The sequence below is a fragment of the Rhineura floridana genome, chromosome 13 (assembly GCF_030035675.1).
Source record: "Rhineura floridana isolate rRhiFlo1 chromosome 13, rRhiFlo1.hap2, whole genome shotgun sequence".
NCBI classification, from domain to species: Eukaryota; Metazoa; Chordata; class Lepidosauria; order Squamata; family Rhineuridae; genus Rhineura; species Rhineura floridana.
The window spans coordinates 29,929,037-30,000,798 of record NC_084492.1 but is presented as its reverse complement, the minus strand read 5'-3'; the positions used below and the strand labels follow the sequence as shown (position 1 = coordinate 30,000,798).

Below are 71,762 nucleotides of genomic sequence, written 5' to 3'. Positions count from 1 at the left end.
TTCTCAATGCCATGCATAATTTTATACACTTCTATCATGTCTCCTCTGACCCGCCTTTTCTCTAAACTAAAAAGCCCCAAATGCTGCAACCTTTCCTCGTAAGGGAGTCGCTCCATCCCCTTGATCATTCTGGTTGCCCTCTTCTGAACCTTTTCCAACTCTATAATATCCTTTTTGAGATGAGGCAACCAGAACTGCACACAGTATTCCAAATGCGGCCGCACCATAGATTTATACAACGGCATTATGATATCGGCTGTTTTATTTTCAATACCTTTCCTAATTATCGGTAGCATGGAATTTGCCTTTTTCACAGCTGCCGCACACTGGGTCGACATTTTCATCGTGCTGTCCAATACAACCCCGAGGTCTCTCTCCTGGTCGGTCACTGCCAGTTCAGACCCCATGAGCGTATATGTGAAATTAAGATTTTTTGCTCCAATATGCATAATTTTACACTTGTTTATATTGAATTGCATTTGCCATTTTTCTGCCCATTCACTCAGTTTGGAGAGGTCTTTTTGGAGCTCTTCGCAATCCCTTTTTGTTTTAACAACCCTGAACAATTTAGTGTCGTCAGCAAACTTGGCCACTTCACAGCTCACTCCTAATTCTAGGTCATTAATGAACAAGTTGAAAAGTACAGGTCCCAATACCGATCCCTGAGGGACTCCACTTTCTACAGCCCTCCATTGGGAGAACTGTCCGTTTATTCCTACTCTCTGCTTTCTGCTTCTTAACCAATTCCTTATCCACAAGAGGACATCTCCTCTTATTCCATGACTGCTAAGCTTCCTCAGAAGCCTTTGGTGAGGTACCTTGTCAAACGCTTTTTGAAAGTCTAAGTACACTATGTCCACTGGATCACCTCTATCTGTATGCTTGTTGACACTCTCAAAGAATTCTAATAGGTTACTGAGACAGGACTTTCCCTTGCAGAAGCCATGCTGGCTCTGCTTCAGCAAGGCTTGTTCTTCTATGTGCTTAGTTAATCTAGCTTTAATAATACTTTCTACCAGTTTTCCAGGGACAGAAGTTAAGCTAACTGGCCTGTAATTTCCGGGATCCCCTCTGGATCCCTTTTTGAAGATTGGCGTTACATTTGCCACTTTCCAGTCCTCAGGCGCGGAGGAGGACCCGAGGGACAAGTTACATATTTTAGTTAGCAGATCAGCAATTTCACATTTGAGTTCTTTGAGAACTCTCGGGTGGATGCCATCCGGGCCCGGTGATTTGTCAGTTTTTATATTGTCCATTAAGCTTAGAACTTCCTCTCTCGTTACCACTATTTGTCTTAGTTCCTCAGAATCCCTTCCTGCAAATGTTAGTTCAGGTTCAGGGATCTGCCCTATATCTTCCACTGTGAAGACAGATGCAAAGAATTCATTTAGCTTCTCTGCAATCTCCTTATCGTTCTTTAGTACACCTTTGACTCCCTTCTCATCCAAGGGTCCAATTGTCTCCCTAGATGGTCTCCTGCTTTGAATGTATTTATAGAATTTTTTGTTGTTGGTTTTTATGTTCTTAGCAATGTGCTCCTCAAATTCTTTTTTAGCATCCCTTATTGTCTTCTTGCATTTCTTTTGCCAGAGTTTGTGTTCTTTTTTATTTTCTTCATTCGGACAAGACTTCCATTTTCTGAAGGAAGACTTTTTGCCTCTAAGAACCTTCTCTGGAATCTCATGGTGAAGGGCGAGTAAAAAAATCTTTAATAATAACAACAACAACAACAACAACAACAACTGATGTACCTTTATCAGCAAGGGGGACACCAGATTTATTTGCGGATTTCAGTATGCTGATGACATGCAACTCTGGGTCTCCTTTTCATTAGAATCAGGAGAGGCTGTGAAGGTGTTACACTCCCCCTGAAGGAACAGGTTTGTAGTCTGGGAGTACTCCTGGATTCCAACTTGTCACTAGAGTCTCAAGTGATTTCTGTGGTTAGGAGTTCTGCTCACCATAGGTTATTCGCTAGCCACAGCTATTCCTGGACTGGGGTTGCCTGACTTCAGTTGTCCATGCCCCGGTGATTTCCTGTCTAAACTACTGTATTGCACTAATGTGGGGCTGCCCTAGAAATAATAATAATAATAAACTTTATTTCTACCCTGCCCTTTTTCCAATAGGACTCAGAGCGGCTTACAACTAAAAACAACACACCATTAAAACATACAAAGTATACAATTAAAAATAGAATTAAACTTTGAGAAAAATTAAAACCATAAAACATACGTTAAAAACAGCAGACAATTTAAAATAATAAGACCATATAATGTAGTCACCAATCCTAGGACACTTAATCCTAGTCATTCTGTATCCCAAATGCCCGTTAAAATAAAACAGTCTTTATTTGTCGCCGGAAAGACAGCAAGGAGGCAGCTAATCACACCTCACTCGGAAGGGAGTTCCATAGCCTAGGGGTGGCCACCAAAAAGGCCCTATCTCATGTCCCCATCATATGTACTTGCGAAGATGTGGGGAGCACAAGAAGGGCCTCACCTGAAGATCTCAAATCCCGGGCAGGTTCATGTAGGGAGATACGGTCTGCCAAATAGCCTGGACCTGAGTTGTATAGGGCTTTGTAGGTCAAAACCAGCACTTTGAATTGTGACCGGAAACAAATTGGCAGCCAGTGGAGCTGTTGTAACAGGGGGATTGTATGATCCCTGTAACCAGCCCCGGTTACAAAACAGACCGGAAGCTGCAGCTAGGGCAGAATGCAGCTGCTGGATTGGTAAGTGGGGCAGCCCCATTGGACCACCATTCCTGAAAACACTGCACTGATTTCAGGTAAGCTACTGGGCCCAATTCAAGGTGTTAGCATACTAGCATATAAAGCCCTAAATGGTTTGGGACCCAAGTACCTAAAAGAGTGCCTTACCCAGTATCAACCATCTTGGACCTACAATTTGCAAGGGTTTCCTTGGTGGTGCCACCACAAAGGGGCTGCCTGGTTGGCGTTGACCCATGGCAGGACCTTTGGGGGGCAGTTCCCCACTTGTGGATTGCCTTCCTTGGTGAGATGCATCTGTCTCCCTCATTACTGACTTTCAGGAAGATTTTGAAAGCATTCCTGTTTACCCAGGCATTTGATGGCTTAAGGAGACTGTTCCTGGCAACCCAGAGATCATTGGATGAAATAATGTTTTTAACTGTTGTTGTTGTTATATACCTTCAAGTCAATTACAACTTATGACTACCCTATTAATCTTTTTTGGATATATTCATAGGGTTTTCATGGTAAGAGGTATTCAGAGGTGATTTACCCTTGCCTTCCTCTAAGCCTAAGGCAGCCAGTATTCCCAGGCAGTCTCCCATCCAAGTACTAACCAGGCCTGACTCTGCTTAGCTTCCAAGATCAGACGAGACTGAGCATCTTCCGGGTTGTAAGGACGTAGGCATTTTTAACTGTAACTGTTTTATAATGTTGTTGACTATGACTATGTTTAGAATATTTTCAGCTGTAACTGTTTTTAGAATTCTTTTTTAAAAATTGTTTTGTTAATGTGTTTCTGCTTCCCTGGGTTCCTTTGGGAGGAAGGAAGGGATATAAATTTAATAACTAATAAATAATAACAACCTTTTGTACTCCTAATAGATGAAACATTCCAATGTAAAAGAAAGCTTTGGGATTGTGATCTGTTTCCAAGGGTATGTAGATATTTGGGGAGTGGGAGGAACAAACCTAAGAAATCTTGTAAAAGGGCTCCTGGCAACAATAAAGACATTTTAAAATAAATCATCTGGCAGTCCAAGATTTATAGATATGTACTAACAGTTGTGCCAGATCATAAGCAGACAAACACAGGTAATATTGCCTCTCCATTATTATCTTCATCCTTTTCACATATATGTTGCATTTAATTTCTCCAGAAGAGGAAACATTAGCAAAGTGGTTTATGGGTCTGTAAGTGATTCAAAACTGGATACGGAGAAATGTATTGGATGATATATTTTTCTAGAAAACCCACCAGATGAATTTAAATTATTTCCCTAAATCAAAATAAGTAGAGCTTTCAGCAGCCTTTGAAGTTTAATAAGTGTTTAGATGGTCCATAAAGTATGGGATTTTGGCACATAGGCTTTGAGATCAGGAAAGCAAAAGTGGTCTCTAAACACTTTGCAGAAGAAACACAGTTTCTAAGATGCAAGACGCTGGCATCAAGATTAAAATGGGAGGAAAATACAGACTTTTTGGTGGGTGTGTGAGCATCAGAAAATTCCAAAAAGGAAATAAGTTGAAGATCCCCCTGCTGTTGCTCAGCAAAGCATTACATGCCAATTCTGAATTTGGACAGAAGTAGATACCAATGTTACCACAAAGTGACTTTTAAAAAACATAGTGGATACAAAATTGAATTGTTCACCTGAGCAACTTCTGGATTTTTACATACTGGAAAGGGAGAGTTTTCAAAACGTGAGCAAAAGGAAGGCTGTCAAATGTGTATCAAGTAACCACACCCACCCTTGTGGATGGCAGGATCTAGAATCAATCTACACTGAAAGCAGCACGTTGAGTGCAATCATGAACAATTCTGGAGTCAGAAAATTATATTTTTGTGCTACAAATGAATGTGTACCCAGCTGTGTTCACACTAACCCATTTGCAGCATAAAAATGCAGTATTTCTCAGTCTGGAATATAATTCATTCTCATCCTCAACATGCTGCTTTCAGTCTAGATTGATTCTAGATCTTGCTGTCCACAAGAATGGGTGTGGTTATTTATTTATTAATTATTTAATTTGTATCCCACCCTTCCTCCCAGTAGGACCCCAGGGCGGCAAAGTGCTAAAAACACCTTAAAACATCATAAAACAGATCTTAAAATACATTAAAACAAAACAGCATTAAAAACATTTTTAAAAAAACAACTTTAAAAAGTGTTTAAAACATTATTAAAAAAAACATATTAAGCAATTCTAACACAGACACAGACTGGCATAGATCTCAACCTAAAAGGTTTGTTGAAAGAGGAAAGTCTTCAAAAGGCACCGAAAAGATAGCAGAGATGGCGCCTGCCTAATATTCAAAGGAAGGGAATTCCACAGGGTAGGTGCTGTCACACTAAAGGTCCTTTTCCTATATTGTGCAGAATGAACCTCTTGATAAGATGGTATCTGGTTACTTAATAGACATTTGAAAACCCTCCCCTTGATTAGGTTATCTATGCTGTTTCCTCCCTGCGCATGCCCCAGGTGAATGAAGAAGAAAGTAGTGATTGTGATCTTGGTATATTTATTTTATTTATTTTATTACATTTTTAAACCGCCCTATAGCAACAAGCTCTCAGGGTGGTGTACAACAAGGTAAAAACAGATTAAAATACATGTGGGTATGAGTACAATACAATAGAAAACATTTTTAAAAACAAAATTAAGACAAAAGATTAAAATTAAAATAAATGAAAATTAAATTTAAAATGCCTGGGCAAAGAGGTAGGTCTTTACCTGGCGCCGAAAAGATAACAAAGAAGGCACCAGGCGTATCTCATCAGGGAGGGCGTTCCATAATTCGGGGGCCACCACTGAGAAGGCCCTAGCTCTAGTTATTGCTCTCTGGGCCTCCCTATGCGTTGGAACCCGGAGAAGGGCCTTCGACGTCGAGCACAGTGACCAGGTAGGTACATAGCGGGAGAGGCGTTCCGCCAGGTATTGCGGTCCGATGCCATTAAGGGCTTTATAGGTAAGAACCAACACTTTAAATCTGGCCCGGAAACATATTGGTAGCCAGTGCAGCTGGGCCAGGACAGATGTTATATCATCAGATTTTTTAGTCCAAGTAAGAACTCTGGCCGCAGCATTCTGCACCAGCTGAAGTTTCCGAACCGTCTTCAAAGGTAACCCCACGTAGAGTGCATTACAGTAGTCCAATCTAGAGGTTACCAGAGCATGGATAACTGTGGCGAGGTTCTCCCTGTCCAGATAGGGTTGTAGTTGGGCTACCAGCCGAAGCTGGTAGAATGCATTCCGTGCCACCGAGGCTACTTGAGCCTCCAGTGACAGGAGCGGATCTAATAAGACCCCCAAACTATGGACCTGCTCCTTTAGGGGGAGTGTAACCCCATCTAGGGCAGGTCGGACATCACCCATCTGGGCAGAGAGCCCCCCCACCAACAGCATCTCAGTCTTGTCAGGATTGAGTCTCAGTTTATTAGCTCTCATCCAGTCCATTATCGCGGCCAGGCAGCGGTTTAGTACATTAACCGCCTCACCTGAAGAAGATGAAAAGGAGAAGTAGAGCTGCGTATCATCAGCATATTGCTGGAAACGCACTCCAAATCTCCTAATGACCTCACCCAGGGGCTTCATATAGATATTAAAGAGCATGGGGGACAGAACTGAACCCTCCGGGACCCCATATTGGAGTACCCAGGGACTCGAGTAATGCTCCCCAAGCACCACCTTCTGGAGATGATTCTCGAGGTAGGAGCACAGCCACTGCCAAGCACAGCCTCCAACTCCTAAGTCCACAAGTCGCCCCAGAAGGATACCATGGTCGATGGTATCAAAAGCCACTGAGAGATCAAGGAGAACCAACAGAGTTACACTCCCTCTGTCTTTCTCCTGACAGAGGTCATCATACAGGGCGACCAAGGCTGTTTCTGTACCAAACCCCGGCCGAAAGCCCAATTGAAATGGATCCAGATAATCAGTTTCATCCAATAGAGCCTGGAGCTGGCGAGCGACCTATACACCCACCTACAACCACCTCGGGTAGGTGTGGATACATACACAAATGGCCAGGACTGCCTGCATCTGTTTCATATCTGTTTCACCCACTGTGGGGTAATGCGGAATCAATCTGCAATGAGATTTTATTTTCAGAACGAAGCCCGTTTCTAAGACACACTTTTCAGGGGCAAAAAAAAAGGAAATACATAATAGATCCAGTGTGTGTGTAGACTACAATGAAAAAAAAACAATACTCAGCCTCCTTTGGTTCTAGCAAAAAATGTTGTGTGTACGTAGCCATAAGGAACGACACTCACAGTCTGGACACTGGAGATAGAGGGAATGGCTTGCCTTGACATTTCTAGAACTGCTAGCCTCTATTGGGGCAAGCAAAAAAAAAGCATGGATGCATTGAGAAATTTATGAAATTGAAGAAACTGTGTTGGGCCATGCCATCAAAATGTGTAATTGCCCAGGTCAACTAAGGGTGTACATGGGCTAGAAAGACCTGGATTAATCCCTTTGCACATTCATGGAGTTCACCAGGTGGACCTTGGGTAAGTCACTCTTTCTCAGTCTAACCTACCTCAAAGGGTTTTCATGACAAGACAAAATGCAGCCTGAACTCTTGGAGGAAGAGGAAGTTTGAAATAAATAAATCCCAAGATACAATCATTAAAAGTTTTCACTACATGGACCATGTTTTAGTGTGTGTGCACGTATTTTAAATATTCAACTTTTTTTTCTTTTTCCTGGCTTATTTATACATGCCAGCAACTGAAAACTGAATATTTTCTGATATCTGAAATTCACAGCATGTCTTGCTGCTAAATTGCCACCTTAAAGCCTCCCCCCATCCTTCCTTACCTTCACTGAAAATGCATATTACATCAAAATGACAGACACACGCAAAGAGAAATGTCTATCAACAGGGAAGATTTCATGTGGAAGTTTGTAAAGTGTAACCCATTTAAAGTGACTTTTATGCTGGGCAGTTCTAGAGAGATGCCATCAGAATCCCAAGACTTCAGTACATTATGCATATTTGAAAGCAATTAAATTGCCTCATATATTGTGCATATTTGACCTTCCTGCAGATGCCATGGATTGAAACTGAGACCTTTTGCATGCAAAGCATGTGCTCTACCCCTGAGCCACAGCTCTTTCCCTCATATCAACTGTAAATGTATAGCGCAGGTGGAGCCTCAGGGCCCATCCATACCTAACCACAAAAATCCATGTTTTCCATATTCAGTTGATGGCCTCAAGATCCATGCATGTGCTGTTTGTGGTCGGATTAAGCCCATACATGCAGGGTTTTTTTCTTTTCTTTTTGGTCTATATTGCTTTAGCATAAGCCACTCCCCTAAGTCCACCCCTTTTCAGTGATTGGTCCGTAACAGTCATTTGCTTTTTGCGTGCTATTTTGGAAGAGCACAGAAATGTCTTTTTTTTTATTCCCATACATGCACAGGTTTGTGGATGTGCTATTGGATGAGAAGGAGACACTGGGCTTGGCATATGTTGGAGGAACGTCCATGGACCACCTATTGCATGAAAGTCCACAGCATTACGTCTGAGCCCACAGATGTTAATGCAATTGATTATCGGTTTAGGAAAGCACATCAGTTTTTTGATGGTATTTCCAAACCCGATTTCTTGATATGGAAATCCATACTAGCTTGCAATATCATATGTATGGTGGTGAATTAATGAGGACACAAACGCTGTAACACTGCAGATTATACAGTCATATGGACAGGCCCTCAGTACAGTGTGGAAGACAGAATGCTATGTTTGAATTCTGATTATTAAGTGCCATAGCTATGTAGATAGAATGAAATAACCCCATCATAGTGGTCCCCACCTTCTGCACCATACAGTTAAAGCACTATGATGCCCCTTTAAACTGTCATGGCTTCCCCCCAAAAAACCCGGGAACTGTAGCTTGTTAAGGGTTCTTCTGGGAGTTGTTAGGAGACCCTATTCCTCTTGCAGAGCTACAAGTCCCAAAATGGCTTAACAACCAGTCGCTCTTCCCAGGGAACTCAGTAGAGCACAATCATTCAGTGAAGGGACACACAAAGGATCAGATGAGCTAAACAGTATTTTTGGGGGGGGGGGTCTTATCACTTTGTATAATGGCCAGGTTCCTTCAAGCTGCAAATTACAAGTCTGCCATTTGCTGTGATTGTCCTGTCACATTGGGACTAAAGCTGTTTGCAAAGAAGCGACTGCAAAGTGACCTATTTTTTCTGTACACAATTAGTGGTTAGTTATTCATTAGTTCAACACTGGAGTGTTTTATTGAAAAGAATTGAGTGGATGGAAGGGTGTGATGAGTGTAAGGAGACTGTTGAATGTGTATGTGGGGGGTGCATTCAGTTTTGTGTAGTGTGAATGTGTCAGTGAATTATTTTGGTGATTGTACTGTGTGCTTTTTTGTAATATTTGTGAAAGTTTTATGATAGATTGTAATCAGGTTGCAGGTTGCTGTTAATGCAAAGTGTTAATGCTTTATATATGATTGGTCTTTGTGGTTCTTACTTGGTTTACCTATGGACATTATTCAGAGATATTTATTTAATTATGTTACTTAAAATGTGGAATGATTATTCTTTCTTTCTTTCTTTCTTTAAGGGCATTTATACACTGCTTAGTATGTCAAAAATCTCAAAGTGGCATATGGTCTAACAAACAAACAATACATCATGAAGACTTGAAAACAAAAAACACAATTTAAAGCCAGTAAATAAGAAATATAAAAACACACAAAAGCATATCAAAGCAAATAAAACAGAAATTCATAAGATTCAAACTGTGTAAAACAGGGCTCATGTGAAACATGGGTCAGGGCAAGCCTGGGCAAAAAAGAGAAGTCTTTACAAGACGTCTGAAGCAATGGATGGTTGCTGCTTCATGTACTGCAGAGGGAAGGGCATTCCACAGCACAGCAGCAATAGGAGAAATTGCCCATTTTCAGGTCACAGCCTGATGACATTCTGTAGGAAGTGGTGCCCTACAGAATTATTTGTTGTTACTGTAGTAGTGTTCAGAACCAGTCCTAGGTTTCTGGTGGGCCCTCAGGAACCATGGGCCGCTCACCACCAGCAGCACTGGGTTCGTTCACTTCCTTCTACCATGAATCTTCATTGCTGTGGGGGCCCACTAGTGCCACTGCCGCCACCTCCTCCTCCTCAGCGCCTCGCCCATCCCTTCAGTGGCTGGAGGCTCCACTGTGAGCCCTTCCACAGCCATCACCACCAGAAGCATGCAGGAAACTTCAGCTCACAGACACTGTAGCCACAGCGATGTCAACGAGGTGAAGTTTCCCGGACCATGGAGACTGCTGCCAAGGGAGTGGAGCCTGACATACTCCTGGTGGCAGTGGCTGTGAAAGGGCTCACAGCAGAGCAACCAGAGCCTCTGAAGGTATGGATGAACAGTGAGGAGGAGGAGGTAGCGATGGTAGTGTTAGTTGGGGCACCAGTGGGCCCCTGCAGTAATGAAGACGGGCAGCCGGAGGAGATGAACAGGCCCAGTGCTGCAGATGGTGAGGGGCCCTCGGAGCTCCTGGCCACCCGCTTGCGCTGCTCCTGGCACTATTGTTTGGTTTTGAATGTGGCATTTCTTTTGGATTTCTTGTCATGATTCCTTTGAGTTGGGATTTGTAAACCACTTAGAGATGTCTGTTCAAATATGAAGTGGAAGATAAATCAAATAAGTGCCCGGAGCCTTGGTGGAATCAAAGGAACATTTGGACTGGGAAACTACAAAGTCATTTCCCTCAGAATGGAAACTGCCCTCTAGTTTCTCAAATATTTTCTCCTCTGTGAAAGAAATTTCCATTCCTCTGCCTCATTCTCCAGGTGACTGAGAATGTCTTCAGAATATCTTTCAAACTGTTTTGAAAATTTGAATAAAAATTAATGATAAAAAAAAAGAATATCTTTCAAACTGTTGCAAGGTCCAATCGTTGCAAGGTAGCCGAGGATGGTGCATGCGTTGTTCTTCCCAAGCAAGACTTCTCCAGCACTCTCCCCAACTGCCCACCCTTCCTGAAATAACACAGGTGGGGAATCTTGTTCAGCTTGGGGGCCACATTCCCTTCTGGGCAACCTTCTGAGGACCACGTGCCAGTGGCCACTGGGTCAGAGGCAAAAGTGGGCAGTGCAACATATGAGAATTGTACCTTTGTAAAGTATGCTACTAGTCTCTACACACACACACACACACACACCCATCTCCATCCTCCATCCATTAAGAGGAGACATTTCACCAAGGCAACCTTGCATTCAAAGAGGGTACAAAGCAGTGCAGGTAAGGGGCACGGCCTGGGAAGAATTCAAAGGGCCAGACAGAGAGGTCAGGGGGGCTGCATTTGGTTCCAGAGCCTGAGGTTCCCCATCTTTGTAATGTCAAAAAGCCTTATGGGAGGAGTTACCTCACGATGTCGTTCCCTGGATTGCAAAGTTGAGGAGGTACACTGAGAAGGCTGCAAAGTGCAGACCACTGGTGAGATGATTTGTAGAATAAAGGAAATGATAATCACAACTACCCCTTGCTCGCCTCAAAAGCAGGGGCGGCTGGTGAACGAAGTGGAATGTCAGAAGGCAGAAAGGCCAACAGGAGGTGGAGCCAGAGCCAATGGCCACGTTCACACCATACGTTTATTCCACTATAATTCCACTTTTAACAATCATGGTTGCCTCCAAAGAATCCTGGGATGTATAGTTTGTGAAGGGTGCTGAGAGTTGGTAGCAGACTCCTGTTCTCCTCACAGAGCTATCATTTCCAGAGTGGTTTAACAGTCAGTCCCTCTTCTCAGAGAACTCTGAGAATCATAGCTCTATGAGGGGAACAGGGGTCTCCTAACAACTCTGCACCCTTCACAAACTGCACTTCCCAGGATTCTTTGAGGAAGCCATGACTGTTAAAAGTGGACTAATAGTGGAATAAATGCATGGTGTGAATGTGGCCATGACATGCAGAGCCAACCCATTCTTGCTTTGCAGGGCCAGTCCCAGATATGCTGGGGCCCTTGGGCACAAGCCTGCCACAGGCCCCAGCGTTCCCCTTCCGCGATTTGTGGCAGGATCGCTGCCACAGATCGCATGGCGAGAGCTTCAGGGCTCCGCCATTCCCTTGCTTCACCTACCTTGTTCTGCAGTTGCACACCCAATGGTGCCCTTAACAAAGATGGTGGCTGAGGTTTCCCTAAGGAGCTGAAGCCTCTGCCACCATCTTGGTTCATGGCAGGGATGCATCAGCCAAAGCAGGTAATAGGTGGTCTTTGCCACCGAGACCACCTGGACCTCCATGGACAAAGATTGTTCCACGCTGCATACCTGTTCCTTCAGAGAGAGTGCAACCTTGTATAGATCAGGCAGACTCCCCAGTTCTTGGAGGCACCGTGTCAGTATCTTAGCATGATGCGGCTTCATTCTGTTGAACCTCATCCACTCCACCACTGTATCCAGTGATGCTGCCTTTTGCATTTGGCTCTTTGTGGGTGATTGCTGTTTCGTTTTGTATAATTATTGCTCCAAGTTGAAAAAATGTGCTCACCTTAACTATTTGCGTGTTTTATGCCTCCAAAGCCCCATTGGACCCACACGGGCAGAGGTTACACACAGACACAATGTCATAAATGTGCTGATATCTCACCATCACAGCAGGAGTACGTCTCCAGCCTTGAAAGCAAACTCTTAGCATGAAGATCAGGGTGCTAGTTTTTGTTCCAAAAATACATTGCTAAAAGGATCTGTTTTCATATATTGTGGGAGTATTTAATGTAGGGCATTTTTAGGGCTTCTTTCTTTCTTTCTTTTTATGCTTCAGAAGCCACCACAAATTTTAGATAATGGCAGGGTATTTTTATTTTTAAAAAGTAAAATAAAAAAGAATTTTTTTAAAAAAAAGTTGACTTCCCCACCCCCACCCCAAGATGGAAAATTAAAAGGAGACCATGTAGGAACTCAGGAGACCTCCAGCACTGTTAATAAGTCCTTTCAGAAGCCTAATTCTTTCCAGATACAAATTGTGCAATTATTTGGAATGTTTAAACAAGCTAAGCTCCTTACAAATGATATGCCATCGTTTACAATAGTGTTAATGCAAAATGATTTATATGTTGCCAGCAACAGAGAACAACTGTAGAGACCGCATCAGTTCATACATACAAGGGATTATTAGAAGGTCTGTCGGCCAATTAAATATCTCTCTGCCAATTACATGTTTAGCTTTTAACCAATTCACTGTGCAATTAGCTCAGGAGTGAGGAACTTGTTACCTGCCTCCATACATTGCTGGACTACAGTTCCCATCAGTCCTGCATAATGCCATACTGCTGGGTTGATGGGAGCTGGAGTCCAACAACATCTGGAGGACCACAAGTTCCTCACCCCTTACAGTGCAATCCTAAGTATAGCTACGCAGAAGTAAGTCCCACTGAGTTTAACAGAGGTTACTCTCCTCTGGTTGTATCCAAGTAGGCTCTACCCAGAGTAGACCCATTAAAATGAATTGACATGACTAACTTGGGTCCATTCATTTCAATGGGTCTATTCTGATTAGAACTTGTTACATCCACACCATACCTTTAACCCTTTTTAAAAAGATGTTTTTAAAGCTTTTAAAAATGTTTTTAAAGTTGTTTTGTTTTAATGTATTTTAAGGTCTGTTTTTTAAAAGAGTCTGCTGTTTTGATACAAATAGTACTAAAGCTGTCACACCATAAACATCTGTCGCCTTTAATATTATGCAAATAAAGTTTATGTACTTAACGATGCGTTTATGTTGAATTCAGTGCAAATTTTTAAGAAAATGTGCAAAAGAAATTAGTCAGATTCATTTTATTAATTGCAAATGCTGAGGACTAAGTTAAGGTAAATTTTCCCCTCTCTGCTGTGAGATGTTCCTGTTGTACAGTTTCACAGCCAGCCTTTGTACAATGGACATTTTGAAAGTATAAATCAAGCATTTTACCATCTCACTTAATACCATCGACAACCATCAAGCAGAAGTCAGGGGCAGTGAGTTCTGTGGCTGCCACAGCAATAAGCTATTATAAACGTCCTGGCCAGGAGAAGTCAATTTCCAGTTTGGCTAGATGGGGTCTCTCTGGAGCCCAGGAACAATTATTGCCCAGAAAATGGCTGGGGGCCAAATATGCCCATCCAAGCCCCTCCTCAGGCCACACCCCTCTCCCCAGGCCACACCCCTCATTGTCCCTGCTTCTCACCTTATTATTATTATTATTATTATTATTATCTTTATTTATACCCCGCCCTTTTTCCAAACTGGAACTCAAGGCGGCTTCCAGATAAAAACAAGTACACATCATTAAGAACCTATAAAAATATAAAACATATAAACATATAAAATCAGCATTAAAACAGGATTAAACTATTAAGATGTTAAAACCAATTACTCTTAAAATACTGCAACCCAGTTTAGGAGCATACAGGCAAAACAATAACATACAGCATCCTCTTCAGTCACTACCCTTAAAACCTTCAGTTCCAAAGGCCTGCCGGAAGAAAAGTCTTTAGCTGTCGGCAGAAAGACTGCACAGAGGAGGCCATTCTTGCCTCCCTAGGGAGGGAGTTCCAAAGCCTAGGGGCAGCCACCGAAAAGGCCCTATCTCGTGTCCCCACCAGTCGCACTTGTGAAGGAGTTGGGATCGTGAGAAGGGTCTCTCCTGAAGATCTCAGGGTCCGGGCAGGTTCATATAGGGAGATATGGTCTGACAGATAGCCTGGACCTAAGCCGTATAGGGCTTTATAGGTCATAACCAGCACTTTGAATTGTGTCCAGAAACAGACTGGCAGCCAGTGGAGCTGTTGCAGCAGGGGAGTTGTATGGTCAAACCCAAGTGTTTTTGCCTGATTGGATGAGTCCTTAAACTCTGATAATCCTTTGCACTTGGAAGAAATGGAAGACAGAGAGAAGTGTATGAGTCTGTGTAAAAACTAGGAACAGATGAGAATTTCAGTTCCATTCACATTTCAAGCCGACTTTATCAACTTTGCACTGCCTGAAACAATTATGAGAACTGAAACACAGCCATCCTTTGAAAGTTGAAGTTTTTTCAAATTTTGTGATGCACTCTGCAAGCCAGACGTTTGCAAAAATGCATATATTGAGGCAAAATGTGCATACGAATGAATATATGAATGTGTTTATTAGGAAAAATTCACACTAAAATGCTGGAGAATTTTCATGAGGTTTGTTTTTTTAAAAAATGAAATAGTTGCAGAAATATTTTTGCTCCAGATGAAGAAAGGGGTGTTCTGGAGATAGGGGGGTGGATGTCACAACATTGTCATGTTCAGGCCACTTCCTGGTGAAATTTAGACTTACACCTCCGATCCACCCCTGCAGCAGTGGTGGACAGATTAAGATGGTGCACCCCCAGAGACTAATGGAATCCGCTGGATTCCTGAATGCTCTTTGGGAGTTCCCAGTAGATAGAGCAGGTGGCCCTGTTGAAGCCCTTGTCACACTGTGGAACAACTAGATTGAGAGAGTTGTGGTGCAGCAATTGTAAGTATACGGTTCGGGACCACAATACCTGATGGAACGCCTCTCCCGATATGAACCTACCCGTACACTATGCTCAACATCGAAGACCCTCCTCCGGGTGCCTACTTGTAGGGAAGCTCGGAGGGTATCAACAAGAAAAAGGGCCTTTTCAGTGGTGGCCCCCAAATTATGGAACAATCTTCCTGATGAAGTACGCCTGGCGCCAACATTATTATCTTTTCGGCGCCAGGTCAAAACTCTCCTCTTCTCCTAGGCATTTTAGTATGTGTTAAAAATTGTTTTTTAACTTTTTTTAAGAATTTAAAAATTTTAAAGTTGTTTTAAATTGTCTAAATATGTGGTTTATTGTATTTGATGTATGACTGTTGTGAACCGCCCAGAGAGCTTCGGCTATGGGGCGGTATATAAATTTAATAAAATTAAATAAATAGATAAGTACTCTTGGATGAAACAGATTATTTTGATCCATTCCAATCTGGGTTCAGGCCTGGTTGTGTGACTGAATCGGCCCTTGCTTGCCCTGATGGATGACTTTTACCGGGAGAAGGACAGGGGAAGTGAGACCTTGTTATTCTTATGTGATCTCTTGGTGGCTTTTAACACCATTGACTATTATTTCCTTCTGGGGCAACTTAGTGAGATGGATATTGGAGGCATGTTTTACCTATCTCTAGTGTCATTTTCAGAGAATAGCATTGGGTGATTGTCTTTCAGCCCCCTGGCAGTTGTGCTGTGGGGTGCTGCAGGGTACCATCTTGTCCCTCGTGCTGTTTAACATCTATATGAAGCCCTTGGGAGACATCATCAGGACATTTGGTGTGAGGTGTCAGCAGTATCCTGATGATACCCAGCTGCATTTCTCTGTAACATTTGAATCAGGTGAGGTTGTGCAAGCCCTAGACCAGTGCCTGGACTCAGTGGTGGGCTGGATGAGGGCCAATAAACTGAGTCTGAATCCTAGCAAGACGGAGGCACTCTGGGTTGGTGGTTCCCAAGTTGGCATAATTAGTCAGTTGCCTGCTTTGGATGGTGTCGTACTCCCTCTGAAAGAGGAGGTTCATAGTCTGGGGGTACTCCTGGATCCATCTTTGTCACTAGAGGCCCAGGTGACCTCAGTGGTTAGGAGTGCCTTTCACCAGCTTCAGCTGATATGACAGTTGTGGCCATTTCTAGATCAGGATAGCCTGACCACTGTTGTCCAAGCAGTGATAACCTCCAGGATGGATTACTGTAATATGCTCTATGTGGGGCTGCCCTTGAGACTGGTCTGGAAGATGCAGCTGGTGCAAAATGCAGTGGTGTAACTGTTCATTGGGGCAGAGTATCACCAACATGTCACTCCACTGCTAGAACAATTGCACTGGATGCCCATTAGATGCTGGGCCAAGTTCAAAGTTCTGCTTTGTACAGCTTTGGACCAGGATACCTGAAAAACCGTCTTGTCCCTTATATACCCAGTCGATCATTGCGCTCTGCAGGTGAGGGCCTCCTGCAGATACCATCTTATCAGGAGGTCCATTCTGCACAACATAGGAGGCAGACCTTTAGTGTTGTGGCACCAACACTTTGGCATTTCATCCCCTTAAATGTCAGACAGGTGCCATGTCTGTTATCTACTGAAGACCTTCCTCTTTCAACAAGCCTTTTAAGTGGAGACCTTATCCCAGTCTGTGTCTGTGCTGGAATTGCTTTTTAAGGTGTTTTAAAAGCTCTTTTTAAAAGATGTTTTAAAAGATGTTTTGTTTTAATATATTTTAAAGTCTGTTGTTAAGATGTTTTAGATTGTTTTTGTTGTTTTTGTTTGCCCCTTTGGGCTCCTACTGGGGGGAAGGGTGGGATATAAATAAATAAATAAGTAAATGTACCAAAACTGATTGTTCTGTCCCTAGTAGAAACTAACCTACTGTGCAAAGGCAAAATTCACCTTCTTTGCTCTGCCCACTTTTGCCTCTGGCCTCACCCACCACTGCCATGTGGTCTCCAGAAGGTTGCCCGGAAAGGAATGTGACTCTCAGGCTGAAGGCCACATCCCTGCTGTCCTTAGGCTGCAGTCCTAAGCACACTTTCACCAGGGAGTAAGTCCCATTGAACTCAGTGTGACTTACTTTTGAGGAAACCAGTGTGCTGATAGCATTGCTGCCCATTTGCTTAACTTGGCAAAATTGTGTCTCACTTCCCAATTCAGATTGTAATCTCCTGCTAATGACAAATGTTGTCTGGAATACTGGCATTTTCTCCTCATGTGGCCAGAGCCCCGAGAGTGCAATCTGCAGGGACTCACAGCTAACAGCCACCTCATAAACTGCTGTTAAGGTTATTTCTCATAGCTATTTTCTCAACCGTCATGTTTTTGCATCATGCTTTTTTAAAAAAAAAAAAATCTGTCCTAAGTTTACTTTGGGGGATAAGACACACACAGCCTGTGAAATCTCAAATATGCCTTTAATCTGGGATTTGATTTCCAACCAATTTTATGCATAAGTTAGAGGAAAAGATGCCATTTCAAGTTGTGATTCTTCCTTGAAGATCCATTGCAGCTTTGATGCACAAATTAAATTGAGCTATAAGGGAGCAACTGTGTCTCAGGAGGGCCTGGCCAGGGGATATGGCAAGTAGGAAGAGGTAGAGGAAAAGGAGGAGATTCTAGTGGAAGTCACCACTCTCTTCAGACTTTCAAGAAGAAAAGCAGCATAAAGTATGGCAAACAAGATGATATCCTGAACCAACCAATATTCTGATCAGGTTTTTCAGAACAGAGCTTAAAGTAAGAGTTTAAAGTAAATAAAAATAGAAGAAGTTCCATTTCTGGACTGTGGTAGACAAAAATAAATGTTAAAATTTGTTTTCAGATTTTTCTACCCGCAGGTAGGGATGGGGAAGAAATTTGATTAAGTCTGCATTTAAAGCTGAATCTATCAAATTCGCACTTTCTGAAACATTATGAGAACCAAAACACAGCCATCCTTCAAAATGTGCACTTCTCTGAATTTTGTGATGCAGTTCTCCAGCCCAACAATGTTTCCAAAAATACATATATTGGGGAAAACTGTACATAAAAATGAACATATGAGTGAAAATAGCATACAAAACTACGTTATATTAGAGGAAATTGCTTACAAATATGTGTAAATCAGCCAAAACGGCATACAAAAATGTGTTTATTAGGAGAACTCAGCATTAAAACGCTGAAGAATTTTCATGAGGTTTCTTTTTTTAAAAAAAAAAAGGCATATGGCTGCAGAAATGTGGAGAACTGAATTTAAGATTGGTAAAATGAAAAATGGAGAGAACAGAAATTGGCTGGTCCTTACCTCATCAGTTTGACTGGTAGAGTGTTTCATCTCTGCTTATGAATCCCAGGGCCAACCAAAGACATTTTGCTAATCAGGCAAAAGATAAAATAGTGCTCCCACACCTCATTCAATGTATCAAACTCAACTGGACTAGCGGCCATATCTTTCTTCAACCCTGGAAGAAATATTTATTAATAGGCAAAAAAACCTTGCAGTTTCAGAATGTACCTATAGCCAACAGATATTTCTATCAAACTTTAAAAAGCAGGCAAATTGGGCAGCTATAGTGAATGCACCAGGGGAGCAGGAGATCTGACCTCCTCTCTTGAGATATTGTACTGCCCTACAAATTTGTAAAAATGCAGACACAATTTGGGTTGGTCTTTCACAGTCCAATCCTCTGAACATGTTAAACCACTGAACATGTTAAACCACTGGCACTGGAGCTTTGTCAGGGGAATAGGAGTCTCTTAACAATTCTCAACACCCTACACAAACTACACTTCCCATGATTCTTTGGGGGAAGCCATGATTGTCTAAAGTGAAATAAAGGTCTGGTGTGGGTGTGGCCCCCTGATTAGCCAAGCAGCTGTGAATCTGGCTTTTAGAACACTGACAGCTGGTTCTTACTGAGCATGCCCGGGCTTATCATTGAGTTTAATGTTAAATTCTTTAAATTAATTAAAAATCAGCTAGACATTTTTTTTAACTCTTAAACTGCAAAAGATGAAGTTCAGGGTATGAGGCAAGGTCAGTAATAGGATTACAGATACTCTGTGAAGATGGCTGATTTTTAATTAGTTTCAACGAATTATGAGACCAGTGACAGAAAAAAATCCAAAAGGGGTCTGGTTTTTTCCTCTCTCTCTTTTTACACTTTGAACTCTCAGTTCTCTCTGAATGTTTTGTGCATTGCCATGAAAACTTAGAGGGCTGTTAACCAAGCATTTCTGACTTGGGGACTATAAGGTTTGTAAGGCTTTGTTTTGAAATGATCTTATGGGAAGCAACAGAATGGCATGGTGGTATTTTCAATTTAAAACTGCGGAATGTGAAAAAACCATGCTGGTTATACTATACAGACACTCTTGTGGCTGTATAATCCAGAGGGTTTGGTCACTGCTGGCCCCACTACAGTACCTCAGCATCCACTGCCTGAGGCAGCTGCCTCACTCTGCCTGATGGTAGGGGCCAGCACTAAGGAACCCTTGCACATTCCACAGGATTCTGGAACATTTTATATGTATGCACACTCCAACTCATACTCAGAGCAGTTCCATGTGAACTGAGCCTTGTAGTCAACTAAGTCACGCTCAGAGTAAACCCACTGAAATTAGTAGAGCTAATGTCCGCAAATGACCATTAATTAATTAATTAATTAGCCATTTTTCTTCCATCACGAAACTCGAGGTGGCATAGATGCAATCTGGCCAGACCCAGACCGGCTTAGCTTCATCAGGATGGGTGGATTTTGTGCCCTCAGACCATGTGCTGGGACCAATAGGCTTAAATCTGCTGGATTATGGGCTGTGGCTAAGAACGCATTGCCTTTATGCCAGGCACCTTCTTGATGATATCTTCTGTTCTACTTCTCCAAACATATCTTTTAAAACATATGTTGCGATTATATTTTTACTCTAAAATAACGGAAAGCATTTGTGTGTGAATAATTGACTGAGGGTGCCATCCTAACTATGCTCAGTAGAGAGCGAGATGCAGTAAAGCTCAGTGTGATCTATTTCACCGTAAACACTCCTTGGATTGCAAAGTAACAATAGCAGATTTTAAAATGTAGATTTTTAAAGCATTTATTAACCTGGAGGTGTCCCTTGAGAAGTGGCGTTTTAGCACTGAAGGCTGTGTTATAAATAATCTATGTGCTTCTCTTGATTCAAACAATGCATTTAAGATGACCCCCCCCTCCCCACAGCCGTTAACAAATGATTTCTCTCTGTTATTTAGTCAAGGGAAACTTAGCTTTATTAAATATCCTCGCTTAACTATCCTATCCTGTTGACTGTAGGATTGATTTTAATAGAAGAACAGATTGATCCATTGGCTAAAAGCATGACGATCAATTGACGGGTAAAGCTCCTTAATCAGTGGATGGTCCTATCTAGGAGGAATATCACGGTTTCTGCATAATCAATATTACAAAGTAATAATCATGCTGGCCAAATTAATGAAGGGGGGGCACAGAAAGAAAAGGAGTTTTGCATTTGCAAACTTAATTGGAACACCTGAAGAGGCAGTCTGGAGCCTACAAAAGCTTTGGCTGCATTCAAATTAGTCTCAAGGTCTTGCCTTACACAGATAAACAGTTTTTTGTGTGTGTGTGACTTGGAGAATACCAAACTGAGCTATCAAGGATGGAACCTGCAACAAGAGAAAGATGATTTTCTACCCCCTGAAGTGGGACTTTGCATTTTGAAGATCACTCCCCCCCCCAGCCACAAAGTCATGGCATAATTTGGCTTCAATTGACTCTCTTAGGTAGAACATTACCCAAAATTATCCTCTGGCTTTGCTAACATGTAGACTGTTGTTTGTCTGTGTGTGTGCATGCGCATGTGCGCTCTCTCCCTAACCAGCCCCCCATGTATGAGGCAGATCTGAGAAACAGCCAGTCTCTCTCTCTCTCTCTCTCTCTCTCTCTCTCTCTCTCTGTGTGTGTGTGTGTGTGTGTGTGTCTGTGTGTTTCAAAAATGGGGACTGGCCATTGCTTCATTGCCCCAGAGCTGTAGGTGTGTAGCCTGATACTTGTAACATCTAGCAGAAACTGGGGGCACTTCCAGATAGCTTTTTTAATTGAGTATTCATCCTGACTTGTTTGCAGGGGGATTAGACAATGTTGGCTATTTAATAAGGATTCACTCTGATTTGTTTGCAGAGAGAGGCTGGACCACAAAGCAAGCGCCATTTCACACTTGCCACTACATTCCTCCACTTTCCGTACTGCAAAAAGTCCAGTCTTTGAGGGGGGAACAGATTCGTTGTGCATGACCACCCAATCAGCTTTAACTGCAGCCTGAATTTGTCAGTATGGGATTAAATCCCGCCTGAAAATAGCTACATACTAGAAGTGCCCTTATTCAGGCCCCATCTGCACTATAGATTTCAATCAGTATTAGAGAACTTTCAACAGTCATGGTTTTCCCCAAGGAATCCTGGGATCGGTAGTTTATAAAGGGTGCTGAAAGTTGTTAGCAGACACACACACTATTCCCCTCACAGAGGTACAATTCCAAGACTTCCCTGGGAAGGAATGGTTCTTATAAAACATCCTGAGAATTGTAGCTCTGTGAGGATCAGGTGTCTCCTAACCATTCTCAGCATTGCTAACAAACAGTTCCCAGGATTCTTTGGGGGAAGCCTGACTGTTGAAAGTGCTATAATACTGCTTGAAATGTATGGTGTAGATGGGGCTCAGTCTGCAAACTGAGGCTCAGAACTGAGTCTGAAAGCTGATCTTATGATTTCAACATCCAGCCTAATTTTTATGCCTTTTCCCCTCTTCCCATGCTTCGAGTAACATCTTGCCTGATGAAGAGTTTTGGAGAACCTAAAAGCTTGCTGACTGTTTTGTCATGTTTTGGTTGCTCCTAATAAAAGAATTCTCCAACTATGGATTTTTGAGAGTTTCCCCCCTCTCTCTTTATGGGCTAGCACAACTACCTCTGCTTTGTGTAGTTCAGGAAACATTTGTCAGGGGGAGTGGAGAGGCTATGCTTTCTAAGTCAGCCTTGCTGGATTAGATCAAAGTTGCATTTAGTTTAGTGTCCTGCCAGATGGAAGCTCCAGGAAGGTAACCAACAGCCTGACTTCTCCCCAACATCTGGAATTCAGGGAAACAGAATATCATGAGCAGAGAAATCCACACGCAATAGTCCGTTCCCAGCTCCATTTTGCAGAGGAGAAGTCATAACAAATCTGCCCTGGCAAAAAGGACAATACAGCAACATGGGTAACCTGACCTCTTTTACTAGAGCAACTTAGGCTAGTGTGAAGACTTCAGAGATTCTCAGGACTCATCATTGGGAGGGAAGGTCTCTTCAGATGATGGTGACATTGTTGACACTGGGCCTGTGTCCCCAGAACTCTTGATGGAGCTGTTAGCGCCCATTATCTCAATGGATGCCACTGCACGGTCAACACCTGGTGATGGTGGTTTGAAATGCAAATGAGATGGCACCAAATGAGATGAATCCAAAGGATGCTGCATCTAGTTTGGGGGAGGGGGGCTTTAGAAATCTCCCCCATGTCACAGGGGAAACCTCTTTTGGCGATAAGAGAAGCTGTGGCAGCAGTTTGTGATATGGCATACAGTCCAGTTGATTCAAGAAAGACGGGGGGTCTTCTTTTTCTATAATACTACTGGGCTACCACAAGCCCTTAGATCAAGCAAAGGTCCATGGCGCTGTGCAGACTTACTTGAGAGAAAGCCCCATTGAAATGAGTGGGACTCAAGTCTGAGTAAGCATGTACAGAATCAGGAGGCAAGTAAACCTTTGGATCCTGGCTATGCCTGTAATTGAAATCCCCCTGGAAAGCAATGAGATGGAATTTAGTTGTGGCATCCACTTTCACAAGTTGTCCCCATCTGAATGCATACTTGGGTTGTTATAACGGAAACATAAGGCATACTTGGGTTGTTATAACGGAAACATAAGGAGTCCAAGTCCTTTTACTCCTTTTTAAAGCATCTTGTAGAGCCCCTAAGCCTTTTCCTTCCTCCCCGGTCAATGTGCTTGGTCCACATTGGGTACTTCTTGAAATTGACCAGGTCCTTCAGTAGTATTTTTCATCCCCTCTCAAACAAGCATACTTAATGTAATAAAACAGCCCGAAGAGCAAATTAAGGAGGATGTGTACAAGAGTCTGATTGATTGGGGCTGATCTGATTTTTTTCTCCCTACCTCTGAAGCTTGGACGTGATAGCTGTAAATCTCCAGATGATCAGTTTTGCAACCAAAATCTGGGGCAGCTAAGGTGTAAAAAATATCCACTAAGACAAGCAAACAACAAAAGCAAACAAACCCAGCAAAGGAAGCGGGGAGGCAATTAAGTAAAATACCTTCACTGCTTATGCCACTGGTCAATTTCACCTTTTTTGGGAAGGAGTTATCCCATCCTTCACTTGGCTGCTCCTCTCCTCTCCTGGTCCCCCCCCCTCTTTTCAACTGGCATTGCTTATGATTCAATTATAAGGCTAAAAGCTGAGCAGGCTGAGCAATGATCAATTATTAGTTGTCAGTAGTAATGGCGAAGCCTTCGATTTTGGCCCACGCGTTCTGCAGAATGATCATTAGAAAATAAATCAAAAAGGAAAAAAGAAAAAAGAAAAGCGGGAGGGGTGCGGGTTGGGTGTGCAGCCCGCTTAAAATAAGGTGGACTAATTTTCCCTCCCCCTTTTCAAACTGGGGGGGAGGATGAATCGTTTGATCACAGGCTATTGATAGGGAAGCAACCATTTCAAGAACCACCTTCGTTGCTGTCCCTGGATAGTGACGGAACAAACTCAAGCGTCTCTCTTAGAAGTTTGATGTATATCTTTGAAAGCACTAGCGCTTTTAAAATTATTATTTCTTCATCTGTCTATCTCAGGAGTCTCTTATCAAGCCAAGATATGGAGACTAAAATAGGTCTGTTCGGGTAAGGGTTTGGGAGGTTACATTCAGTACCGCAAAACAATAATTTTGTCTTGCATCCCCCCCAACCCCCCCCCAGAGTTTTGTTTTAAGAAAAAGCTGGGAGATTGTTATATGAAGATTTTGCACATTTTTTTTGGGGGGGGGAGGGAGGATTTCTCTTTCGGGCCAGAACTCATTACATGTATTTTTTTCAAGCGCTAACACAACCGAGCAAAACTATAAACCCTAATATATGGAGCTCTGAAATGCAAAAAATGACGCAACGAGAAATTATGCCTGACAATTCCTCCGGTGTTTTCTAGATGCATCAACAGAGTGACTTATATAAATAAATGTGCAGGGTCCTTCTGTTAACTCTTTCCGTTCTAGCGTCATCGCGAGCTAACCTGATGATTTGGGAAATTTGTGCTCGACTGTTTTATGGGAGAGGCGGCTGTATAAATGTTTAAATGTAAAAAATAATGTACAGTGGTGGGTTTTTTTAAGAAAAGGGGACATTTTCATTTGTAATAATAATAATAATAATAATAATAATAATAATAATAATAATAAAGCAACAACAACTTTTTAAATATTTTTAACTCAGCCGGCCTTCCCCAAAAGGAGCAGGAGGAGTGTTTTGAAACTTACAGAGGAGTGTCTTTTATCCCAAGGATAGCCACCGCGGCCGAATTTGCAAGACTTCGGTGGGGGGAAAAGAAAGGGGGAGGAAATAGCCTTCGAAAAATCAATTGGCTTTTCTCTGTCTGAGTAGCGATGCCTTCATTATTAAACTCCGCGCGGGCTCTGTGGCTTTTTAACCCCTGAGCGGTAAAGGTTGTTATGTCTGATCCTGAATCTTAATAACAATAATCCAGAGCAAAGGTGCGTTGCCTCGCGTCTCTCACCCGAATGAACTGCAAATTTTACCACCACCACCACCACCACCATCACCACCCTGTGTTTACTGCCTCCTTCCAATACGCCCTCTGCGCGATCGATGGCTGTCTCCTCACCCAGGTTTGATTTGCATTGAAAAGTGTTCCCTCCCTCTCACACACAGACACTTAAGGGGAAAAAAATCTTAAGGGCGAGGGATGAATCTACACCGGGGAAAAAATATCTTGCATTTTGTCATGGGGGGGGACAGATCGCGGCCTTTACGTGTGTAAACACTTCAAACTTCAGTTCCAAGCAGTGACGTTTAATTGAATGATTGCTAGCAGAAGACAATAAAGAGTGATTCTTCTTTGCTCTTGAAAACAGCACACACAACCCTTCGCCCCTCCTCCCTCTACGCACCCTAGGGAAAGTGAAAGGAACACAAATAATAGATCAGCGTCCTAAGCGCGTTTACTCAGAAGTAAATCGCGCGGAATTCCATAGGGCTTTCTCCCAAGTTATGTACGCACAGGATTTTCAGCCTTAAATTAAGAGCCACGCAGTTTCCTCCCTCTTTCTTTCTACTGGGAAAGGAAACAAACAACCAAAAAATCGCCAACTTTCTCCAGTTGCTTATTTTCCACTGTTTTCTGCCCCCTTGTTATTTTAAATGAGAGTTTGTGTGTTTAGATTTTTAAAATTATTTTATTTGAAATGGTCTGTAAGCCCTGGCTGGATTTTAAGCGTCTTCGAAGCCTGTTATATACACACATACACGCACGTGTATTCACACACACACACACACACACACACACCTGTAATACCAGATCTCGGGAAAAATTCGTGCCATGTCAAAAATAAATACCCTTTGGGAAAGAACTTTCGAGGAGGAGGGAAGCAGCAAGGAAGGAAAAGTGAGCTAATTAACAAACAAAAACCTAATGAGCATGTAAATACGAATTAATTTTCAGCGTGCCAGTAGACTACAAGGACTTGGAAAGGGCTTAAGGGCTTGACCAAAGCTATTTCCGAATTGTGAAAGCTTACCAACCTGGTGGTGTGTAAATAGGTACTGTCTGCTTCGAGAGTGTTATGTCTGGGATCATACAGAGAACATTAGTGTGTAAGTTTCCCCGTCGGTTGAAATTGACAAGACAGAGAGACGCACGGGAGGACAGGGAAGGTAGCTGATGCCCGACCCTAAGTATATTCATCTCTGCCGAAGGATGTCTTTAAATATTCAGTGCAAAATAATGACATCCGAAACCCGCGTTATTATCTTCATTTTTCAACATCTTCCCAAACGGATGGCTCCGTTTGTCTTTTGATCAAACTCTTACTGTACCAAAAAAACTGCGGGGGGGGGGGAAGAGAAGCACACACAATCAAGAGAGATCCTACGGTGAAAGAGAGACGGGGGGGCACCATCCAACTCTTATCCAATGACCAGCATGCCTTATCTGGAAGGTTTTGCAGTGCGCTTCGTCTCCACCCACTTTGCAAACGCTGTAGAATTGAGTTTTTAATCTAAAACGAAGCGATGAGGGTTAGGCTGGAGGGAATGGGCCAGGATTTCACAGCGGAGGAGGGCAATCTCTCTCTTTACCGGCTCATTTAAAATTGTAATGAGTTGTATCTGATCAAGCGTCTGCTTTTACAGAGAGTTTGTTAATATTGATACCAAGGGGAAAAGAGTCGTTTCAATCACAGGGTAAATAAGCCAGAGGAGAGGGTGGGAGGAGGAGGAGGAAGGTAGTAAGGCGGAGTTGTTGGATGGGTGAAGAATTAAGCCTGGGAAAGAGGAGCGAGCCGTTCCGAAGGTTTTCAGATCAGGATCTCAAGTACAACTTGTGGCTAGGGCGCAAGTTTAGACCGGATCAAATCTACACTTTTTTTCTCCCGGCTTTAAACAAGAGAGGAAAAAACGGGCATTGTGTGCGGGGATGAGGGGGGAAGGAAAGGCGAGAGGCTCTCCCGATGAGAAACCTTTCGCCCTCCTGGCGTCCTCATGCCGCGAGCGCTGTCCCCAACTTTTGGGACTCGACTCTTTGGAGCTTTGTCTGGTTCTGTGTGGGAACCGGGGCTTTGGCGGTTGTGGTTGTTGAGAGGAGGAGGTCCTCGGTGTGGCCAGTCTCCCCATGCTTTGGGGTTGTAAGAGTGGGAATGAACCGAGAGAGAGGTAGAGAAGGATTGCGGATACGCGTGGGAGAGGGAAATCCAAGGCTCGGCCGTCTGTCGTAGCCCGATACGTACACCAATGCGTAACTCGGGAGGCAGTTTAGACCAAAGCGGATTCGCAAGGCTAGAAGTGGAGTTTGCAAAAGGAAGCCCAGAACGGTACGGATATTTTTAACCGCAGAATCACTTTTCCGCGTACAAACAGTGCCCGCTTGCATCTGTGCGAGCTCTGCATGTTATGACCCACTACAGATAAGGAGGAAATTCATTTTGCGAGGTCCCCTCCCCGCGCCTAAAAAAAAAAAGTCCTGCAAAGTTATCCGTTAATTCGAATCGCAGGAATGCTGTTACGCGACCCACCACCATCCCGACTCATTTCCGGAGGAGGTTCCTGGCAAACGCGAGGCGTAGGGGCAAAGGCTGTTTGAAGTTAAGCGCTTTGCGGATCGTCACGGTTTTGTGTCCCCCCCCTTCATCTTCTTCTAGGCGCGATCCAGAGTCACAAAAGCGACTACTCCTCTCCCTTTTCCTGAAACACACGCCGGAGTTTATTGTTTTTAAACAGAAACATACACAGAGCAAGCAGGTCTTTACAGGAGTGGCGGGGAGGGTGGAGCGGGGATGCGCAGATAACGGGAGGAGATAAGCAGCGCACGGTGTGTGCGCGTGGGGGAGGTCTCCTCTCCGCCCGGGTATATATCCAGTACTATGTAGGTCAAGCGCGCACGCAAACACCGTCCACTTTCCATTGATTCGTCTTAAAAGTACTTCAGTTTAATACTTATGGGAAAACTAAGTATCAGATGATAAAAGGAAGAGTTAAAAAAAGATGGAAAGGAAAACGGAAAATGAATGAGGAAGAGAAAGTTAGTTAATGCGAAAGAAAGACAAAAAGTAGGCTGCAATCCTAGACATGTCTACTCAGAAGTAAGCTCCGTTGGGCGTTAAGTGTCTGGGATTGCAGCCTTACCTGGGAGTAAGTCCCACTGAACCCAACAGAGCTTACTTCCGAGTAGGCATGTCTTGGATTGCAGCCTTAGTCAAGGGGAACGAAAGAGGGAAAATGATCAAAACAAACAGACGAAAAACAAGCAAACATTTAAAGCGCAATCCACTACATGTCTACTCAGAAGTAAGTCCCACTGTATTCAGTAGGGCTCACGCCCAGGTAAGTGGCTTTAGGACTGCAGCCTCTTAAGGAGAGGCAAGAGAGAAAGAAGGGGAGGAGAGAAAAGGAATATGAAAAAGAAAGTGTAGCCTCGACGCCGCGATTGCCTTTCCCATTTCAGACCCTGCCCCTGGCCCCGCCCCTGGATTCAGCCTAGGAGACGAGCTCGCTCGTTTCCGCCACCAACCTCATCCAGCCGCCTCCTCCGGGAGACTGACGCCGCTCTCAGCCAACGGGACCCGCAGCTGCGTGGAAGAAGCCCTACCCCTTTGCCTTATCGGGGCAGGCAATGTTGCGGAAAAGTTTGCCGTAATTGTCCTGGGAAAGCGCGAGGCTTAAAGAGCTTCCTATTTTCAGCACCCTTCTGGCTCCGTGATGGATGGAGAGGCAGGAAGGTGAAGAGAAGGGATGGAGGGGGCAGGGAACAAGGGCGAAGTTACTTAAAAAAAAAACAACCAAGAAACTGAACATTTTTGGGGCGGGTCTCAGAAGCCAGGAGAGATGGCATATCTTTCATCTGGATTCCTGCATTGAGCAGGGGGTTGGACTGGATGGCCTTAGAGGCCTGGAAGAGGCGACCTGAGATGATGTGTCAAAGGTACCAGTGGGTGTCGGTAATTTTTTATTTAAGCACTAAAATACTTCTCCGAGCCTGAAACTGTAAAATGACAGCTATTCTTTCACCGGTGTTATTTTCCAAGCGTGGGGGATGGAAAGAGGAGGAGCGGAGGGGTGCTTCCGTGATCTGTTTGCCCATCTCCTAACTTTCTTTCCGGTTCTGCCATCGTCCCGTCTCGGCCTCTCACCCCCGATCCTAAGTACGCGTGCTGCATAGGACTGCAGCCTTCCAGTGGAGCCTCACTTGCACCACCATCCCGAAATCGTTTTTTCCCCTTCAATAGCGCTCTAACAGCGAGACAATCCCTGCACACACGCCCCTTAACCTGTCCTTACCTACTCCTAGTTCGATCCTTATTCGGAAGTAAGCCCCATGGTTTTCAGGAAATACGCAGATGCTCCTAAGTCGAATAGGCACTGGATACTTGATAATCTTCGAGAGTGAAGGAGCTCCACACACCCCTTCAGAGGCTGTGATTCTGTGTATACTTATCTGGGATTAATCCCCATTGAAAACAGTGGGCCTTATATCTGTAGTAAACATTCATTGCATAGGATTGAGCTAACACATCATTTTTTCCCAAAAAAAGTTGGCAAAAAGTAGAATACCCCCCCCAAAAAAGATAGGGGGTGGAGCTAAACTCCTGGTCTAGCAGGAAGCAGCCTCAGCAAATGAGAGAGAGAGAGAGGAAGGGAAAGTTGGGGGGCTTTTTGAAGCGCATTCCTATAGTAACGGGACCGGCGTGCTACAGTCCCAGCTGGTTGCTAAGAGGGTTAAAAACTGTATCCAAACAGCTTTTCTGGTTGGGCTGGGGAGGTGGACAGCGCAGGGCGGGGGAGAGAGCGGGAGGAACTCTTGCCACATGGACCGGCTTATTGGGTGGGAGCGTCGGAGAGACAAGGGTCTCCAGCAAATCAGCGGCTAATTGATTAAGGCGAGCTCGTTTGAATAGCGCTGGCCTTGTGCCAATCGCCTTTCAAAGAGCCCCCTGTATGATTAATCGCAATGCATTATTGATAATCACAATTATAGTAAGACACATGCGCGGTGCGCTGAGGATCGGGCAGGCGGGAGGAGGAGGAGGAGGAGGAGGAAGAGGGAGGGAGGGAGGGGAAGAGCCAGGAGGAGAAGGAGGGGGGCCAGGCTCGATTTCCGTAATTTTGAGAAGATTTTTTTTTCGTAATTTTTTATTCTGCCCCAGCTGATGTTTGAGCTAGCATGTCGCGGAGGAAACAGGCGAAGCCGCAGCACTTCCAATCCGACCCCGAGCTGGCCTCGAGATCTCAGCGCAATGGTGAGTTTTTTTTGGACCTGCGTGGTGTTGGGGTGTTTTTTTTTTCCTGAAGGGGGGGTCCTTTAAAAAAAAGGAAGAAAAAAGAAACGGCGCTCTCTCGCGCGCTCGCTCTCTCTCACTTCGGACGCATAGAACATTTCCTCCCTCCTTTTTAAAGAAATGGATCCGCACAAACAAATGCAACAAACTTACCTTCAGGTTTAGAGACGGAGGAGGAATGAGAGAGAGAGAGAGAGAGAGAGAGAGAGAGAGAGAGAGAGAGACGCTTTGGAAAAAGAGTCAAGTTGATCAGCTGGAGTTTTGGCGTGCTTGCTGATGGTTCGATTCCTGCGAGGTTTCCTTACTTCTCTTTCTCTCTCTCCCCCCCCCCCATCTAACCCTGTAGCTGCCCTTTTGTGGATCGTCCTCTCGCTGGATCTTTTTCGATCTGGCAAGCCGAGACCGGATCTCTCGCAATTCACCGCGCCGCCCCCCTTCCCCTTAACGCGCACACACAACACGCACGCTGCACTCGCGCGGTGCTCGGAAGCTGGCTGGGGTCCCCCGCCTCCTTTAGGAAAGAGGCGCAGGACCCTGGTGCTTTCTCCCCCCTCCCTGATTCTTTTAGGGCGGCGAGGGGGTGCATCTCTTCTGGCCTGAATCTTAAAAGAAAATATATTTAGTTGAAAGATCTTCCTTCTCTCTCTTCCCCTCCCCATTTATTTGGACTCTCTCTTTTTTTCGGCTTTCCTCGCAGTCCTGTGTACAAGGGCTGCGCTGGACGATCCCAACTTTTCCTTTCTCTTCTTCTCTCCGACATTAATTTGAGAGAGGGGTAGTGGCGGCGAAACCCCACATTTTCCAACTGGGGGGACGCCTCCTCCGCTGCAGGCTGGCCCCGATGGGTGAGTGAGAGATGCCCCAGTTTTGATTTTCGGGTCCGGCGTGGTAACTCTTTTCTTCTGTCGCTTCCGCCTTCTGTCTGTCTTTGCGTGGCATCCGCGGGACCCGGCTGGCCCTCTCAGCTTCTCGTCCGCCGTCCTCTCTCTCATTCTTATTCCGTCTTTCTTCTTATTCCTGTTTGCCGGCTTCTGCTGTTGTCGCCGAGCTGTGGTCGGGTTTGCCTTTCGGCTATTTCTTTATGAAGAGGAAGTGTATGTGTTTATATGGAAGGGGAGCAAGTGAGATTCTTCGCTGCGCTCCGGGGACTTTGGCGATCGTGGGAAACTTGGACTTTTTTTCTTAAGGGGGGGTGTCGGTCGTTTGGTTTTTGGCGGCCTGCTTTGTAGTGCGCGGGGCGGTGAAAGGCAGTGTAGATAACGGTGGCGGGGAGGAAGAGAGCGATTGGGGCTCGCTTCTACCTGCGGCGGTGAAAACCGGAGGATGGATGAGTTGTTGGATGCTGGGAAGGGGGTGGCCGCGGCGTGTGACCGAGAGGTTGGGTGGCGGTGGCAAGTAAGTGGAGAGGCCTATTACTGCTCGGGGGTGTGCGTGAATCCGCAGCAGAAAGTTGGGGCTGCTGTGGAAAGCCCCAAATCCAAAGAAGCAGTCGTCCCAGTCGCTAGGCTTGTCAGTTTCATCAGCGGGCGGAGAGGGAAACTGACGAGCATCGTTAACTTTGAGAAGCAGCACCAGCGCTGAAGAGTTGTTTGGATTGTTGTTATTTTGTGGGGAGGGAGTGGGTACAATAATCTCGGGTCGTGAGCGATAGGTGGAAAGTTCCTCTTTTGCAGAGGGAAAGGGGAGAGGGACAACGAAATTGAAGCAAATCATAGGACATAACATGGTACCTGAGCGACCCTCTGCTCCTAAGCAGTCTCTAAAGGTTGTAAGGATCAAAAGTGGTGGATGGGGGAAGGGGCGATGGGATGTTTGGACCTGTAAACACACATATGGCGATTTTCCTAAAGAAGCTTTCTCGGCAATAAATCTTTCTTGAGTTCAGTGCACTTCTCGAAGGGTGAACTGGATTATCACAACTCTCTCTACGTGTGTGCGTGTGTACTTAATTTTTCTTCTTCTTCACTTTCTATGCACAACATTCAATGTGTGCGAGTTTGTGCTTAAGTGTGTTGTGGATATAATGTCCACGTGTGCGATGTAAGACATACCTATTTTATAGCAAAGTGGAAGGTGGTTTAATTCAGATCAAAACTTTTTTTAGGGGGCCGGTGACTTTTTAGAGAGGGTGCAAAAAAAGAGAGAGAAACTGGTGGGATTGTGGGATTTAGTGTTGATGGGATTTAGTCTTCGCAACTCATCTCTTGTTCTGATGTGCAACAGTGGTGATACTTCAAAGCCACTGGTCCAGTCTGATAAGAGCTGATTCTAAAATTCTCCAAATAATGATGGCAATGGTGCTGGGTTTAAATCGTCTCTTCCGAATGAGTCCCCAAGGGTGCAGATCACATAGCTGTGAGTATGTGTGTATGTGTATTGTGTGTGCGTGTGTGAGCAAACTTCGTTTTGATTTCATTTCTGCAAGAAAACAGTCCTCACTCTTCATCTCTCTTTAACAACTCTTACTGCCCCCTCACATACAAACACCCTGCAGGTTTCCAGAACAGATTTCTGTCTGTTTTAAGGGATTTGGCCTGGGAGGTGATATGCAGGAGTCTCTATAGAGTGAGTCACCAATAGAAACTGTGCCTCTCCCACGGTCCCATTTATACCCCCAGTTTAGTCATTAAAGATAGCAGTCAACAGACAAGCCCCCCACCCCACCTCAAACCTTTCAGCATTGCCCAGAAGTAATCCCAGATCAGGATTGCCAGTGAGGTAGGCATGGAAGTTCTTTGGTTTGTCCTTTTCATGCCAGCGTTATGCCACTGCCTCACACTTGTTTTTAAGTATCCCCCCCATTTCCATAAGCTACCACATCCTCTGCCCTTTCCCTCCCCTTTCCTGATGAAGAGGCTTAGAAAGGTTTGGGGACAAATTGAGGCAACAGACCCACAAGTAAGTTTTTATTTCCCTTGAAATAAATAAACTCTCTCTCTCTCTCTCTCTCTCTCTCTCTCTCTCTCTCTCTCTCTCTTGGTGGTTTTATTATAAGACAACTTTTTTTGTCGGCTTAAAGAAAATGAATGATGACTGTGTCCTATACTTTGCTGAATTCTTGACAAATGTTAGAATTCTTGTAAGAGAACTTCTCAACCATCTTCTTTAGACTTGAGATGTGCTGATGTCCCTTCAGTTTTTTCTCTAAAATCACTTCCTAGAAATCCTAGGCACACAACCACATGCATTTTACAATTTATTTTTTGCCTACAACCCTACATTGAAATTTCAGTAACGCACTTGAGATTGCTCCCCTTTCTTCTTATTTTTCTTTCTTCACAAGAAGAACTCTGTGGTCTTCAGTCTGGAATGGGGGGAGGTATAAGCAGATTTCTTTTCCTTACCTTGTACAGTGGAGGGGGGTCTTTCCCTCCCAAAATTCTTTTCCACTTCTCTCTGATAAGTCAAAGCATCTTTAATTCCTTCCCCCTCTATGCTGAGCCTTTGGATTCACTTTTTGTATACCTCTTCCAAAAGCTTCAGTGCTGGAAAATAAATTCATCTTAAGGAGTTCTCATGCCTGTTGCGAACTTGATGTGCTTAAAATAATCAGATTGCATCAAAGCACGGTGATATGAAGACAATTGTGGTTCAGCTGTCTTTGGCCACTAGCTCACTTAAATTAACTAAATAATGCAAACCAGTTTTTCTCCCTCCCTCCCCCCACATGTTTTTGGTGGTTCATTGTTCTTAGAAAATAGCAGCCAACTCTTAGAAATGCTATCTGAATTTTTCCTCTTCTTTTCCCCTCCCCTTCGTTACCAGTAATAGATTAAGGTTATGACTCTCTTTTACATGCTTGGACAATATGTTTGACTGAGTTGCCTGGAGGCTACATTTTGTAACAGTGTTAATAGGATTGAGTATGTTGTAATAATGTTGGTATACAGCTACACTGCTAAGCCTTCATTACGAACAGTTTCCCTTACTATTTGATCTATATTTTGGTATCCTTTGGATGCCGTATGCAGCCATCCAGCCTCTCTTTTGTACATATCTTGCACAGACACACACTTTCTATCAGGTTGAGATTAGGTAGAGCAATTAAAAGCTGAGGAAACCAAAGTATTTTCTCACTGTTAATCTAGCGACAATTGTTGGTTAGGAAAGTATATATCTTTCAAATAAAATTCCATATAACTGCCTACTGGGGGTTGTCTTTATTTATATATTTTTTCCTAGTAATTGTTCTAAAATCCAGACCTCAGAAATTTCTTGGCTGCAACTGAGTGTTTTTTCAGAAGCTCTCGCCCTTCTTTGGCCCAGTACTTACCCATCTTTCTTGAGAATTTTATACAGACACCTTTTCTCTATTAAATGTTTTGGCTCTGCTATAAGATTAAAAAGAAGCTTGACTTTTTCCTATTCTTTTTATTTGTGCCACCAACAAACTTAGGACTGGCTTTGATGGAAACAGTATAGCAAACCTCTGCAATTCCAGATATAAAGGGTGTTCAACAAGTCGTTGGTTGCTGGTAAAGAAAACAGCTAAAAAGTTGCATCTTGAAGTTAGGGCTCCAACCCTATCCCCATTCACCAGGGAATAAGGCCTATTAAAATCAGTTGGGCTTGCTTTTGAGTAGACATGGATGGAATTGCACTGTAATGTATGGTTCTCTAAAGGTCTAGCTACATTTGAACGAGCTGTGTCCTTTTTCTTGCAGCTTTTTAGAGGTTAATGGCCTAATCTTAACATAGGGACTTAACTGGAGCAGAGTTATTCAGTCCATTGCAAAGATTGTGACAGAAGGGTAATCCAGAAAATAGAAGGTGCTAACAACTCCTTTTTGGCATAGGAAGCACAAACTGAGATGAATATTGAAATATTAATCTACACTATCTACACATTTGACATAATTATCTAAAGCTATAATTAATTATGATTTCAATTAACAGCTTGAAATCAGGGATGTTCAACAAAGGTGCCCCCGCCCCGACTTCTTACAGGCAGAATCAGAATATTTCTTTTCAAAAGGCCAATCTGGAGTTCTTGGATGTTTGTGCATACCTAGATTTTCACAAAGCAGAATATTTGAGAGTAAGAGCTCTTGTACTTTAACCTAGGCTAAAGTGCCAAGAATAAATCTCTTAACAGCCCTCAACACTTTTATTTAGAAATAAATCTTGGCTTAAATGAATAGTATTTCCTTATGTATAAATGTGTTAAAGACTGAGTGTCCGCCGGTTGCAGTTATACAGTCACTGTGAAATTTCAGAATCTGGGCTTGTATTCTCCAAATATTGTACATCTTGCCCCAGTTCCAGCTGTATATTTTGTGCCCTTGAAAACCTCCTGTAACTTTTGTGCAATCCTCTCCCAAAGCAGCTGTTTCGATAGCTTTAATTTTCTTTTTCTATTTAACTCCTGGCTATTCTCTTTGAAAAAGATCCCTTTCAAGAAAGGGCTGACTTCCTTAGGTGTAGAAATGTCAGGATTTGCCCCAGTGATAAAAACAACAACATATATATCAGCTGGAGAAGGGGGGGGCTTGCAGTAAATTGATAAAAAGTAGGGCGAGAGCAATGGGGGGAAGAAGGTTGCAGATAACTGCTGGTAAAGGCCCCAACCAATGTCTCTTGCAGCTTTTCCAAGGGTGAACGGTGACACCTCTCTCAAATCTTTTTTCGGGGGAGATGATGGTGGAGTGGACTGTGCAAATACAATGGGCTGCTTGCAGGGTCAAATAGCTGAGTAGGTTTGGCCGATTGGCGCTGGGGGAAACCAAAGTGTTTGGATGTTTTAACCTTTGCCAGCCTCCTTCCAGTCAAAGGTGACAAAGTTCAGATCACAATATGCCGTTCAATATCTTGCTGGTGACCCCCAAATAGAGTCTTGCCAGGCGCTTAGCAGGAAGCTGGTAGTTTATTTTAGCTTCACCTTATCAGCTTTTCTGCTTTTGCTAACCCTTATTCCCTTGTCACCCCCCAGACCCCCCAAAGAGGGGATTGACAACCAGTTGCCACAGCTCCCCCCCAACTCCAAACAACAAGGATTTGGTTTCTTGTTCCGTTGCCAATGTTTGCACAGCCAAACTTTAGATATTGCTCCCTCCCCTCCCTTTGGTTTCTCCCTGGAACAATGAAACTGCTCTCAACTTTTTGGGAGAAACTGTTGCAACAGGAACCCCACCTAGTGTTCATTTTGATTCCTCCAGAAAAATGAGTTTTTATTTTTTGAAGTAACTACATAGGGAGCTTTGCCTCTTGCTTTTTAAAAAATAGAAATGTTTTTAATACAAATCAATTAGTGATCATGTTATTTGAAAGTACTGTCAGTGTATTTGATCTCCAGTTGAGAGATTCCAAAAGGATGTGAGTAGTACATACAAAGTTTGCTAGTTGTTGTGGGAGAAGACTGAACTGTATTGGGAAGAGATGGATAATTATTAACAAATGATTTATCATTATTATTTCAATTTATATCCTGCCAGTCTGCCCAAAGGAGTGCTAAAATGTTTTCAACCAGTGTTTGAATATGAATGGAGCTGGGATTTTTAAAAGTTCATTGTTAAATTGTGTATATGCCTATGAGAGACAGAAAATGTTTGGCCTAAGTTTGCATATCTATAACATTTCTGCTTGTAATGGAAATCGCAATGGGAAGTTTTTCTGTGAATGTCAGAAATGCACTCCAAAGAATATTATTCAGAAACCTGAAAGGCCTTGTGTAGTCTCTTTGCTTTGAAGATAGGCAAGAACAGCAAAGAATTGCCTGTGTTATCAGATTTGTGGAAGTATATTCAATCTTTGCATTCTTGTTCTAGGGCCCATGCCTCAAAGCAGTTCAAAATCTCTCTTTGGATAGAGCAATAGAGTTGGCATGATTAGCAACAGAATTCTTATAATTTCTTAAAGGAACCCATGGATTGGAGATCCAACAATTGATTTGCCAGTGTAGGCCTTGGAATGTAAGCCTCTCTTGGTCGATTTTTGTAGAGAAATAATAACCTTCTCTTCTTTAAAATAATATTAAAAATATTCTCATTCTAAATACATGTCCTTGAAATTTCTATTTACAAAGCGCTGACTTCAGATATATTGTCACTATAAGAAAAGATACGACAGCAAGATCTCATCTTTTGTATGATAGATGCAATTGCTTGGATTCATCATGTTGCCAATTACTATGATTTAAAAACTATTAAGGAAACAGTATCTTAAGGGTTCTGTTTTTTTTAAAAAAATATGTGGTTTAAACATAGTTGAGGCTGTTTTAAACTGTAATGTGCTGCATTGTTCTGAAATTTCTAAACTTTAATGAGTCTGATAAGCATTTGTAACTTTACCTTATTGCTGAGTAGCATGTGAACATTTTCCCCTGTGTATTCCAAACAGTGGAACAAGAGGGGATAATGGTAACGTAGCTTTTAGAATGTTTAACGTGCACATCTCAAATATGGCAAGGAAAAAAGTCACTGGGTCTTAACATTGGGGGGAAAATAAGTTTCCTTAATGTATGTCAGTTTTTGCAAGAAAAGCTCATCTTTTTGCTTGTAATTGGCCCTTGTAAACATAGCATGATATTTCTTTAAAAAAATATATTGATGGGTTTCTTAACTTCTGTAACATGAATATGTCGTGCTGAGCATTGCAACATAAAGGTATAGAAAGAATAGTGAGTCCTGTAACATGACATAGTGGCATGTGTTGCATTTTGAGTGCAGAAAAGCAGCAGGCAGGTAAATAAATAACAGGCCTTTGTAAATCAGGATTAGAATGGTCTATGGTAAGGGTGAAAAGAAGGAATTGGAACAGGTTTTAATTTTTAGTACAGGCGTGCTAAAAATTTGAAGCAATTCCATTGTCATGTGTACACTTCAGTCAGTTTTCTGATTCCTCTCCCCCTCCAACTTGCAAGTTATTTAGTTTTGAATCTGTCATTATTTGTCTAAGCACAGCTGACCAAGCAAAACCATGTTTTAAAGTGGGCTTTATGTTTTGATAAATGTGATCTGGTTGAGAAGTATTTTCAACTGAATGCGGAGCTTGATAGAACATGCTGACATAATAGTTTTAATGCATTTTGTTGAAAATGTGTGAACAAACAGAATAGCTTTTGTTCCTCCATAATTGGCTGTAAAAGTAGATGGAAACATCACCATTACATATGGAAATGTGAAGAGAGAAAGGAATAACATTTTCTGTTGGGCTATATTCAGAGCTGGATTCCCTGGTTTTAAAATAAGCATCTAAAATGGATGCCTCATTTGAAATCACTTGCCAAAATACAATACTCTAAATGGACTGTTTGTTATATCTATATATATTATCCTGCATTAAACAATGAAATAACTATAGCAGTGTATGCAAATGGTTTGCTTTTAATATTTTGCCTTACCTGTTTTATGTTCATGAACCACAGTGCTAAAATTGCAGCCTTGTATCTTAGAATGTGACAAGAGGCTGGACGATCAAATATTATTATTTTAAAATGGATTCCTAACTTCTCTTTTCTGTCTGGCAACATAGCAGCAATTTTCTATTCCAGTTAAAACTGTTGGAGAGGGGCACCTTTGTTGTTGTTGTTTTAAATACACCCTGCATATGGCACAGATGTTACCTAGTATGTATACCTCTAGAAGGGACTTCATCACATTGTTCTGCATAAATGTTTCAGAAAATTGAAGGTCTTTTTCCCCTTGGTGGGTCCAGCGGTTGTGTAAACTTGGATTGGTTTTAACTTGTAAAAGCAAATATCTCTCTCCCCCCCCCCCGGCAACTTTTAATGTTCATTTTCTTCTGAGATTTAATTTGGAAGTCATGGAAACTACCTATTATCTGATTTTAGTGTTGCGGCAAAACAGGCAGGGAGGTAATCCTTGAATTAAATGGGCTTCCCCCCCCTCCCCAGGCTTTCTAAATTGACCACACACAATCTGTACAACCGAATTTTGTCTCCTCATGCTGAGAAAAACGATAGGGAGCCATCCTTCCTTTTGAATAAGATCAGCTAGTTTGAAGTCAGAGGGGGCTTCTTTTTCTCTCCCTCCCCCCTTTTTTTTGTAACATTTAATTTACAAATGGATCTTAGTGATAAGAAAAGGGAGCAACCAGTGATAACAAACATGAAATGAAAGGGGTTCTTCTAATGAAAGGTTCCGTGTTATCTGTTAAACCATTGACAACAGTTAAAAGCAAATAGTTTTGATATGCACTCAGACAAGGGAGATTGCACAGGGTTATCAACCTTAACAACCCAGATTGATTTCTTATTGTATAGAAACATTTTCTCTTAACAGCTCATCTTCTTCTCTTCTCCTCCTCCCTCCACCCCTTTTGATGGTTCCCCCCCCCTCTTTCCCAGAAATGTAAAGTTTTAATGCTGCTTTTATAGATATGAGGTCATACTCTGATCTAATCTTCATGGTTGTAAAACTACAATGACTACATGGCATTGGGGGATCTGGTATACTCTCAATGGGGTACCCAGAGATTTACACTGGTAGGACCAAGGTTAGATAAAGGCAACTTAACATCCTGATCCTAAGCTCATTTAGTTGGAAGTTAGTCCCTGCTGATCAGGAACATCACATCATTTGGAAAGCTTACAATTTCTAGCAATTCTTGTAAAGCAGTCTCATTGAAATCAGTGGGGCTTACTTTGGAGTAAATGAGGAAACCGTGCTTGGTTTTGCCAGTGTTGGATAAAACATTTCACTAGCAACACTCAGAATGTGTTGAGGATAACATAGGGGTTTGTTGAGCTACAGCAGAGTTGAAAGACTCTGCAATCTTCAAGCAGGCATCATAAGCAGGATTAGACGACAAATGGTTGTTTGTAAAAATATGAATATTATTCTTTGACAAGGGATTTCTCCCCGATTCAGTTTCTGCTCAGCAAAGCCTTTAAATGCAGTGGAGTGAACTTTGGAAGGGAAAACCAATCTTCTGGTGAGGGATCAGGCATTAGCTTGGTGTTATGCAGAAACTCAAAAGCTGGTTTGTTTGTTTGTTTTTCATGTCAACCTGAAGCTTGGGTGATATGTGTTTCCCCCTCCCCCATTCTTTCTTGTCAGCAACTGATTGGGACCTTGAATGACTACAAATTAGTTTAGTGACGGGGTGACTGTCACTGGTATCTTTGTATCGGTTGAGGATGAACAAGGTTGACGGGGAGCTTGAGAGTATAATGAGACCTTCAAATGCTTGATTTGCCACTCTGTGGACAACTAGGCAATAAGCAGTATGAAACATTGGAAATCAATACCTTGCTATGGAATTTCATTATGCCCCAGTGTCTTTGGTGCATACTATTTTTATGTTTTGATGGATTATTGGAGGAAATGATCATCTGAGACACAGGTAGCAATAAAAAAAACTCCCTTTGTATAGTGTTAAAAATAAGTCATGGGCAACCTGTGTGAAGTCGCAGTATTGATCTTTTCACGTATCTTGCCAATCTTGGTCTGTTTTTGGTGTAGCTGAGTTGCAGGGCTGTGGCAAGATTGGGATAAAGTAAAGGTGTCCCCGTACTTATAGTGCGAGTCGTTTCTGACTCTTAGGGTGATGTCTTGCGATGTTTACTAGGCAGACTGTATATATGGGGTGGTTTGGCCAGTTCCCCGGTCTTTCTTTACCCCCCAGCGTATGCCAGGTACTCATTTTACCGACCACAGATGGATGGAAGGCTGAGTGGACCTCGACCCCTTTTACTGGAGATTCGACTTCCTCCTTCCGTTGGAATCGAACTCCAGCCGTGAGCAGAGCTTCGGCTGCGTTACCGCCGCTTACCACTCTGCGCCACGGAGGATTGGGATAAAGCACCAGATTTCACTAAAATGTCTTGGAGGGAGAAGAAATGCATTGTAGGGCCTTCAGGGTTTCCTCTCGGATGCATGAAGCCCTGTGCTGTTGCTAAGAAGTGATATTTGTAGACTAGGGAAGGGAATGCACAATCCCAAAATGAAAATTTGCACATACTGTGTACACTCTAACTAGTTCTTATTGCCTGCACCCCCTTCCTTCCCAGATGCAGTTAAAGCCATTCTCTACCCACTGTACTGTGTTCCTTTACTCTAATGTAGCTCCTGTAATAGCAAAGAAAGTGTTTGTTCCTTTCGTTAACAATTGAACAAAAGGTAATTATCTTACAATATGTTATGCTGAATAGTTCAGTACGAAGCTAATCAGCTGCAGCATGTGAAATGGAACACTCTCTGCTCTGTTTTACTCTTGGTCTTGTCTGCATTCATGTGCACTGGAGTCAAATCACACTTTTTGCCCCCTTCTGTCACCTAGAAATTTAGTTTCTGGAGTTCATCTAGAAGGGGGCATGAGATTTTAGCCCCAGTGCCCTCCAGACAGACTACAACTCCCATCATCTCTGGCCATTACCTATGATGGCTGGGGATGACATGAGTTGTAATCCAAAACATTCAGAAGGCACCATGTTGCCTACTCCTGCTTTAAACCATGTGGATGCACACCAACATTTTTTAAAAAGTTCTTCCCAAATAGGGACAGTTACTTGTTTACCTGGGACAGGTACTAGGGGGAAAAAAGAGAAAGGACTGCCTTGTGGTTACATGTGAAGACTAGAAGAATGGAGGGGTGGTTGAAGAGCTGTTCTAAGCGCAAAGCCTTTGTGAAATAGATACACTCTAGTGAATCTTAACATTTTCTGTTCCTGTCTTAAAGATCAGCTTTGTGTTTCTGCACAATTGCTAATCTTGCTGTTTTCTTCCTCCCCCTCCCCTTTCCTTGATGTTTTAGGAGACACGCAGAAGGGTCAAACAAATCGAACCATCAAGACGAAGGATGCCCACGTCTGTGGCAGATGTTGTGCCGAGTTCTTTGAACTATCGGATCTCCTGCAACACAAGAAGAACTGTAGTAAAAATCAATTAGTTTTAATTGTGAATGAAAATCCTGTATCTCCTCCTGAAGCCTTCCCTCCTAGCTCCCCTACTGATAATCCTGACGAACAGAGGAATGACACAGTTAACAATATGGATCAAGTAGACCGCAGCAACCTTTCTGAGCACAACAACAAACTTGACAAGGCAGAATCCATGGATGCGGAGGCTTCTGGCATTAGTAAGGGCATTGGCGGTAGTTCCCAGAATGTCAGTGATAGTATTGCAAGCAGTAACTGCTCCACAATGGGTACCTCAGCTATAACAACCTCTCTACCTCAAATAGGGGATCTGTCAACGCTAGGCAACTTTTCGATGATCAACAGCAACGTCATCATTGAAAACCTTCAGAGCACGAAAGTGGCAGTCGCTCAGTTCTCGCAGGAGGCACGGTGCAATGGCACCTCTGCTAGCAAGCTGGCCGTCCCGGCCCTCATGGAGCAATTGCTAGCTTTGCAGCAGCAACAGATCCACCAGTTGCAACTGATTGAACAAATTCGTCACCAAATATTATTACTGGCTTCCCAGAATGTGGACCTGCCAACATCTCCTAGCCCCTCCCAGAGTACATTAAGAACATCTGCCAACCCCTTGTCCACGTTAAGTTCCCATTTATCCCAGCAGCTGGCTGCGGCGGCTGGGTTGGCACAGAGCCTAGCTAGCCAGTCTGCCAGCATCAGTGGTGTGAAGCAACCACCCCCTGTACAGCTACCTCAGAGCAACCCTGGCAACCCTATGATTCCATCCAGTAGCTGCTCATCTCCAAATATGAACCTATCTGCAGCAGCAATTGCAACACCATCCTCTGACAAAGTGGCTACAAATGCTGGTGGCCCACAGCTTGGCAATCCGCCAGTGACCATGTCATCCTCGCCAGCTTTTGCAATAAGCAGTTTGTTAAGCCCTGTATCAAATCCTCTTCTACCTCAGCCCACCCCAAGCAACTCTGTGTTCCCCGGTCCTTTGTCGAGTCTTGGAACTACTGCAGAGGATTTAAACTCATTGGCTGCTCTGGCCCAGCAAAGGAAAAGTAAGCCTCCCAACCTGGCCACCTTTGAAGCAAAAAGTACTTCCGACGAAGCGTTCTTCAAGCATAAATGCAGGTTCTGTGCGAAAGTGTTTGGGAGCGACAGTGCCTTGCAGATCCATTTGCGTTCTCACACTGGGGAGAGGCCGTTTAAGTGCAACATCTGTGGAAACCGGTTTTCCACCAAGGGGAACTTAAAAGTCCACTTTCAGCGTCATAAAGAAAAATACCCTCACATTCAAATGAACCCTTATCCAGTGCCAGAGCATTTGGATAACATTCCCACAAGTACAGGTATCCCATATGGAATGTCGATACCACCTGAGAAGCCTGTAACGAGCTGGCTGGACAGCAAGCCAGTGTTATCAACTTTGACGACATCAGTTGGCCTACCGCTTCCACCCACAATTCCAAGCTTGACCCCTTTTATCAAAACAGAGGAGCCTCAGCCTATTCCCATCACTCGCCCTTCATCTAGTCCCCCGTGTTCTGTGAAAAGTGACTCTGGTTCCATTGATCCTGCTGGGAAGAATTCAAATGGGCATTTAGTTGAAGGGGAGGTGGGTCCCTTGCTGTCCTCCAATGACAAACCAGAGGAAAGCATCCAGATGCTTGCTGCCTCCACTAGTCTTAACAATTCTGTAACCTCACCTGCAGCAGATTCAGGTTCCAACAATGTGGTCACCTTCACCAATCCACTAATGCCTCTCATGTCAGAGCAATTTAAAGCCAAGTTTCCATTTGGGGGGCTTCTGGATGCTACACCAGCCTCCGAGACCTCAAAGCTGCAGCAACTAGTGGAAAATATCGACAAAAAGGCAACTGATCCCAATGAGTGTATCATTTGCCACCGAGTTCTTAGTTGCCAGAGTGCTTTGAAAATGCACTACCGCACACATACTGGTGAAAGGCCATTTAAATGCAAAATCTGTGGCCGCGCCTTCACGACAAAGGGAAATCTCAAGACCCATTACAGCGTTCACCGTGCCATGCCCCCTCTGAGAGTGCAACACTCCTGCCCAATTTGCCAGAAAAAGTTCACCAATGCTGTTGTGCTGCAGCAGCACATCAGGATGCACATGGGTGGGCAGATACCTAACACACCCGTGACGGAAAACTATCCTGAGTCGATGGAATCCGATACGGGGTCTTTTGATGAGAAGAACTTTGATGATCTGGATAACTTTTCGGATGAGAACATGGAAGACTGTCCTGACAGCAGTGTGCCAGATACACCTAAATCCGTTGATGCATCTCAAGATAGTTTATCATCATCCCCATTGCCACTGGAAATTTCAAGTATTGCTGCTTTAGAAAATCAGATGAAGATGATCAATGCGGGGCTTGCTGAGCAGCTTCAAGCAAGCTTAAAATCTGTCGAGAATGGGTCAGTGGAAGGGGACGTCAGGACGAATGATTCGTCATCGGTTGGTGGCGATATGGAAAGCCAAAGTTCTGGGAGTCCTGCTATTTCTGAGTCTACCTCTTCCATGCAGGCCTTGTCCCCATCTAACAGCACGACTGAGTACCACAAGTCACCATGTGTTGAAGAGAAACCACCAAAAACTTTATCAAGCGATTTTGCCAACGGTTGGCCTCCAGCCCTTGCAAATGGTGGTGCTTTGGACTTGACGTCAGGCAACCCCGAGAAAATGATTAAGGAAGAGTCATTGAGCATGCTGTTTCCTTTTCGAGACAGAGGCAAGCTTAAAAACACGGCATGCGACATTTGTGGCAAAACGTTTGCATGTCAGAGTGCCTTGGACATTCATTACAGAAGTCATACCAAAGAGAGACCATTTATTTGCACAGTTTGCAATCGTGGCTTTTCCACAAAGGGTAATTTGAAGCAGCATATGTTGACACATCAAATGCGAGATCTACCATCACAGCTCTTTGAACCCAATCCAACCCTTGGCCCCAATCAGAACTCTTTATCGGTGCTGCCTGCTAACTCGCTCTCGTCTCTCATAAAAACGGAGGTCAACGGTTTTGTACACAGTGCTCCTCAGGACAGCAAAGAGATGTCTCCCAGCCTAGTTCCTTCAGGGCATTTGCCACCTTCGGCTACGTCACCTGTCTTGCTCCCGGCTCTGCCCAGAAGAACGCCGAAGCAGCACTACTGCAATACATGTGGAAAAACCTTCTCATCCTCCAGTGCTTTGCAGATCCATGAAAGGACTCACACAGGAGAGAAGCCTTTTGCCTGCACTATATGTGGAAGAGCTTTCACAACAAAAGGCAACCTTAAGGTACTTCCCCACACACACACCTCTTAATGCTTTGTTTTGCTTTTGGTGCCAAATTGGAATTGACAAACAGGCTATATTTGGGTCTGGTTTTAATATAACATTAAGCCAAACCATGAGTTTTCCCATAATAGATGACTAAAGCAAACCATGGCTTGTTGTTTTCCATCTTTTCTTGCCTCACACCTCTGTAGTTTGGCAAGCGTCTGCGATGGAGTGGTCAAACAAACCATAGTTTAGGAAGGGTGCTGGGTTAACATTTAATGCCAAGCCATCCTTAAAACAAGCCCAAGGTTTGTAATTCAACTACAAGCCATGGATTTGGAGCATGGTTTGTTGGCAGTAAACAAGTCATAGTTAAGGTGCAGTGCAGGGTTCACACAGCATGCTAAACCATGGTTTAATAAACTGTACTTTAATAAACCATGGTTTAGCATGATGTGCAAGCCAGGCACTTGCATTTTGTTGTGTGTATCTTGTGTGTTATCTGCAGTATTTGGGGGAGCTTCACACTTCTTACATGGCAAACATGATTCCCTCATGTACACTGATGTTCCCATGTAAAGTGTGAATACACCCATGTCCACACGTCTAGAAACCCTGGCCCAATTGACATTTAATGGCATGTGTTCATAGGGGTGCCACTTCCATGCTTTATGGTTTTGTAATGTGAAACACTGCAGTGTACTCTGCAAATGTATTTGATGCATAAAGTGATTGGGCCCTGCCGTCTTACTACTGACACTTAATCACAAATATAAAAAGAGCAGGAGGTTCTGTTTTAGGGAGGGATTGTAAGGCCAAAGCATTCTGAGGCTGGTGTGTGATCACACCATGTGTTACACCATCTATTTATACAGAGCAGGATTTATTTGCTTTTCTTAGGACCTTCAACTTTGATTTTTGGAAAAGGTAGAAGGGAAGAGGTAGGAGGCTTAAAACTTGTGCTGAAGGTCCAGGCTTGAGAGGCAGTCTGGGTATTGCTCCCATCAGTCAGAAAAGATCAGGCTTTCTCATCTCAATATCCTTAATTCCTCTATGTATCTGCTGCTTTGGATATTCTCTTTATTTATTTTTAATTACTTATAGCCTGCCTTTCTGGACAAAATCCTCCCAAGGCAGTGTACAACAGTATTCTACCCAATTAATCTCTGAATCTTCCTTACTTGTCAGATCTGTTTGTTTGTTTTCTTATGTTTATATCTCACCTTTCTTCTCCTGTGTAACCCATGGTGGCGTGCATGTGATTTCCAGAAAGTGCATGTGATTACCCATCCAGGCACTGACAAAGACCTGCTTAGCTCTAGCAAGACGGTAGCATCGTTCGCCTTCAGACCATACACAGGAATGTCCTCAATTCCTGGCCAGTTCCACCATGCATAACAACTAGAAGCATATTTTCATACATCTGTGTTAATCTAATCACTCTTTTGTGTTTTCAGAAAAAAAAATTCTGACTGCAGAAATCTATAGACTTTCCAATTAAAGGCACTGATGAAGTATACTTCATATATATCCACAGCATATTAAGGGAATCCTCTTGTTACTATTAAGTAACTTTTTCATAATGTTAAAACTGTGCAGCACAGAGCTCTAACAATGAGCGAGACTCTAGTTTTATTTGCTTATCTAGCAAACCTTTCATACTGGCACGTGTTGAAAAAACAAATGCACTTAATTTGTAAAACACCAGGGAAGCACTTTCAAATGTCTATTTCCTTCCATGTCCCCTCCCCCATTGACAGAGTATTCTTCTAGAGATTTTTGCAGAGGTGATATACGATGAATTAACTTCTTTCAGGTATCCACCTTGGGCGTATGAAGTCCTCCAATGAGCAATTAGTGGAGGATTTTTTCAGCCTGTTCAAATGGACATTTGTAGGGGAAAGGGGCATCTAATAAAATAACTGATACTGCAATGGAAGTGGGTGGTGAAAATGTAAGCCTCCAAGCAGATCTTCACTGTTGATGGAATCATGCATGGCCACACTAAACTAAATGCATTTAGTAAAAAATGAAGGGTTGAAAGTTATATATTGTTGGCAGGAGGAATGTAGGCTGTTTGTTGGACCGCATGAGCTCTTAGTGGTTGTTAATTATTTGAAAGGGGAATCTTATCACTTCAGCCTTTAGCATCAGAGCTTGGAAAAGTTACTTTTTTGAACTACAACTCCCATCAGCCCCAGCCAGCATGGCCACTGGATTGGACTGATGGGCGTTGTAGTTCAAAAAAGTAACTTTTCCAAGCTCTGCATGGTCTTCGAGAATAAGAACTGCCAAGTTCTGTGTTTGTGGAGGTGGTGATGGGGGGTACATTGTTAACCAGATGGTGGTCTGAGTAATAGGAGTGTATATTGCTGCAAAAAGTAATTCCCTTCAAAGTGGTCAAGCTCCACAATAAATTGGGTGGTCATAGAATAATAGAAGAGCAGAGTTGGAAGGGGCCTATAAGGCCATTAAGTCCAGCCCCCTGCTCAGTGTAGGAATCCATGTTAACGCATCCTCGACAGGTGGCTGTTCAGCTGCCTCTTGTTTTTCCCTGATGTTTAGCCAAAATCTGGCTTTCCTGTAAATTGAACCTGTTATTTAGTGTCCTGCACTCTGGGGCGATCAAGTAGAGATCCTGACCCTCGGTCCTGGTTTCAGAACCCTGCCCTAGTGTGCCATACCAAGATGTGCATAAATGTTTTTGTTACAGGCAAACTGCCAGTGAACAGCGTCTCATTAAAGGCATGGGCTAGCTCTATTTTTGTACAGCTTTTCAAATATTGTCCCCCTCCTGGGCAAGCTGTTTTGACCTTCCTTGAAAAAAAACAACTTGGTGTGTGTTTTTCTTATATTTGCACCCCACCTTTAGCTAGTCATGGAGCTCAAGAGCAGTTTGTATGGAGGGAATATGTGGCCTCCCATCCAGACACCAACCAGACTCAGGAAAGCAACTGCATTGTGTGTCCTCAAGCAAACTCTGGGATTATCAGGGCCTGGGCAAAAAATGAGAGGCCATATACACCCTACAGGCTGCTGTTGATCAGGAGTGGCAAATTTCTATTTGAGACCAAGTACACACCCCAATCCAAGCATTTCTGTCTGGCCCTTGGGACTTTCCCCAGGCCACCCCCTCCTCCTCAGCCATGTCCTCTCTCCTCAGGCCATATATCTCACTAGCCTAGCTTTACACACTGCTTGAGTGTTTTTGCCTGATGGGGATGTATCTTGGATATCTAATAATGGTTCTTGCTTGCCTGGATGGAGGATAGAGTGGGGTACATGAGCATGTGTGGAAGCTAGCCTACTCTTGCTCCACCCACTTTTGCCTCTGGCCCTGCCCATCACTGGCATGTGGCCCCTGGAAGGTTGCCCAGAAGGAAATGTGGCCCTTGAACTGAAAAAGCCTCCCCAGCCCTGCTGTAGAGAGCAAGAACAGCCAATGAAGAACAGCAGTGCTTGAAAGTATTTGCTTGACCAACATTACAATAATAAATGCCACTGCTAACCAGTGTCTCTTTCAGGTTCACATGGGAACTCATATGTGGAACAGCACACCTGCCCGGCGAGGCAGACGGCTTTCTGTGGATGGCCCCATGACTTTTCTCGGAAGCAATCCTGTAAAATTTCCAGACATGTTTCCAAAAGATTTGGCCATGAGGTCAGGAAATGGAGACCCGTCAAGCTTCTGGAATCAGTACGCAGCTGCCCTCTCCAATGGCTTGGCAATGAAGACAAATGAGATCTCGGTCATTCAAAATGGTGGCATCCCTCCAGTTCCTGGAAGCCTGGGCAACGGCAGCAGCTCCCCAATTGGGGCCTTGACGGGCAGCTTGGAGAAGCTCCAGAACTCAGAACCTAACGCGCCTCTAGCTGGTCTGGAGAAAATGGCAAGCAGCGAGAATGGGACTAATTTCCGTTTCACGCGTTTTGTGGAAGACGGCAAAGAGATTGTAACAAATTAGGACACGTGTTACGAACGTTTCTGCAGATATTGCAACCTAAGGTTGTGTGGTTTTTGTTTTTAGTTTTCGGGGGTGGGGGGTGCAAATCAACAAAACAGCACCATTAAAAAGACATTCTTTTGTACCCTGTTTGACATCTATAGAGTCCTAAAAACAGCTTATTTATTAGTGATATAACCTTTTTTTTTGCTTTGCAAACACATGCAAGCGTTAACTTTGGTCTTCTGTATTTTGAACTAAATACTAATTGACTAGAGTGCTGTAACATTTATAGCAACACAAGTCTGTTCATCTAGGTGGTCTCATTCTGGCATTTTAACTTATTTTCTATATCCAGTTTAACATGAACTTTTGGGGGTGGTGCAATGCCTCCATAATACATTCTCACCCCTGCCCCACTCTCTCTCATAACAAAAAGTCTGTATATGTGTACACGTTGATCCCGATGGGGAAAAGATTTATCAGCAAACACGTTGTTTAATTCTCCAAACAGATTTGCGCAGAGGATTGAAAAATGGACCATATAAAATTGAATCATATGCATCCTTCACGACGAGCTTGGTTGTTATTTTATTTTAATTGTTTTTATTCTAAAGTTGAAACAACTTTTTTTGGGGTGGGGGGGCAAGACTTAACTTTCTTTCCCCACCTTTTGGAATTGTCCTTTGTATTGCGTTGGGGTTTTGTTTTGGTTTTTTACTGGAGTTGTCTTAGATGTTAATAAGTTTCTGTACAGTAAATAAGCAAGCAGATGATTAGAGGAGGCCTGAAAAAATGTTGTTTTTGGTAGTTTGAAAACTTTTGCCTTGTAGGTATATTCACTCTAGAGAAAGGGTGGGGGAGTCCTGGACTTTGTGCTGCTATTTAAAATAAGCATCTTGAGCAACCTTCCATGGACACATTTAGATGCTCCTTGTATATACAATGAGAAATCTCGAGTTCATTAAAATGTACATATGTTCCCAATGAGCTCAAACCCAACTTCTTGACCAAGATAATAAGTACAGTGTTTGTTTATTTTGCATTTGGTATTGGGGCAGGGGGGATACTTTGGACTATTACATGCACTTTCTTGGATAACAAAGGAAATAGGTCCCGTTTCTTTTAACGTTTAATACTAACAGCAGAGATACTGTAATTTTACGAGAGTAAACAAATACATTTCTTTTCAACCGATAAAAGTTGGAATGTTTTCTCTGTGTGTTTTTAAAAAAGGAGGGTTTCCTCCTAGAATGGCTCTGGATGTGACCTTTGGGTAGTACATTCCCATGAGAAAGATGAGGAATGGGGTATATGAGTATACATAGGGGTGTATACACAAGTATACTGCAAAGCAACCTTCCCCTAACATGGTGCCCTCCAGATGTTTTGGACTACAACTCCCAGCAGTCCCAGTCAGTATGGTCTATGGTCAGAGATGAGGGGAGTTGTAGTGCAAGCATCAGGTTGAGGAAGGCTGCTGCAGTGCATTGGTCTTCCACAAGTAGGTTATATTTAAGCCGGTCATATTAGCGGCACCACTGCATTTTTCTTTTTGATTCTCTCTTTAAAACAGGGATGGAATGCCAGATGTTGATATTCTGCCAAAGAATCCTGGAAGCAGTAGTTTGCGAAGGGTGCTGAGGTTTGTTAGAAGACCCCTTTTCCCCTCACATAACTATGATTCCCAGGGTTCCCTGGGAAGAGGGATTAACTGTTAAACCATTCTGGAAATTGTACCTGTATGAGGGAGAGTAGGGGGTCTCCTTACAACTCTCAGAACTCTTTAAAAAAAACTCTCCAGTTCCCAAGTTTCTTTGGTGGAAGCTGTGATTGTTTAAAATAGTGTTGTAGTGCTTTTAATGTGTAGTGGGAATGCGGCGCTTGTTTTAGAGGAAGACAGGAGAGCATTTGCCAATGTGGTTGTCACAGAGAGAAAAGAAGAAAGATGGGACAGATGTAGGAAATAATTTAAAACTAGATTGCTTGATGGAAGGTTGCGATTAAAGAAGGATCCTGGGTCTGATTAGGTGAAAGCAAGTGATCTAGAGCAGGTGTTCTCAAATTATCCCTGGGGTCTATGTGAGAGGCCTGGAGAGGACTGAAACCTACCACTCTGCAGGGGGCAGAGCCAGTTATCAAATGGCAGTGAATGGGGTCAGAGTTGGGTATGATCAGCTGGCAATTGGAGGCATCATTTTCTATTGAACTCTAATCCCTCTCTGGAATTTTTCTTTAAAAATTATTATATGTGTATCCCACCTTTCTTCCAAGGAGCTCAATATGGCCTATTAAACATGGTTCTCCCCCTCCCAATTTCATCCTTGCAACAACCCTGTGAGGTAGGAAGGCTAGGGCTGAGAGGCAATGATTGGCCCAAAGTCACCAAGTGAGTTTCATGGCCAAGTAGGGTTTGAATCCTGTGCTCAGATCTTAATCCGACAGTCTAACCACTACACCACACTTGTTTTTCCTTTTCCCTCAGTCCATTCCTCCCTTACGTCTCCCTCTTTCTACTTCTTTCCAGTTTTCCCCTCGCACTCAGTTGGCTGTCCATTCCATTTCCTTCCTTTTCTTCTCTCTTTTCTCTCCTCCAGGTTAGCATGCCTCACTCCCACCCTATCCGCTTCCTCTCCATGCCTGTACGATTCATATATGGGAAACCGCTACTGCTGGTATTGGCCCATCCAAAAGACCAGAGAATGGGCTGCAGTGCTGAGGCCCTCCTGAAAGTAGCCCAAGGCACAACAGGAGTTCCTGGTCCCCAGTTTGAGAAACACAGTTCTAGTGGAGGTTTGTGAAGAGCTGCTTCCTCAGTCCTCTGATGGCAAGTCAGAATTTCCTTTAGATAACAAGCTAAGAAAGTTTTGTAGCATTAGTCTTGACTTCTGGGATACATTCGGAACCTCAGGTGCACTTTTCATTATGTAATTGACACATGAGTAGACTTACAGGGTTGTCATTTTAGGACATTGTCACACACTGTCACCCATACAATGTCCCCACTTTTCAGCCACTTACCACTTACTGTTTTCCTTCTGGAAACAGAAAACAACAACACCCCCCACTGGGGTCCAATAATATGCATGCAGAGGGAGCCAACTTATACTGTTCAGAAAAAGTCTACCACCTTTGAATAAGTTTTTTTTTCTGGCTCAAGGTGCTTTGGAAGCATCAAGCACACTTGTGGTGACAAAAAAAAAGTCTCTGAAGTACAAAGTGACTCCATTCAAAATCTCATTGGGGTCCAAATATACCCCCAAGCTGGGGAAGTGTGATTTTTTTTTCATCCGTCTGGATGAAGGTTGAAAACCAAAAGTTGATTGGTTTGTGTTTTTTCCTGGGTCATCAAAGTGCTACAAATAACCAAATTTGGCAAAATTGGGACTGTAAGAGCTAGTAATTTGAATAGGTGCATTTACAAGGCTTCTCTAGAGCAGAAAGGAGTTTGGGGTTCTCCACAGAGTATATGTCAATTGTAAATGATGTTTAGCCCACCTACAGAATACACACATTTATGCCCTTTCCCTGCTGCTCCTCTTCATAGCTGTGCTTGATGAATGGTTCCTTGAAAATATTCAAGTCTACACTTTTATTGGGATCATCATGGAGCATAAGTCTATCAGTGGCTACTAGCCATGATGACTATATTCTACCTCCATTGGTGCAGTGTGGCTCTGAATGCCAGTTGCTGGCTTCCCATAGGCTTCTGATTGGCCACTGTGAGCAAGAAACTGGACTTGATAGGCCTTTGGCCAGATCCAGCAGGACCCTCTTTTTGTTTGGTTGAAGACTTTTTTCAAGCTTACTAAGATGCTAGTAATCCTACGTTTCCACACTGGGCACAGAGGAGGGAGCTTTTCACATCCTGGAAATTCAGGGTACTAGCCTTTCTGGCTAGTAGGGGAAAAAAGAGCAAGCTAGTAACATCACATTTTTCATGTGGAAATCTAAATGTGCATCATCTTTAAGCTAGTCGTGTATACTAATGTCACTTCTGATTTTTAAAAAGAGCTATGCTCCATAGCCGCCATTCAATATTTTTAGGATAGTTGTTTTGAAGTTGGACACTGGAGAGAATTATTGGATAATGCTGAGATTTCAAAGTGCTTATTGCAGAGCTCAGTTTGGTTTTTTTCCATGGATCATACAAAGGTGGACCTGGGAACACTATTGCATCTTCTTGGGGAAATGCTGTGAAAAAGACACATAATGCGAACTTCAGAATGCAGTTTTGCTTCTTGGTTGGGGGTATATTAGAATCTATCGGGCCTCGGATGGTGAATCTGCTGATCTTAATAAATGCAAGGCTGCCACTCAAAATGGCAATTGGCATCAAGTTGTCCATAACAAAGACTGCAACTTTCCCCCATGCCTTGGCATCACCATGCTATGTGTTTCCCCTCATCTCCTGCGCCACGCTTATATGGTTGGAAGGGCTGGGGAAGTACATTGCATCATGGAAGAGGCTCAGGGTCATATTCTCCATCTGTTTTCAGCAGAGCCCTGTATCCTAATGCCTTATGCCAGGTCAACCTGTTGGCCCATCTAGCCTATATTGTTGAATGTGAGGTCCAAGATAGACATGATGTTACAAATTAATATGCACATCATTTTTTTGTTATGTAAATAGCAATTGTGGGGAAACTTGAGCAACCTCGGGGAGGGGAAGTTTAACCCTTTCTCTCCCCCTCCACAGAGCTGACTAAAGCCCTCCCCTCTAAAGCTATTTGCAATTAAGGAGGCTTCCATTGAAATCCAAGGAGTAGCTCTAGTGGGGAAGGGATAACCAGAAAATGTGCATGTCCATTGCATTCATGCTATTAACTTCATCTATAGTGGGAATGGGGAAAAGGGGCCAATGTGGCTCTCCAGGCCTCTTTGTGTGGCCCTCGGAACTATCTCCAGATCACAACCTTCACTGACCATGCTTTGCAACACAGAGGTGTGCTGGATTTGCCAGGCTAGAATGTCTACTTGCCTCTTGTTTGGCCAGATGGAGAACAGAGAGATGTCCATTCGTGCTTAGACTAGGGACAGAAAGACCTATCAATTTCAGGTCCCTCAGTTTCTCATTTTTCCAATCTTAAATTCAGCTCCCCAGATTTCTGCAGTAATTTGTGTTTCTTTACTTTTTTAAAAAAAAGTCTTCATGGAAATTTGTCAGCATTTTAGCGTGCGTTTCTCCTGTTAAACACAATTTTGTATGCAGTCTTGACTAGTGTACACGTTTTTGGAAGCAATTTCTCCTAATATAATGCATTTTTGTATGTTTGCGATAATATATTCAGTTTTATATTCATTTTATATATGCATTTTTGTAAACAGTCTTTGTTTGAAGAACAACACTACAAAATTCGAATAAGAGTGAATTTCGAAGGAAGGCTGTGTTTTGGTTCTCATATTGTTTTGGAAAGTGCCAGTTTCATAGATCAAGCTTGAAATGCGAATGGAATTTAATTTTTCACCCATCCCTACCCTAGACACTAGCCTACTGTACAAAGGAAAAATTTATGTTTCCTCCACCCATTTTTGTTTTGGCTCTCAGAAGGGTGCTCAAAAGGGAACGTGCCCTTCAGGCTGATATACAGTTTGGTCCTGACTGGTAGTGGTTTGTCAAGCTCTTGGGCAGAGGTCTTTCCATCGCCTCCTTTTGAGGATACTATGGATTGAATCTGGGACCTCTTGCATTCAAAGCATGAACTGTACCACTGAACTATGGTTCTACCCTGAATGGGCCATGTGGGTAGAGTGGATGCTTTGTTTATAGCCTGGGCTGTGTGTGCAGAATTTTAATGCTAATTGATTCATTACATCTATACCCTACTTTTTGACCATCAGCAGCTCAAAGTAACCTTCAACACTTTCAAAGCATAGGGTGGTATTCCATGCAAGTTGTATGCAGAGTAGACCTTGAAATAATGGGCCTGATTAAACTTACGTTCATTCATTTCAATGGGTCTACTCTGTGTTGTATCAGGGGTTTTATCTAACTAAAGTATTCTCAGAGGAGACCCACTGAAATTGATGGGCCCAACTTAGTCATATCTAACATGGGATATAACCAACCTTTTTTATTTCTTCTTGACAGTCCCGTCCCTCCCAAATGCTTTGACACTCCTCAGAGGGTATTATTTTATCAGTACTTTTTTTCAGTACGCTGCTTGAAATATGTTTTATATTAATGGAATATTAGTCTGAAGGCACATGAGGCCACGACCTTGTTGAAGCTAAGCAGGTCTGGGCTTTGTCAGTGTCTGGATGGGAGGCCCCCTGAGAACCACATGTATGCCACCTTGGGTTCTATGATGAAAGAAAGGCAGGTTATAAATGTAAGAAACAAATAAATCTTGGGTTTTGATCAAATAAAAAAGCTCAGCGCTCAGTACATTGGTGTACATTTAGAATACCTAGCCTGTGCAAAGTGTAAAGTGAAATGCCAAGGTTACTCCTTTTCACATGTGTTAATAGCGCTGAAGAAGTATAGGCTCATCAATGGGCAAATCTGGCTCAAGAGCCAGTCAAGATGGAACGCTTATCACAGATGTGATAAAAATTGGTGGTAAACTCTTTAGCATTGTGTCAGGGTTTGTCAACAATGTGAGTGTTAGGGATTGTCTTCAGTGTTATGGTGCATGGGTTTCTTTCTTGAGCATTTTAAAAGCTATGATATGGAAATATCAAATGCTAAAAAGGGAATGGGCAACAGAAAATGCTTGTTTTTCCTATGTGAATCTGGATTGTATTGTCCTTTCCACAATTATGAATCAAACTTGGTCTACCAATGGATTAGGATCAAAATGCTGTTTATAATACATAGTCCCGGACAGTTTGCAATATAGGCTGGTGCAATTGTGAGGATGCCCCATGTATTCATCTTGGCCACTAGGACTGGTTGATTTGATGAATTAAGATATATAAAGCTGTCTTGTACTTCTGTCAGAACGTTGGTTAATCTGACCTAGCATTGTATGCTTGGGTCTCCAGATATTGGACTACAGCTCCTGTCATCTTCAGCCAGCCTAGCCATTGGTCAGGGATGATGGGAGTTATCATCCAACAACATCTGGGGGTCCAATTTTGGACAGTGCCGGTCTGTTTTGACCAGCCGTAGCTCTCCAATGCTTCACACAAGGGACTATCACAGAGACGGAACCTGTGGCCCTTCAGATAATGCTGGACTACAGCACCTATCATCCCTGACCATTAGCTATGCTGGCTGCAGATGATGGGATTTTAAGTCCCAACAGTATCTGGAGGGCCACAGGCTCCCATCCCTGAAATACACAATGCTGAGCTTTGTTGTTGTTATGTGCCTTCAAGTCGATTACGACTTATGGCGACCCTATGAATCAGTGACCTCCAAAAGCATCTGTCATGAACCGTCCTGTTCAGATCTTGTACAACTCCAGACTCTCCTTTCGCATCTGCACGCATCAGCCTCTGGGCTTCCTTTTGGCTTTGACCCAGCTGCGTCATTAGTCACAGCGCTACTCGTACTTGTCTGTTGTTCTTCCCCAGTAGCTCGGTGAGTGCCTTCTGACCTGGGGGTCTCATCTTCCAGCACTATCTCATGTTGCATTTTGGATACTCTGTTCATAGGGTTTTCGTGGTAAGAGGTATTCAGAGATGGTTTACCATTGCCTTCCTCTGAGTCTGGATCCATCTTTGTCTTGTGCCTCAGCTTTGACCATTCTGCCTTGGGTAACCCTGCTTAGGAGTCTAGCCTCTTGGTCTAGACTCCTGACGGCATTGCTCTCAGCTTCTTCAACACTCTCAAACCCCTTCACCATATTAAGGTGTGCATCCTAGATGGCCTGAATAGCTCAGTGCTTTGAATGCAGAAGGTCCCAAGTTCAATCCCCAGCACCACCAGGTAGGGTTGGGAATATGCCGTTTGAAACTCTGGAAAGCCATTGCCAGTCAGTGTAGGCCATACTGAGCTAGATGGTCCACAATTCTAACTTCAAATAGGGCAGGTTCCTGCGTTCCTTCCTAATGATCTTAAAGCTATTGGGTTGTTTCCAATGTAGCTTTCATGCAGGGATGGTCAAGCAAGGAAGGAGAATTCCCTGCCCCCTCATCACTACCTCGTGTGCCCCAAAAGCTTCTCCTTTGAGCCAAAGGGCCCTCAAACACCTGGGGAAAAGGGTGACCAAGATGCAGTTAGAAGAGGGGGGAACTGAGGAAAATTGAGCAGATGCAACTTGGAGTGGATGGAGCTCAGTTATTGCAGAAGCTACAGTTCACTGCAGTCCCCTCCCACTTTCCCAAACAAATCTCCTAAGTGCTCCCCCTTCACTCAGAAGAGGCTGCATAGAAGGGCCACAGCTCAGTGGTATTTATTTATTTATTTATTTTATTTAATTAAGCTTATATACCGCCCGACTAGCAACAGCTCTCTGGGCGGTGAACATTAAAAATACAATAAAAATAACACAAAACTGTACACAAAACTGTACAGTCTAAAATCAAAATATAATAATTTAGAATTAACAGGAATTAAAATGCCTCAGAGAAGAGAAAGGTTTTAACCTGGCGCCAAAAAGATGATAGTGTCGGCGCCAGGCGCACCTCCTCGGGGAGACCATTCCATAGTTCGGGGGCCACCACTGAGAAGGCCCTAGATCTTGTCACCACTCTCCGGGCTTCCCTATGAGTCGGAACCCGGAGGAGGGCCTTCGTAGTAGACCGTAGTGTATGGGCCGGTTCATATCGGGAGAGGCGTTCCGACAGATATCGTGGTCCCGCGCCGTATAGACCACGTGGTCCCGCATGGTAGAACATTTGTCTTGCATGCAGAAGGTCCCAGGTTCAATCCCCCACATCTCCAGGTAGGGCTGGAAGAGACACCTTCCTAAAACCTTGGAGAGTGGCTGCCAGTCATTATAGATGATGCTCAGCTAGATAGACCAATGGTCTGACTTGATGTAAGGCAGCATCCTATGTTCCTAAACCTTCTACATGTGAAACCTTGAAGGCCATGTCAAAATTTCAGGTATTAGCAATGTTGAGTATGTGGAAGGCTAAAGATTTGACTTTGTAGTAAAGATCACATTACCAACTGCTTTTAAACATTGCCCCTACCGTTTTTGTGGTTTTGCTTGGGGTGTGATGAGCTTACACAACTTCAAAGCCTCCTTGGATAAATGGCCCCTGGCCATTTACCATGAGATACTCCTATAACATAATATAGAGTCTCTTAGGGTCTCTGCCCCTGTGCACTTTGCACACCAACCCAACACACACACAGAGGCTCCCTAACACACATACATCAAGGTTGTCCTCTCCCTCCCAAACAGGTCACCAAGCATTGTCCTCTCCCCTCCATGGATTGCCAAGTGTCCTCTTCTCCCCTGTTAAATGGATCACAAAGCTTCCTCCTCTCCCTCCCATTAGACCTTCTCCTGCAAGGAGGAGAGAAGCAGTGGGCTGAGGCGGACAACACAGCAACAGTGGGGAGTGTCCAGGGCAGCACCTCAGCAACCATCCTGATCACCCGCCACTTTCCTCCTCTCCTTCCGCCACTGAGGCTGTGAGGTGGGGGGGTAGCAACAGCAGAATAGGACAGTTGATGAGGAGCTATCCCAGGCTGTCCTGACTGTCCCTCCGTGGCTTGCCCGGGCTGCCTCGCTCCCCCACCTTGCTCGCTCATTTGCCTTACACCCACCTTGCTCACCTGCCTGTCCACCATTTTTGCTTGCCTTACGCCCACTACACCTTTTCCTGACCCCATGGAATGCTTCCATCATGCTGTGTGGTGGCATGACGACTTACAAAAAAATCACGTGTTTAGATAGATATCAAGTGTGAGGAAGCTGGCAAGCCTGATTAGGTGCCACCCACAGCCCTCTCCGTTTGGTGTATGAGGCTCTTTTGGCCATGCCACGCCCAACTGCTGTCGTATGTGACATTGTGTGTGGGGCAGCTAAAGATGTGAATGGGCCAAAGGGGTTGTCAAATGCTGACAATCAGCTGATTGATGGGGCTTGCAAAGCACTGTGCACTGAGCTAACTATAAACCCTGATCAACTGATGTCGGGGCTTGCATATCTTTGTCCATGGCACTCTGCAAGCCTCGACTGAGTTGCCAGATATCACTGTGATGACAGGCGATTGATAGGTGGGTGGCCAGCCCTACCCCCTTGTCAAACTCAGCCTACAGGAGATGGTGGAGATAAGTATCCAGCCCGCCCAATCTATATTTTACTTATAGTGTGTTTTGGCAGATCATACATGTTTTATTCTTTGTAATCTTTCAGAGTTGTCTGTGGCTGATGATCTTCCCTCAGTACAGAGCAGAAAGAAGCTTACTGTTAAAACTGTAGTCTAGCAGTTTGGTTTTTCACAGCAAGTGCCACTTCACTGAATGTAACACGTGTACAAATCTTGGAGGATCTCAAACATGGGTTTGCACAAATCATTTTAGGTAACTAGGTCAATTATTTCCCAACTTTCTAGTTTCTGTATAGCCTATTCTACATGGATTTATCTGCTGAATAATCTCTGGATTTATGCTACTGAAATACAAGGCAAGTTTACAAGTAGAATTTAGCGTTTTTTGAGGGGGAGGTGACGTGGGGGACATGATACTACTTTATAAAATCCTGCATAGGGTAGAGAAAGTGGATGGAGAGAAGGGTTTTTTCTTCCTCAAAATACTGGAACTAAGGGTCAATCAATAAAGCAGAGTAGCCGGAAATCTGGGATGCAGCACATAATTAACTTATGGAACTCACAGCCATGGGATGTAGTATGATGGGCACTAGTTTAGATGGCTTTAAGGGGTGGGATTAGATCAATTCATGGATGGGAAATATCTGTGGCTACTCATCATGATGGGTATGTGCAACCTCTTGAGTTCAGAGGCAGTATCTCTCCCAGTATTGATTGCTGGAGAGCTACAGTGGCAAAGAGCAATTACTTTCTGCCCACTTATGGACTTCCTATTTGGGGATATCTGATCGGCCACTGTGGGAAAACGAGATGCTGGACCAGATGAACCACTGGTCTGGTCCCAGGAGTCTCATGCTCTTATGATGTGTGGTAGAGGATCTTGAGACATGTGGTGCATGGTGGAGTCTGGCCAGGCTATCTGGAGGGCACCACTTTGGCTACCCAGGTTCAAGGGTCCATATTCATCTCATGGAGGACTTTCTTAGGCCTCATCACTGAGCTGGATGTGAGACCTAAGACATTCAGCACTCTGTTGCAGCTGGAGGTGACTGGTAATGGTAGACAGGCTCTTTGTTTACTTGTCTGCCATTGGATTTGCTTATCAGATTATAAAGTTGGAAGGGATCCTGTAGATCCCTGTTCAATGCAGGACATGAAAATGATGTCTGTGACAGGTAGCCATCCAGCCTGTGCTCAGCCAGTGGAGTAGAACCCATCACTTTGCCAAATCCTTCATTGTGGGATTTGGTTATAAACTTCCCAGGGAAGCTATAGTACAGTTTAAACAAAAAAATATAGTTTTCTACTTCAGCCTCTTAAGACTGTGGGTTGCATTCAGCCAAGCCCTGCTCAGAGTAGACCCATTGAAATGAATGAACCTAAGTTAGTCTCGCCTATTAATGTTAGTGGGCCTACTCTGAGTAGGATTAGCATTGGATACCTCCTGCCATGTGCGTATGGGATGTATGACCAAGTCATCATAGCTTCCAACTGGTTTTCTGACTTCTTCGGCAGGGGCGACCTCTGGCACATACCTCACAACTGCTTTTACCACGGAGAAGACGTAATAGATTTCTAGAGTATGGTGACACTTAGGCAGAAGCTTTGTGGATTTTTCTATGTGTGTGTGTGGTTTCCCTTTGGTTTCCCTTACCTCTGTCACATGGTTTGGCTGATTGTCCTGAGTCACCTGAAGCTCTTTGATCTCAGGACTCCTGTTGGAATTGTGCCTACTCTCTGCTTCCCTGCCCCCAGTAATACATTTCTTCCTTTTCGGGTGATGCATATGTGGCCACTCTAAATGATTGTATAGGTTGATCACAACAGGGTTAGTGTGGTTGATCTGTCTTTTGGGAGCAGGTGTTGTACTAGATGGCTTATTGATCCCTTCCCCACTAGGAAGACAACCCAGTTAATTAAACTGACTGTGCATTTTTGGGTGATGCAACGAGAGATACTACATCAGAAGAGGTTCCCAAAATATGGTCCATGGACCACCAGGGGTCCGTGAGCTTCATTCAGGTGGTCTGCGGCATGTCTGTAAAAACACAATTAACAATCATACCGTATCTCAGTGGTTCCCAACCTTTATGAGCACGGGACCCCTTTTATAAGCTGAAATTTTTTTGTGACCCCCTCCCCCCAGGGAGGCAGGCTGGCTGCCAGGAAGGAAGGGGGAAAGCTGCCTTTCTTTGCAGGCTTGCTTCTTTTTGCTTCACAAAAAGCCCTCTCCTCTCATTCTAAGCAAGGGCGTTGCCAGTAGCGGCAGTGCAAGGAGACAGGAATCAGTGATAGTAATCCCCTCTTCTTCCTGGTAGCTCCACCCTCAGCCTCCTTTGGCACCTGCCATGGATTTTATAGGCAGATGCCTGCCCTTAGTGCGCCTGAAAGATGCTCTGGTGCTTCAGCAAAAGGCCTCCCCTCTCGTTTGGAGCAAGGGGGAGGTGTCATCTGCAGTGGCAGTGGCAAGCAGACAGTGTCGAGGGAGTGAAGACCTTTTTAAAAAATTAATAAATAATTCATTTCTTTACTGTTCACGGCCCCCTCGGATTACTTTGCGGGCCCCCTGGGGGTCCCGGCCCCCAGGTTGGGAACCACTGCCGTGTCTAATACAGTGCATTACAATTGCTACAACAGGCAGAAAAATTAAGTGGTCTGACAACAGGGCTGGTGCAGGCATGCCAGGGCCATTGGGCATTAGCCTGCCCTGGGCCCACGCACCTGCCCGCACACCCCACCTTCCTTTCCTTTGAAGTGAATGCTGGCCACGCTGTGTGCGCATGCCTGCCATCAAGATGGCGGCCGAGGCTTCCCTAAGGGTTGATGGCACGCATGTGCCTGCAGTGCGGCCAGCATTTACTTCAAGGGAAAGGTAGGTAGGGTGTGCAGGAGGACATTGCAGGCCTGCGTGGTAGTAGAGGGAGTGTCTGGGAGCTCCCTCTCTGCAATTCACAGCAGAGTTGGGAGCTGACGCTGCCATGGAAGGGAGCACCACCCACCGACCCTAAGGTGGGGCCCTCAGCCAGGCCCCACCCTGGCCACCCCATGGGGCCCGCCCTGTCTGACAAGATCCTCAGCAATTTTCAAGTGGTCCATTTTTTTTTTCAAGGAAAAGCAGTTTGGGAACCACTGTACTTGAGGACACTGCTTCTTCAAAAACAAATGGAGAGCATGAATGGGACCTGTGGGAAAAGACTATGAAATTCTCCATCAGCTAGCTCTTGGGCAGAGCTTGGAAAAGTTACTTTTTTGAACTACAACTCCCATCAGCCCCAGCCAGCATGGCCACTGGATTGGGGTGATGGGAGTTGTAGTTCAAAAAAGTAACTTTTCCAAGCTCTGCTCTTGGGTCTCTGGGAATTCTCATTCTGTAAGAGGTAAACTACAGTTCCCAGGGTCCTTTGTGGAAAGCTATGTGCTTTAAACGTATGGTATGGATGCGTCCCTGCTTTCTCTCTCCTTTCCCTCTCCCTATCCTCTAGGATGTCATATTCTTGGCTACTTCCACCTTCTTTTCCCCTTGAGCATATTATGTGTACCAGTAAGTGTGCTCAGGTGCTTTGAGATGGAGGCTCAATACTGCAAACGGATCGTTCAAGATATTGCAAATGGGTCATTGGTAAGAGGTTTACAACCTTATTGGATTTCCCCCAGAAAGGCTAAATTTGGATTAAATGGGGTGGGGAGGGATACAGGCTGGCATTTTGGCACTAATGATATCATGTGGACAATTAAAAAATAATAATGTATGCATGGGGAGCACCCATCTTGCAATATGCACCCATATGGAAATACCCTTGTCTGGATTCGTTGAATTCTGGAGGCAGAAGGAAAGTGTGTGTGTGTGTTGGGGGAGGAGGTAAAGGTTTTTAAATAGAGTTGCAAGTTGGAGCAAAAGGTCCAGTGGGGTACAAATTCTGGGCATGACAGAAAGGCATGGTAGGATTTTGACAACAGACATGGAACCTTTTATCCCGTTCCCTTGTCAACTGGCCCACAGGCAGTAAAGCAACAAGCATGCTCAGAGCTTGGAAAAGTTACTTTTTTAGACTACAACTCCCATCAGCCCCAGCCAGCATGACCACTGTATTGGGCTGATGGGAGTTGTAGTTCAAAAAAGCAACTTTTCCAAGCTCTAAGCATGCTACCCAGTACTCAGATGCATATGGCAGTTGGTGACCACTAGTGATGGAAAGATCTGCCAATATCAATTCTCTCAGGTTCTAATTTTTCCAGTTTTAAATTCAGTTCTCCACATTTCTGCAGCAATTTGTGATATATTTTTTTTAATCCTCATGGAAATTCTCCAGCATTTTAGTGCATTTCCCCCCCTAATACTCACATTTTTGTAGTGGGTTTGGACTTGTGTATACGTTTATGCAAGCCATTTCTTGTCATACAATGCATTGTGCATGTTATTTTCACTCATGTACTGATTTTTATGCACACTTTCCCCTAATACATGCATTTTTTTCCTAAATATTGTTTGGTTGGCCAACTGCATCACCAAATTTGAATAAGTTTGAATTTCAAAGGATGGCTGTGTTTTGATTCTCATATTGTTTCAGAAAGAGCGAGTTCGAAAAATTCAGCTTGAAATGCGAACCAAATCGAAATGCTCACCCATCTCTAGTGACCACTGAGCCTGGTAGGACAGAAAGCAGGGAGGCCAGCCAGTAACTGAAGGTGCAGGCAATGACAAGCAGAACCAACTAGTTCTAGTTTCGTCTTCCTGCCTGCTGAATTCTACAAGGAGCAGCATTGCAACGCAGTAAGGAGATGGCAGGCTGACAATCACCCCAGGACTGCTTGTAAGTAAAAAGGCAGGCTGGTGGCAGGTGGCTGAGAGCAGACTGAGTTTGATTAGGCTGCACCCCAGTTGCCCTAATGGGGCAGCCTCCACTGCTGAGATATATTCAATTTCCTCATTTTTTTAAAAAAAAATATTTAACTTTTGGTTTTCTGTTCAATGCACTGCAGCTCTGATTGGGAAGGAAATGGGCCAACCCTACTTGACAACTTTTGTTTTCAAGTGAAGAAAGGAAAGGAGGTGTAAAAAAAATGAGCCAGCTAGGGTTTCAGATGCATGCATTTAATGGTAGAATATTTGAACAATAATTACTCCCTCTCCTCTTTATTTAAGGCACCTACTTGCCTTCCAGTTTTCCTTCTTATGTCTCAAAAGAATGTATTTTCTTCCTAGTTCGAGGTTGCCACCTTTTCAACAGGCCACTATAGCTGTGTTTTAAAATAAAAAAGGCAATGTTTTGTGCAGTCAGTAGCAGGTGCTGATCATTATGCAATGGAAAGCTTTGCCTGCCTGTTGCTGCCTCTTAAGCTGGGGTTAAAAGTGCAAGAGCAGCCTTGACAGGATTTTGTGGTCAGTTGGCAATCATATTAACTCTCTCTTTTTCTCCTCTTCCCATTTAGCCTAGAACCAACCCATATGTAATCGGCGTGAGAGACTCCAATAAACTGAATGAAATGTTTTGTTTGAGAAACAGAGACTCTGCCCCAGCCTGGATCAGGAGAATGATCGTTTAAATATACTTCATTCATGTGTTTTATTTTATTTATTTTTTTAAAAAAAATTATATCCTGCTTCTTGAGGAACTTCTTCCACTGAGCAGCTTACTGACTCCAATAAAAAAGCAACTTCACTTGATAATAAAATATAAAAATAAAAAGTACAGTATAACTGACCAATAACCAGCATTAAAAAGTGGTAGAATGAAGATAGAGAAGCAAGCAAGAATCACATGCTAAATGCACCCAAGCCTAGCAGAAGTCTCCATTGGATAACAGTTCTGTCAGTCTGCATTTAGCCAATGGTGGTGCTCAGAAAGGGAAACTGAAGGGCGTAGCCCCCCCCAGATTATTTTTAACTCAATTTCTCTCAGCCCCAGCCACTGTTGGACAATGGTCAGGAGTGCCAGGACTTGTAATTCAGTTGTATCTGTAGAGTTGAAGCTTCCCAACTCTATGGAAATCATTTGAAACATGCAAACTAAACAGAACTTCTTTTGGGAAAGAATTTCCTGGAGGGGAGATTGCAACTAGAGAGAAAATAAGAGAAGCTGTACTGGATCCTATTCTCTGTGGTAGCAGAGCATCTGCCGCTAGGACAGGGGTGAGGAATCTCCAGCCAGTGGGCCAATCTTAGTCTGCTAGGGGGTCCAAATTGGCCTGTGAGGCCACTTTCCCAAAAACGCACCCATCTGTTCATGTCACCTGGCGTTTGCATGGAATCCCCTGCTTAAAACAGAGGGAGGGGGACTTTCTCTTAGCAATTTGCACCTGATGTCATGCCAGGTGACTGACAAGTGGGGGGCCCTGCCTACCCATTAAATTTGGCCCATGAAGCCAATGCTGATAAGGATCTGGCCCATGAAGCTGAAAATGAGAGTCTGGAGGAGATAGCTGTCTTCCCCTTACCCCACCGCAGCTGATATCCAGCAGCACACTGCCTCTGCCTGTGGAGGTTCAACTTAGCAATCATATACTATTATTATTTATTAGATTTATATCCTGCCCTTCCTCCCAGGGAAAGGTGTCACTTAGGGGCAGAGCATCTGCCTTGCATGTAGAAGGCCCCAAGGTCAATCCCTGGCACCTCCAGGTAGTGCTGGGAACCCCCTCTGTCTGAAACCCTAGCAGCGGGGAGGGGAGAGAACAGGGACACAGTTGCAGGTGCTGCCAGCTGGTGTAGACGATAAGGCCCTAGATGAAGCAAGGATTTGACACAGCAGAAGGCAGGTTGTTATGTCTTTCTAAGTGGTAGAACATCTGCTTTGCTTGCAGAAGGTTCAGTCCCTGGAATTTCCAGGTAGGGCTGGGAGAGACTCCTGCCTGGACTCCTGGGAAGCTGCTGCCATTCAGAGTAGACAATACTGAGCAAGTTGCTCCAACGGTCTGACTCAGTGTAAGGCAGCTTTTTATATTTTTATGATGGAAGCTACTGGTTTGCTCTGGCAGTGGCTCTGTGCAACTCACGTGTGGAGGAGATGCTGATCTAAAGCAGCCATGCTTGTTTTGAAAAAAACTTGCTTATTGAAATTCTTGGAAGTGGGGGTACAGGAGGCCAGCTGGGCTTGATCACAAAGTGCCTGCAGCGGCTTTTGGGAAGCTGAGCTCAGGTGCTGTTCCTGCTAGTGAAGCATCTGGGAGAAGTGGGGGGGGGAGAAACCACAAACAAGCGACACAAAACAAGGAGAATGTGAAAGGTCGTGAAATAACTTCAGGTTCCGTTGTGACTCGGCCTGAGCTTTTGTACCTGGAAGTATCGGGTAGCAGCCATTCCGATTTCAGCCAGATTCTTCCAGATGATTGTTGGCGCATGGAATGGCCTGAGAGCACCTGAATCATAGCACTGTGGGAGCAAATTGGGTGTGGGCTTGATCCGCACCTGGATGAGAGAGTTCACCGAAGATTGTCAAGGTGCCCTGCTAATATGTTTCTGAGTTTTTTTTGTTATGGAGATGCCGTGCGCTGCACTTTCTCCATTGCAGGCAGTGTCACTTCCGAGCTTGGAGCTCTTGCACTCCGCCTCCTTGCAAATGCATCTCCCAAATGAACCGTCCCCTCTTCTTTTGTACAAACCTGACCTTCAGCACTTGGGCCAATCACTGTCTTTCAGCTGAACCTGAAGAGATCAGTGACCATGCATGTGTGAGCCAGAAGCTAAGCTTCTAGTCCCTTTAATTCTATAATTTTATTCTGTGTATTGTAACGTATTCTACATGACTGTTTTTATTGTTATATGCCTTCAAGTCGATTACAACTTACGGCGACCCTATGCATTTTTTATATATATATTCATAGGATTTTCATGGAAAGAGGCATTCAGAGGTGGTTTACCATTGCCTTCCTCTAAGCCTATGGCACCCGGTATTCCCAGGCAGTCTCCCATCCAAGTACTAACCAAGCCTGACCCTACTTAGCTTCCGAGATCAGACGAGATCGGGCATGTTCAGGGTAGTATGGCTGCAGATGGCTATAGGCCTGCATGATGAGAGAGAGAGATTTAGGATCATAAAGGCTAGGAGCTTAGATTCTGGGTTACATGCTCATTGTTTGATCTCTTATTGCTAGAGATGTAAAGGCTCGGGGGGGGGGGGAATTGTTTATTTGTTTCATTTTTTTTCTGGGCTCTTTTCCAGGCCTTCAAGTCTCTGCTTATCACCTTGTTACTTAAATTTATTTTTATCTCAAATCCTTTTCCTTTTTTTTTTTTCCTTTAAGAGAAGGATGGAGTTCTTCCTGTCTTAAAAACCAGGACAGTGTTTTGCCTTTCTCTAAAGAGTGCCAGAATTTCACCCACAGCTTAAAGCTGCTCGCTATTCCTGGGCTGACCTATGCACAACAATGGCCTGTGCTGTCTGGCTTTGTCAAAGCAGTAATTAACCAGCCTTCTCTCCCTGGAGCTGTGCATATTCGCCCTGGCACCATCAATAAAACCCAGAGCGCAAAGAAGAAAGCAAACAAAACAGTCATGGAGCCTTCGAAGGCCTTTAAACAGAGGGGGTAAATCAATCAGTGTTTGTCAAATGGGTAAAATAAAGGCGGAAAGCACTAGGGGAGCGAGGAGGGTTCTGTTACCTAAAGTGTTTTTTGCCCAAATGCTTTCAAAAGTTTTTTGTTTAAAGTAGCATGTACTAAAGGAACTATTCCCCCGCCCCCTCCTAAGTATGTGTGTGTGTGTGTGTTTTGGTTTTCATTGGTAACACTCTGGGTTGTCTTCAGCTGAGTCCTACTCAGAGTAGACCCACTGAAATTGATCAGCCCCAGTTAAGTCAGGTATGTTAACTTTAGTGGGTCTACTCTGTGTAGCTACACCTAGAGAATGCCAGCCCCGCTTATAGTTGACCCATGGAAGCTAATGGGCAGGACAAACAAGCATCATGGGAATTGTAGTCCAACATTTGGCAGGCACCATGTTAGCTACAACTGCTCTAAAGGTCCCTGCCGGGGGAGGGGGAGAAGCTAAACCAAAGAAAAGCTAAACTGCAGACTGTGTGTAATTAACAGTTATTCTCCTTCCTTGGAAACTGTGCAAGCGGAGGTTGGCTCCAACTTTGAGAGGACCCACAGCGTAAGCTCTGATTGCTGCCCCATCCTGTTGGAGGGTCCCCTCCCCGCTTTATTTCCACTGGGCATACAAAGAATTGGCATGAGGAAGAGGAGGAGAAGGCTGCCAGTGGTTGCGCTTGCATGAATTTCAGGTGGTCACCACTGTAATCTCCCACAGTGCCCTACAGTAAAGTCGTCTTGCTCAAGGGCACTGTGTGTAATACAGTGGGAGTTGCCCAGCGCTCAACAGGACACTGCTGTCAGCATTGGTGGGCACTTCAAGTTACCCACTTATGTGGGCCCTGGTAGGCCTGGTGGATTTCAGGTTTTGGAGGGCTCTTGCATAAGACTCTCTCTATGGGTCACCCCCTTTTTTTTTAGTGACTGTACCTCCTCAATGCTCTTCATAGTTGCTACCTGTTGCCAGGCAGAGCCAATGAGCAAGCAGGCAGTTGCATGCCCTCCTCCCTGCAGCTGTTGCCTGGAATGAGAGGCAGGTGAACAAGCAGCTTCCAAACCTGAAGAGCAGAGACTTGTCCAAGGGGCCCTTGTAAGTGCTGACTTTGCTGGGTTCTGGGCCCTTGGCAGATGTCCAACCATGCTAAGCTTTGGTGCCAGCCCTGCTGGAAGCAATTGTAGCTCAGAACTCTCCCTAGGGATTTCTAATGGAGAAGTCCCAGCACCTTGACCAAACAATAACTCTAGATTTAATCCTGAGAGTTAAAGAGGTATGAAACTAAGGCACGGGCCCATTCACACCTCTGCTCTCTACAACAATGGCTCTTCATTCCACCAACACTGTCTGGAGCGCTACCACAGTTTTTCGGTCCTTTTTACTTTAGATTAGAGCATAAAATGGCACCTGCACATTTCCTGGGTGAAATCAGGATGTAGGGGAAGTGATTTTCCGGGGTGTAATTAAATGCCTTAACCCTTCCTTCAGCCGCCTGGCCTCATTACTGATGCTGATTTATCTTGCTGAGTGGGCCAGTATATTTGAGTGTGTGTGTGTGTGTGTGTGTGTGACTGTACGTGTATAAGGTGAGATGCTGTTGGCTTCTGAAGTCATGATTTATTCAAGAGTCCCTCATTGAGTCAGCTAATGTAATTGTATGGTTATCTATTCTCTGGTGAAGCTCTCCCTGCCCCCATCCATTACTGGGGGATAAGATAGATCTCCTGGCCCTGAACTGGGAGTCCTCTGAATATCATTCTAAGCCTGAGAATCTAAGGGACAACATCTTACATACCAACAGCACATTAAATTGCCAAGTGCCAGTCCTGACATAGCCACAACAGCACCACTGATGCACAAGATGCACACAATACATTGATGGACAAGAAAGTACCACCAGGGCTGAGTAAGCTCCAAGGTTTGCAGTAGTAGAGAAAGGGTCATAGCTCAGTGGGTAGAGCATCCACTTTGCATGCAGTAGGTCCCAAGTTCAATCCCCGGCATATGGCTGGGACAAACCCTTGTCTGAATCTCTGGAGAGGTATGTTTTTTGCTCACTGAGAATTTTTGCACACCTCTTTCTGAGAGCCAAGTAGATACGATGTTAAAAGTCTCACATTTGTGGGAAGTGGGGGGTTGAGGAAAGAGATAAATAGCATGAAAGAGAGAAATGATTTTTGTCAGGACCACAGCATATAGGGAGGGGTGGCTTAATCTTTTTCTCCCTCTCTGCCCTCCTGACAAAACAGAGAGAGAGAGAGAGAGAGAGAGAGGTGCTGTTAGCTCTGGAAGGAAAGCTCCCATGGAGGCAATGGAAGTTTTTTTTGTTATTGCTGTTCTGAAGTGATAGGCATTGAGGAGGAGGATTTTTGTCAGGACCACAGCATATAGGGAGGGGTGGCTTAATCTTTTTCTCCCTCTCTGCCCTCCTGACAAAACAGAGAGAGAGAGAGAGAGAGAGAGAGGTGCTGTTAGCTCTGGAAGGAAAGCTCCCATGGAGGCAATGGAAGTTTTTTTTGTTATTGCTGTTCTGAAGTGATAGGCATTGAGGAGGAGGATTTTTGTCAGGACCACAGCATATAGGGAGGGGTGGCTTAATCTTTTTCTCCCTCTCTGCCCTCCTGACAAAACAGAGAGAGAGAGAGAGAGAGGTGCTGTTAGCTCTGGAAGGAAAGCTCCCATGGAGGCAATGGAAGTTTTTTTTGTTATTGCTGTTCTGAAGTGATAGGCATTGAGGAGGAGGATTTTTGTCAGGACCATGGCGAGGCAAAAATGGTTGGACCTCTCCTGCCCATACACTGTGGTCATAAGAACATAAGAAGATCCCTACTGGATCAGGCCAAAGGAGAAAAAAAGGGGGGAACCCCCAAAAATCTTGGAAAAAATGTTTATTTTAACAAAAGCCCAATGCATTTCGGCCACTCAGTAGTTTGGCCTTCGTCAGGGAATGAACTGGTCTAAAATATTCTTTTCTAGCAAATCTGCTCACAATGATAAATGACCACACCAATTTTGAAAATAAACATTTTCCCCAAGCATTTTGGGGTCCCCCTTTTTTTCTCCTTTTACTTTTGGATGCTTGCCACCTTCTGCTGCTGGATCAGGCCAGTGGCCATTTAGTCCGGCATCCTGTTCTCACAGTGGCCAACCAGACACCTCTGGGAAGCCTGAAAGCAGGACCTGAGCGCAGCAGTGCTCTCCCCACTTGCAATTCCCAGCAAATGGTATTCGGAGGAATACTGCCTCCAACGATGGAGGTGGTATAACATAGCCTTCATGGCTAGTAGCCATTAATAGCCTTATCCTCCATGAATTGCACCCCTCAAATATGTCTATTATTGCTGCTGTTGTTATTAAAACCATCACAGATATGGTTCCTAATGATACGTTTACCATCTCATCTAGTTTGGTCCTGAGTTGGCTGGGCATGTCAATCCCAAATTCTCTTAATCTCTCTGATAGCATGGATAGTCTTGATGGTGTGGTTTCACCTGCAGAGTGATAAGCCCTATCTAAAGTCAAGGAGGAGGGGGATCCCAAAATACATCTTGGGGCCCATTTCACAGAAATGTCTGTATGCCAAGGATCAGTGGAGAGGAACCGAGACATAATTTAGTTCCTTGTGTGAGACTTAAAAAGGAAAAGCAACTGAATACTGCCTGAATTGCTGGCTCCT

General features: G+C 43.9%; 1 protein-coding gene and 1 pseudogene across 6 annotated transcripts; one reads left to right on the top strand and one right to left on the bottom strand.

The window, feature by feature from the left end:
* Positions 1-28,629: 28,629 nt before the first annotated feature.
* On the top strand, positions 28,630-54,610 carry SALL1 (spalt like transcription factor 1). Of its 6 annotated transcripts, none has more exons than XM_061593831.1 (4): positions 28,630-28,769; positions 30,195-30,287; positions 42,039-45,460; positions 48,955-54,609. In XM_061593831.1, exons 2-4 carry the CDS (start codon positions 30,212-30,214, stop codon positions 49,405-49,407), a joined length of 3,951 nt encoding a protein of 1,316 aa, XP_061449815.1. In that variant the 5' UTR covers positions 28,630-28,769; positions 30,195-30,211; the 3' UTR covers positions 49,408-54,609. The 6 variants fall into 6 exon arrangements, with proteins under 6 accessions (XP_061449815.1, XP_061449814.1, XP_061449816.1 ...); XM_061593830.1 differs by lacking the exon at positions 28,630-28,769 and adding an exon at positions 28,804-28,972; XM_061593832.1 differs by lacking the exon at positions 28,630-28,769 and adding an exon at positions 29,968-30,024.
* A 12,824-nt stretch (positions 54,611-67,434) lies between these two features.
* On the bottom strand, positions 67,435-67,553 carry LOC133369492 (5S ribosomal RNA; annotated as a pseudogene).
* Positions 67,554-71,762: the final 4,209 nt, after the last annotated feature.

What these genes read in the sequence shown, in the direction of transcription:
- SALL1 (XM_061593831.1), top strand. Translation starts at nt 30,212, where the DNA reads ATGTCGCGGAGGAAACAGGCGAAGCCGCAGCACTTCCAATCCGACCCC. An exon ending in CTCGAGATCTCAGCGCAATG is followed by an intron (nt 30,288 to 42,038) that starts GTGAGTTTTTTT and finishes TTGATGTTTTAG; the next exon opens with GAGACACGCAGAAGGGTCAA. An exon ending in CAACAAAAGGCAACCTTAAG is followed by an intron (nt 45,461 to 48,954) that starts GTACTTCCCCAC and finishes ACTGCTAACCAG; the next exon opens with TGTCTCTTTCAGGTTCACAT.